The sequence below is a fragment of the Clupea harengus genome, chromosome 6, assembly GCF_900700415.2.
Source record: "Clupea harengus chromosome 6, Ch_v2.0.2, whole genome shotgun sequence".
In the NCBI taxonomy this organism is placed as follows: Eukaryota; Metazoa; Chordata; class Actinopteri; order Clupeiformes; family Clupeidae; genus Clupea; species Clupea harengus.
In genome coordinates this window covers 28,918,235-28,974,852 of record NC_045157.1, presented here as the reverse complement: position 1 = coordinate 28,974,852, position 56,618 = coordinate 28,918,235, and the positions used below count along the sequence as shown (strand labels likewise).

The 56,618-nt window shown below is 43.4% G+C and overlaps 2 protein-coding genes and 1 long non-coding RNA gene across 4 annotated transcripts; 1 reads left to right on the top strand and 2 right to left on the bottom strand.

Moving 5' to 3' along the window:
- Positions 1–1,081: 1,081 nt before the first annotated feature.
- Positions 1,082–35,611, bottom strand: kcnq1.1 (potassium voltage-gated channel, KQT-like subfamily, member 1.1). 2 transcript variants are annotated; one of them, XM_031569667.2, is made up of 17 exons: positions 34,425–35,610; positions 30,408–30,498; positions 24,913–25,039; positions 24,726–24,804; positions 24,530–24,626; positions 24,196–24,336; positions 23,976–24,086; positions 23,611–23,706; positions 23,367–23,483; positions 23,008–23,128; positions 18,526–18,579; positions 18,080–18,203; positions 6,928–7,003; positions 6,391–6,485; positions 5,963–6,009; positions 5,595–5,656; positions 1,082–2,051 (listed from the first exon to the last, which is right to left on the bottom strand). In XM_031569667.2, exons 1-17 carry the CDS (start codon positions 34,820–34,822, stop codon positions 1,845–1,847), a joined length of 2,043 nt encoding a protein of 680 aa, XP_031425527.1. In that variant the 5' UTR covers positions 34,823–35,610; the 3' UTR covers positions 1,082–1,844. The 2 variants fall into 2 exon arrangements, with proteins under 2 accessions (XP_031425527.1, XP_042564033.1); XM_042708099.1 differs by lacking the exon at positions 23,611–23,706 and having other exon boundaries at positions 34,425–35,611.
- Positions 34,781–55,117, top strand: LOC116220827. The gene is made up of 2 exons (XR_004163905.1): positions 34,781–34,866; positions 54,068–55,117. It is a non-coding gene; the product is annotated as an uncharacterized LOC116220827 (long non-coding RNA).
- On the bottom strand, positions 36,480–38,420 carry LOC105889016 (interferon-induced transmembrane protein 5-like). Its single transcript, XM_012814773.3, has 2 exons — positions 37,605–38,420; positions 36,480–37,417 (listed from the first exon to the last, which is right to left on the bottom strand). Exons 1-2 carry the CDS (start codon positions 37,806–37,808, stop codon positions 37,196–37,198), a joined length of 426 nt encoding a protein of 141 aa, XP_012670227.2. The 5' UTR covers positions 37,809–38,420; the 3' UTR covers positions 36,480–37,195.
- Positions 55,118–56,618: the final 1,501 nt, after the last annotated feature.

Genomic DNA, 56,618 nt, shown 5'->3' with positions numbered 1-56,618 from the left:
GAAGCACAATTGTCCATCAAATACACACAAAGGTGTAGTGTGGTGTGTTATATTTATAACATTTACTCATTATGAACACCAATGGGTCATCACTCAGAAATTCTGTAGAATTTCCCACATTATTACATATTTATTCACTTAAAGATATATTGCAATCGAAGGTACAAAAATGTTCAGTGTAAAAACACACAATTACACATTTTCTGTAACATGTTCATCTATTGTGATTTTCTCAGAGGGTATACTGATTCTGTCAGTCTCTGAACGGTGATGTTAGCATTCAACACATCTACTGTGGCTTTTTTATCTGTTCTCCAAGCATCCCATGTCCCTCTGTCTTCTTTACATGTTTTTTTTTCTCTTTTCATCGCTTGGCCGGCACATCTCTCTGAGATCCTGGCAAACCTCTCCTTCAAGGCTGGGTACACCTCTATGGGTTCACTAGCTTGAATTAATAGCATTTGGACTCCGCATTTGCTTAGCAGGCACAGTGAATGAGGCGGCGATGCTGTCCTTTTAAACGCATAACAAAGGGCTATCATTTATCTGCCAACACATGGCTCAGACCCCCACAGTAGCACTTCTGCACACTCACGGACGGCTGCCAGCACCCATGTCCTGCTGCTGCTCTTGCCTCCGCTGTGGCTTTCTGTAGAGGCCGGCACACCAGCCAGGGAGGCTTCAGAGGTCTGCTCTTTCAGTGGAACGCTGCTCTTCTTTGTCTGGGCCTCAGGTGCTGGACGGGGTAAAGCGGTGGCGGTGTATCACTGATGCAATATGGATACAATGTGTGTGTTTGTGCCACCTATGAGAAGAAATCAAAAGATTTACACCCAAAATAAATTGGATTGATGCATCATAATTGAATGTAAAATAAGATGAAGTAAACTGGATATATTGGGCGGGAAAAGAACCATGAATCTTCTCTTAACTGAGACTCTTGTCTTTTACCTCATGGCACAAGGTCTTAATCCACTTAAAGTACTTGGTCTTCATAGACAATCCCACACATCAAGAGCCAATAGTCCTAGTGGGAAACATTTTACATCGCAGGGAGATGAAGGGCAAGCATTGCAATGAATGAAACTGGGAAACAGTTTTTATTGTTATTGAAGGCATACTTTGTCATTATAACTTTAACATAAACTGAAAACTCGTTGATTATAATAACACATATATAACAGAGAGTGAGAGAGCAATCCCGGTGGTGAACATACATAACTATTGAGGAAAAACTGTGAGATAATTAAGTAAAATATTAAGCCATCAAAATATTGCTTGAATTTTATAACTACTTATAAACAAATGAAAATCATAATTGCAGCATCATCATTTTCATCATGAATAAATAATGATTTTATGAACTCTTTATGGAAAAGATCTTGTACTTAACATAAAACTCATGTTCAGATCAAAGCGATTTCAAGGCACACATTATAGGTAGAACTTTGTATATCTATTTCTGTTATTACATATCTCAAATCTGACTTGAAAATCCCTATTGAGGGATTAAGCAATACTGCAAAACTCTAAAATGAATACAATCACTTTGACAGGAAGCATTTTCATATAGAAGTTTTTCAGTCATTACAACATGTCATTTTTGTACATCATTCACATCATATGGCAGAACATAGGTTGGTAAAGGTACAATGATGAACGTATTCACATTTTGGGCTAGCTCTTGATCTATTAAAAACACATTCCATGTTTCGTATTCCGACAGGCATCTGATTTGATAAGACCATGTCTGATTTTCTCACACTATTTGATTAATCATCGTGTTAATTATGCCGCCTGACATGCAGAGTTCACAGGGGGTAAAGATCCCGTCATTCAAAGCCTCAGGAGCTCTCTGCGTTGGAGGGGGAGGCCGGTGGGACCGTGAGCTGCTCGTAGGCGGGCGCAGGGCTGCTGGTGTGAGGGGGGGTGCTGACTCTCTCTTCCTGTCTGCTGCCGCGGCGGCTCGGACTCGCCTGCTGGCCCGTGCCTAAAAGCAAGAGGTTTAGAGAGTCGGCGAGACGGCTGAGTGTCTGGTCCATTCGTGTGATCTGTGGGGATAAAGGAGTGAATGGATTTCTTAGATTGTTTGATCCTCTCCATTAAACATTTAAGACAGTTGTGATGGCTACAGGGAAACCACTGTCGAGACTATCAAGGAAATATTCACCTGGTGTATTTGGTTATGTACGAAAGCAAATAGTGGGAAAAGACAAAGAAGAAAGAGAAACAGAAAAGACATCTGTTTTGCAAGCATCTGGAAATCTGGCTTTGGGAAAATATACAGCATTTTACACAAGGTCCTGTGAAGATAGTGTGCTCTTTATCTCTACTTTGGCCAAAGATTGGAGTGTTGTCTGCATTCCGAGCAAAGAGAACAAAGGGCTATACATTCCTAGATGTTGTGTGTGTGTGTGTGTGTGTGCGCGCGCAATGGGTCTCTGCTCCAGAACATCTCATACTGTTCAAGAGCACCAGAGATGGCCGACCCAGACGACTGCACACTCAGCGCCATATGCTCTCACCACCCCCCCAAACAAATACTAAAACATAAACACGTGAAGGTTCTCCCACACAGACAAACATCTCCACATATACACACTTGAAACCACAAAGGGACAACAAACAAGCCAGTGACATGAAACTGGGGAGTCTGTTCTGCAGGCCAGTGTTGGCTCTGAAATCCCCTTAGCCACAGGGCTCCGCTGAAAAGTGAAATCCATTTCAAAGACACCTAAAGGTGAACAAATTAAAAAAAAATAAAAAAAACACACAATTTGCTCTGCATAGAAATAGAAATGAACATTTTGAGTCTCTAATCGTATTAAGAGAACATGTATTGAAAAACTCAATAAATAAAATACGATGCCCTAGCATGCCACAGTGCCTACACAGCCAAAACCACAAGGAGGATAGTGGAAAACATTTAGCTAAAGATATTCAGTCTCTTTCCTATGCACTACAGCCTCACACCAGTCTAATGATGAACAAGTGACAGAGTTGTGCTGTTCTGTTTTCATGTGCTGATCTGATGAAGTTAAATTAAATTAGGGTCATAGGGTCAGAGAGAGGCTCAACCCTCCAAAAAGTGTGACTGCATATAAAGTAGATCTGGGAGATGTTTGTACAAAGCTCTGCCTGTTTGTTCCTGTTTACCTCAAATGGATGGGAACACCATTGGGGCTGAACTTCCTGTCATCACTAGTGTGTGCCTTAGGACCCATGTGTCCAATCCAAAAAAGTTTCCACTCATGTCAATGGACTCTTCCATTCAATAGTAAGTTATATTGACACGTCATAGGCGGTTGTACAACCATTAAACCTTCATCGAGTCATTTTTGAGGTTTTTGAAGTGCTTTTGACATAATGAACTAAACTCTGGATGAGCCACTGAGATTTGTGAAGGGTGAAACTTGGCATGGGAAGGAATCCTGTAATTAAAACATCACTCAGAGTTAAAACTGCAGCTCAGGGCATTTTCAAGCTGTATGTATGTAAACAAAAGAAACCCGTAGCCTGTATTATCTCTAAAGTGTACTGTGTGTGTGTGTGTGTGTGTGTGTGTGTGTGTGTGTGTGTGTGTGTGTGTGTGTGTGTGTGTGTGTGTGTGTGTTGGTGTGTGTGTGTGTTGATGTGTGAGTTAAGTGTGTATGCACATACGGGTGTATGCATCTGTGTGTACTGTACGCGTATGAAAGAGCTGTAGAAAGACAGATGAGTGAGAGAAAAACTGCTTGCATAAGGGTAATGTTATGAGTGTATACACAACAAGTTTGAACATGCTTTTACGACTGCCCGTGTCTGTCTGCAGAGTAACAAATGTGCGCACAAAGATGTAATGCTTCAGTCTGGCATATCAGCAAAAATCAAGAGCGATAAGACCACAATGCCTCAGAAAATACTGTAAATGTATAGTACATATACCAAACTATACTACACTATAATATACTATACTATACTGATTACTGGGTTCATTTGAATAATCACAAACATTAATATTACATAAAATGTCAACTTTTATATGATCTCAAATGGAAAAACAAAGATATTTTAGGCCACTGCATTACTCACACCGTAACTTCTTTTTATGTCAAACACCTTGTCTGTCTGGTTTTTACAATTTGTTTTCTTAACTGCACTGTTTTGTCAAACTGTTGTTTATCTTTTTTTATTATTATTTCTTTTAATTATATAATTTTTAATTATTATTTCTTTCTTTTATTTCCACATCTCTCTGTCATGCCCTGCCAAGGGACAACGGATGAAAACTAGCTAACCTAGCTAATTCCGGTGCATTTACATTTTTCTGGGAAATGTTTATCAATGTACACTGTCCCTTTTCAAATAAACGCATAAATAAATAAATAAATATCCTGCAATGCAATGGAAAATGTAGATGTTCCCTGTAGGAAGCCATTAGTACAAGATTTTTACAAACAACATCTGTACATTAGTGCAAGCTTTTTACAAACATTCCCCAATATATCTGCACGTAATTATACTGTATGTTTACAGTACACATGTGTGCTTATTTGCATGTCACACACTGAAGGTATCTTTCCTGCATCTGTCTATCTGCTCAGGCTGCCATCACAAAAATCTGCAAATTGTTGTAAACAGGAAACAGCTAATTCTTCTGCTTGGTGCATCAGTATCTAAGGGTTGAGGTAATTATGACTGGGGAGAGCTCTTGTCGGGAAATCTTCATCACATCACAATTCCTTCCTTTCATAGAATTTGATGAGAGCCCTGGGATAGAGGTTGCTCTTCTGCATACAGGCTGTAACCAACAGGCCTATTGATGAACATGTCTACCAGTGATCCTGCAGAGTGCAGAAGTAGCACTTAAATAAGTAATGTCACTGAAAGGTGACAGAATTAAACAGTTTATTTCAGTGACATATGTAGCTCCTCCAAGTGCCATTATATATTAAACCGATTTTAATCCACACCCTACCTACATATTGTATTATTGCATACACAGTTTGCTTTGAATGTAACACAAACCCTTTGGTTTGCAGAATGAATCCTTTCAAGGACCAAAGGTCATGGTTTTATTAGTTTTTATTTCTTGAATAGGGATCCTAACTTCTAACCACTATTTAATATGTGTGTACAGAGTAAGTTAATATTGTATGACAACCTGGAATTAGCTTCATAATATATTAACATAGAACCTCTGTAGCAAGATCAGTACAAATGTTTTATAGGGGGCCTACTCAACCACAACACCCTCTGGTAAGTTTCCTGATTAGAGGGGAGAGTCTCACACAAGACTGAGTGAATCCAAGTATCTGCTGCCTCCAGCCACCATCGTCTGCCAGAATGATCTTAACTGTGGAAAGCTGCCAGCATATGAAGAGAAGAAAGGGTTGGCTGGGTTTTTCTATGATGAGGTTTCTCTATACCTCCCTTGGTGTTTTATCATGTGTGTGACCTCAGGAGCTGTGTTAGAATTTGCTCATACAATTTGGGTATGCTGCTATGCGTTATGCTATTGTGTGCAGTTTGACTTTGTTGTGTGCAGTTAAAATAGTTGAACACTTCATACAAGGTTAAATGACAATGAGGACATTCATTCCTGAAGAGCTTACCTTATCTTCCATTCTGTTGAGTCTGGAGCCAATAGTGTTGGTTCCTTTGTCTTTAGCCCGTTCTACAAAAAATGGGAACATTCGCAAGATTTCTTTGACAACACCTGTCAGGAAGATTGACTAGCAAGAATAGCATGCCTGAATGGCAGACTCAAAAGGAGAAAAACATGTTATCAGCATACTTTCTTCTTTACTTTTACCAATTATCTTTAATACAAGATGTCTTTGTTTTTATGATTCTCAATGAGCACATCTGAAATGTAAATGTATGACTTAAAAGTATATTTCAATTCACTGGCATCTAGTTCCCTGAAGCCTTTCTAATGATCTCCTTCAGACGGGGAGGCTACAGAGAGAGGTGGTAGTACCTGAGCTGGTCTGAAACAAAGACAGTTTCCCCAGTGACTGATCCAATCTACGAAAAGAAAGCATCACATGTGTAAGGACACTTATTCGACAAAGCATGACAGTAATTAGCACACTTAAAATCAGTTGCTCCCACTGTAAACTATATGTTTTTCCTCATGTGTTAAATGCAAGTTTTAGTAGCCCTTAGCATGGCACTAATACCAGACATCTATCCTCATCTTGACCTAATATTTATTTACAGCAAGACCAGACATGTCTCATATTCTATTGCAGTTTCAGAAGTGTAATTTCATTCCATAAGCCCTCAAGTAATATTTCATGAAATCCATCACAGTGTGACTGGTCTTTGCTGTGAATTACAGATAATTGCATCATTACTCTTTGGCCCTAGAGGGACTTGTACGGCCGCATGAGACAGGGCGTCTACCTTCTCTGCAGCTCCTTGATGCGCACCATGAGGTTTAAATGGCCTTGGGAGTACTGCTCAATGACGTCCCGAACATCATAAGGCTTGCGTGCTTGCTGCAACAACAAAAATGATCTGGGTCAGGCTTCTTCGGCTCTGTTTGCAAACAACACAGCGTTCCCGCTGCCACGTGGTGGTGACACATGACAAACAGTGTGAGCGTGCGTGTGTGTGTGTGTGTGTGTGTGTGTGTGTGTGTGTGTGTGTGCGTGTGCGTGCGTGTGAGTGTGTGTGTGTGTGCGTGTGCGTGTGCGTGTGCGTGTGAGTGTGTGTGTGTGTGTGTGTGTGTGTGTGCGTGTGCGTGTGCGTGTGCGTGTGCATGTGCGTGTGTGTGTGTGTGTGTGTGTGTGTGCGCGGGCGCCCAAGGGGAGTGGGCATGAGAGTAGGATGAAAGAAAAAGGAATTTGAATGTTGAAAGACGGGGAAATTGAGGGAAATGGAGGGCAGGGCAGCAAAGAGAGGACGTGAGAGCATAGTCACGCATGTGTTGTCTCTCACCTGAAACCTCTTCTGGGCCAGAAAGTATCTCAAGCGCAGGATCACACGGATGGCTACTCTATGCGCGTCCCGCATCCTGTCAGGAGTATGAGTGATGTGTTTATATGAGCAAATACAGTATGTTGGGGTGTATGAGTATGAGTGATGTGTTTATATGAGCAAATACAGTATGTTGGGGTGTCTGCTTATGTTTAAGTATGAAAGAGAACAGCATGCATGGACTTACCTTACTTTCTTATCTTTTATTTTTATGTTTATCATCTTCTTTTTACTTGTTTCACTTAAATCTTATTTTTTTTTATCATTTTAATTATGTATTGTCTTTCCTGCTATTGTGTATGTAAAGCACATTGAGTTGCACATGTGCATGAAATGCGCTATATACATGAAATTGCCTTGCCTTGCCTTGCCTTACCTATTCAGTCTAATTCAATCTCATCCAGCCTATGCTATCACCAGCATACCACTTGGTGGCTTATAATCAGAACCATACGCATGATACTTGGTGCAACTGGCATACAGCCCTTCCATTCTTGACAAATTCACACTTTCACCATGTGCACCGCATGTCATCCATCTGGCTATAAGCACACCTGCATGCTAATCCCGTCTGCTGTTGAAAACCCCCTCAGGTGAGACTCCTAGCCACTCCAGATGGCACCAATGAGGAGGACTCCATGTAGGGAGGTCACTTCTGGGCTAGAGCATCCATCAGCAGAGGCAAGGCACTAACAAGCCACAGACAAGAAGGGGCTTAGAGACAGCCTACTGTGATTAAGATTTGTAACGCTGTCACGCAGACACGTAGCAAATTAATAATAAAGGACTTGCATTCTTGTGTCTTCTCTGCTGCGTAGTTCATGTCTGACTCAGCCATCTTAGGCCAACTCACCTGAAACCCAATTAGCCCTAATAGTGAGAGTGGAACCTCCAGGGTTTCAGATCTGGCACGCTCTGAATTGCACCTGATACATTTTCTTGATGAAAAAAAAAAAATGACTAATCTTGTTTTGACTGCATCATGCCTCCATGCTTGGTGAGGCTGTTTCAGCCCCAGCCATGATCAGGCTTTGATCTGTGGGCTGTAAAACACAAGCAGCCGTCTCAGCCACAACCGAGCGCGCAGCCAGTCAGCCAGCCAGCCAGCCAGCCAGCCAGCCAGCTCCTCCTCAGAGAACGTGCTCAAGACAGGACCTTTAACGTCCATTAGCAGCAGACCGACTGCAGGCTGTCAGGGCTCATTAACTTAATGGATGTGGGAGCTGCCTGGGCTTGGGTGGGTGGTGGTGGTGGTGGTGGTGGTGGGGGGGGGGGAGAAATGATGGAAAGGAGAGACGCTCAACTACTTTCCAGGATCAGGTTTCGGCCCCCAACAGCTGAGGGGAGAGACTGGAGGCAATAATAGAGGAGAAGATGAAGTCTTTAGTGGGCAGCCGTCCACTCGTCCACAGGTTCATCTCCCTCCCTACGCCAGGCCAGTTACCGACACGCTGAAGGAGCCACACTCACAGACCTCTCCTCCATCAGTGTGACATCCTCCTCCCAGCTTCTGTCCTCTCTGTGCTCGGAGTGAGTGAACTGATGACTGAAATAACATGACAGCGGAGCCCACCTCTCCAAAGCCCCTTTAAGATGGCTGCTGCTGCGTCTACAGGTCTGGCGTACTCGAACAGAAATGAGACGTGGTGTTTACCATTCGTTCAGGTTCCATTTCTGACTGGATTAGTGCAAGTGGAAAAGTGGAGCACTTATGTGTTACCGCTGACTGGTGCCTTCAAGAACACGGTCTAGGTGAAAACTATGGAATCTCCAGCACAAGGCCTAAAAGAAAGTCCTTTGTTTACGTTAAATCACTAGTCATTTTCTCAAAGTAAGACAAAAACAATAACATACATTGTTGTTTAAGGCTAAGGGCGCTGACAGTGGCTTTCAAAGCCTTCTCTCCTCCAATCTAGACTATTTCTCCATTTCCACAACACCCAGAATAACTCCCACATCACGGCTAACTTTAGTCTGACACCCTCATTCTTTGTCTCCATCTCTGTCTCCATGTTATCTGTGCTGATGGCTGCCGGCTGATATGTGTCTGCCTCTCTCCGTGAGCGGGGCGTCCTTGTTGTGCTCTGAGCACACAGCGCTATCTGAGGCCACGATCTGAACAAATAAAGAGGAGCCGTTCCAAATGTGACACATCTCCAGAGGAATGCAGAATGAAAACAAAGCGCTGGGGAATCTGGTCCGACAACACAACCCAAACAATGCCTGAACACAGGTGACTCGGAAAGCATGCCCTTTAAAGGCAGACATTCTCGGCAAGGGGAAAGTTGTATGGCGAGTATGGCATAATCTACTGATTTTTTTTGAAGTTTCACCAACAGCATGCAGCGCTTAAGTGTACCACTTTCTTCAATGTTGTTTGGTCCAGCGCTCAAAAGGCAAAGAGAGCACCCTGCTTGTTTTTGTATTAATGCCATGCCTTCAAAGTGCACAAATGTTCTTGCTGCCCTTTTTCTGGCATAAAAGTGCACATTGTTCTGATCATGACTCATAAAGTCCAGACGGGTTCATCCGCGGAGCAGGAGACAGGAGGGAGAAGGGGGGGAAATGACGAGCGCGACCTGACCGCCAACGCATTTTTCGCTCTGGAGCTGGACTGCCATGCATGTTTGGGATTCCAGTGGAGTGTGCAGGGAGCAGGGGCACAGCCCTGGTGCTGCCTCCCCGCCTTTGGCTGGAGTGAGAGAGAGGGCAAGAGAGAGAGGGCAAGAGAGAGAGAGGGGAGCATGGGACATGGGAGCGGGGCCCATCTGTCCCCCAGGCAGTGCTTCCTGCTCCAGGTCTGGCTCTGGACGAGCGGCGGCCATGGTCTCCTGACCTCGCGGGGTCACCATCTGCTTCTGGCACCGGCACAAAGCCTACCTCACCGCTAGGCTGTCCAAACTTAAACGGCAGGGGAGGGCTCCCCAGGGAGTCTAGTGTGTGTGTGTGTGTGTGTGTGTATGTGTGTGTGTGTGTGTGTGTGTGTGTGTGTGTGTGTGTGTGTGTGTGTCTTGGAGGAAACTTCCCCAGCATATAGTATGTGAACGCTCTTTACCACCTCAGTTCCACTGCTGGGGGGGTCAATCTCAGTGTTCAGCACCCACGATGCCTTAAACAGGAAACATGTAGGCCATTAGCCTGTCCTTTGTGCCAGGTTACGCAATCCATGCCTCTGCTCTCCTCCCCATGCATGTCCCATTCAAAAGCTACACTCTGAAAACCGCTCTTCCTCTCTCCTCTTCTCTCCCCCCTCATCTACACTGCGCTCTCTCAGTCTCATCCTCTCATCTCATCTCATCTCAGTTCTGCGGTGAGTGGCAGGCAGGCGTGAAAAGCACAGCACACAGGCTCAGAACTGTCATGTGTCAGTCGCGTTAACCCCCCGCAGAGCCAAGTAAACAGTATGACTGACACCAAATGCAGAGCCTATGCAGAGGAACCAGTGGACAGAGATTCGTGCTTCGGCTGACAGGATTTGAGACGCCGCAATCTTTCATGATAATCTTCCGTGAAAAGATATGACTACACGAAGCGACTGCTGCATTACAAGATTAGCCGATGCATAACTACACATGAACTGAGCCATTCACTTCAGTATTACAGTAATAAAGTAATGCACTATTACTGATTTATTGATTAACCCGTGCAATTCAGTAATGGTGGAATAGGGGAATCTTAATCTGGTCTCCGGTCCAACCTGTTTGGTGTCAGGTGTGTGATGGATTGACAACCGCAGTGAAGTTAGCCAGGTACTAGACATTCACTTGACATTCATCACATAGCTGGAAAAGCTGAAAGGGTCCTACAAGGCTGGTTTCTGCAGTGGAAAACCGCCTAAAGGTGCCAGCTCCTCCTAAAACGGTCCGCAAGTTACTGCAGCGGAGAAGCACCTAAAGTAAAGGCTCGAAAATGAGCCATAGTTCAAATGCCTTCCTGAGGCCTGATTTATAAGTCCTACTAAAAGACACTGGCTCCACTACACAAACACATTTTCATGACCACCCACTCATAGACTGGACTATATATTTTTTTAACCAGACCAGGAGATCTTTTCTGAGAGATTATAAGAGAGATGTGACTGGAATGCTGATGTTATGCAGTTATGTTTGCCCTTTAATGACTCCTTAAAAGGCATAGAGGACTTCATTCAATACCTTCACTAGATTTGCTAAACCTTATACTCCAATGACAGCACGCTTATGATAACCAGCTCATGGCTACTTTGTTTCATTTCACCTCCCACTCTCCATGACTCTTAAATGGACAGAAATGTTGCTTGTACATCAGCTGTTTAGTTGTATCACAGGTCCAGAGCCCCCGCCCTTGCCCTTCAGACAAGCGTCCGAGAGCAGAGGTCATGGCTTGCATGCTGGCGATTCACTCGCTTGACAATGAACCTCACAGTTGTCCCCCGAAAAAGGCACATCAAAGGCGACGCTGTAACGAAGCAGGAAACAGCTATGCCACAAGCGCAATCAACACCCCAGTGTAAGAGAGCCCTCTGTCTGTCCTCCCCAACCCCCCTCTCCCTCCCTCCCTCCCTCCTCATTAGGGAAGCCCTCATGTACGGGGCGTGGCTGGGAAAACAATGGCCGTGTTGGGAGCATCTCCAGCGCTGATTAGAGCCCCACTGCCAGTGACGCTGGAGGGGCAAGGGGAGAGAGCCTGTAAACACAGCAGACACTTCAGAGGGACAGCACTGGGAAGGAAATGGCAAAACATAAACACTCAGATACGGTACAGATACGACCAAATGACAGGGAGGGGTTTTTTTTAAAGCTGGAAAAAGTCTCTTCCCCACCATCATTTGGGCACTGACGACGTTGATGGCCAAAACAAGGGGACCTAAATGTGATCAGTGTGAAGCTGCATTCATCGGGTTAAGTGGGAGGCACCGGAGGAGGCTGTTTTGAGGGAAGAGTGGCTCGGTACAAAAGCGACACTGAAGCTCCCCTCCCCCACCGGCCACTCATCAGCAATCAGGGGCCAGATAAACAGGAAAGAAAACAATTGCAGGGCTATCTGTATTTGGGGTGAGATACCCACAAGATTATCCCTCACCAAGCCTGAGAAAACAGGAACAACACAGACTCTGTCCTAGACGATTTAACAAATAGTGGCAGCAAAGTCAAACCGGCCCAATACTATTGGTAGTTCTCCAAATGTTTAAGATGGATGTTGAGGATAAATATTCCACTGATATGAAGGAAGAGATACTACTGTCAACAAAATCACTCCAGAAAAGCACACACGTTAACCAGTCTAGACACCAAATCTGAAATGAATTGACCTTTAAAAAAAGCGTAATCAATACATTCCTGAAAAGGGGGCGACGTCGGGTGAGCACCATCATGTGACAAGTTGTAAGCTGCATTCTTCCTCCGAGGGAGGACCCCCTTGCTGGGCCTGCACTCTTGCCCCTGTCACCATGAGGCAAAAGTTGAGATCTTTTGTGTGCGGCGGTGTTAAGCCACAGGGGCCCCTGCACATGGCACCAGCTGCCTGGAGCCCCGAGTGGCGTCCCGGCCCTCGAAGAATATCCCTTTGGGGCGGGAGAGGGGCGACAAGCCGATTTACGCCACCAGCGAGCCGCCACTGCAGCAGCCATGGAGCCGAGGGTCCGGGCCAATAAAGCCCCTCTATCTGCTCCCTCCATCTCCCGGCCAGAATGTCTCAATGACATTTTAATAAGAGGCCTTCGGTGATAAGCCCCCTCCCATTCACCACCCTCCTTTAGCCTTAATGAGAGATAATGATTGACCAGGAGTTGAACATAAGACAGTATGACAGGAGACCTTTAGGACCCTCTGCTTCTTTTGCCTGGGGAGGTAAGTTCAGACACACACAAACACACATACACACACACACACACACACACACACACACACACACTTCCAAAATTCCCCTCATGTTGCAGGCAGTGGTAGCGGTGCCTGTGGTTCACACCAGGAGATCCACTCTTTCATCTGCATCATCAAAGGCCGGCGCTTTGACAAATGGTATTAAATATCTTCATTAAGAACTGCTGCGAAGAATCCCGAGCCTCCTGACATCCAGTGGCAAACCTAAACGGCTTATGTCTGGCGCCTGCCGTTTCACATGCAAGCGCACAATGCAGCAGCTAAACAAACTCCAACCGAGCACAACACTGCCTCTGCCTCCTCAAGCCTTCAAGGAATGCTTTCGTCGACCACTCACAGACACACACATCCACAGGCATACACAGAGGCAAACAAAACACACATCCTTTACATGTATCTACATAGTGGAGTCATTGTACTAAATATACAGATACAAATACAGTAAATAGATGACATGAGTGGGGATGCACGTACAGCCTCGCTAATTATGTGTATATTTTGAACTCTATGGAAACCAGTGAAAAGAGTTGTATAAACTAAAGTATTCAGTGAAATCAAATATGACTGTTGTTTGATACAATGTAATCTCTGACGTATTCTAATTTGTTTTTCCTTTCCTTCTTTCCTGACTACAAGTAAATGCAATTACTGTTGAAGAGGAGGAGAGGAAAGCCAAATGAAGGCCCTTGTGCTGGCAGAGGGCAAAACGACGGCATTAGAGGGCCTCCTCCAAAGTCAAGAAAACACACGCTTCTTTTCAGTGTCAATGCAAACTCCAGTGACCTTCTGAATTTTCCATTAAAATGACACACCATGGCATTCTGTGATGCTAATCTGACCAGTGCAATGAGGCTATACTTTTGTGCATAGTTAAATGTCTGCTATGTGTGGGACCATCGAATAAATGGGCCTTATTGAGTGGGTGGTAGTGGAGAGGTGAAGAGACCCAACATTGTGTGAAACAGGAGACCTTTGATAACAGTACACTGGTGTATGCTGAACACTGGTTTCATGTAATTCTTGCACAGTGCAGAACAGTTTGCGTGCATAATCTTGTAAATGAGGAAAACCCTCTATTACCTGAAGTTCAGATAAATCATCAAAGCATTCAGGTTAAATTAAAGGTGTAAATGACAGCATTAAAGTGAAATTAAACTGTGTTAACTCTCTGACAGCCCCCACCCAAACGTAAAATGAATGAAAATCTGAATAGGCGGTGTAGATCTCTAATAATGTGGATAAAACCCGTGCGTGACATGGCAGGACATGCTTGCGGTACGGTGATTGTTTCTTACAATAAGAGTGTAGCTAACAAAGCTGCCATTGCAGCCCTCTCCCAGAAGCCCTTGGGCTGGGGGTGCTTGTCAATCAGGCTATTGTTGGCGTGTGTAGAGCCCAAAACAATGGCCCTTTGTCTCCTTAACAGAGCTGAGAGCCATTCTACTTGGCCTAGTCTGCCACTAGAAGTCTCTCTCTCTCTCTCTCTCTCTTTTTTGTGGTATAAATCTGTCTTTTCAGCCAATACTTCCTCTTACTCCCTGTGCACCCACGGCCACACTGAAACTGTATTACACATAAAAGGCACAAAAAAAAAATCCACAGATTAGACACACAGAGAGAGAAAACATTTTCTCTCTCTCTCTCTCTCTGTGTCTCTCTCTCTGTGTCTCTCTCTCATTTTTAGCAATTGTCTGCTTGGTCCGACTGGTTACAAGTCCTTTCTTTCACAGACCACAATGGCTGTCAGCGGCAGAAGAGTGCAGAGTGTGAGTGTGTGTCCTGTGTGCGCTCCACACAGTAGCGGAGGCTAAGCCGGGCCATTGGCTGAACCGCCCCACTACCCCACCCCCCCTAAAGCGCAGCAAAGCTCTCTTTTAGCTGAAGGCACGAGGAGCCCATTGTGCTCCTTTAACCTCTTGAGTCAACAGGCTGGGGTCAGAGGTGGGAGCAGAAGTAAAGAGCCGCGAGGGGAGACGGACAGCGCCTAAGAGCGGGGCAGAGGAGGACGAGCCGGGGACGCCTCACTCGGCTTTTCAGTGACATGCAAATACAAACACACAAAAGTACAAGGGAGAGGCCCAGCTGTTCCCAGCCCACTCTGAAAGACGTCATCTCACATCCTAGTGCGGGTTAAACAAGGACCCATTAAACATTTAACCATATATCAGTCCTGGCAGGCTCCGGAGGGGCTCGGCAGATAAAGGAAAGTCAACAACACTTTTCCGTGTTTGAGAAAGAGAAGTTTCAGGAGCACGACCAATACAGAGAAAACTCTTTTGATAAAAAAAAGTGCTGTTCTGCGTGATGTTCTGTGGAACGGCACACATGGCAGGACAGGCGTATGCAGCAATCCTACAGTCATGTTCATAAACAGACAGACATGGAGCAGACTGCCGGAAATTGTCTGAACACAGATCAAGAACAGCGTGGCTCAGCTCCCACAGAATTTATAAAGAAAATGGTGTGGGGGGTGGGGGGGTGGGGGGATGGGACGCCTGATTTGTGGCTTGAGCTCCAATCCCTCCAGACATTCCCAGACAGACATAAAGCACATAGGAAAAGGCTTGAGTGCAATTTAAAGTTGATTTCCTGACATGTCATTCTACGCTAACATAAGCGCTTGGTTCTTTGGGTTCTTGGAGTGCACTTTTCATAGACACAATGCCCGGGTATTTTAACACAACAACACAAACCTTCTCACCCAGCCTGTGGCTATAAGCTACTGAAAACTTCTATCCATCAATTCACAGGAAGAGTACTTTTCCCTACTTGATTATTTAATAGGAGTAAATTGTTATAGTGTTATAGTCAAGTGTATAAACTTCCAGATCAAATGACATCACAATTATTCAGTTGGTTCTGTCATTGGATGTTCATGATCAATAGGTGTGTAGTATTTGCCATACACATATGCAGCATTAAAACTTGACCACTAATCTACCAAGATTTTATGTAAGAGTAGAGGCTGAATGAAATGACCAAATACATACACGGATTCAAGAAATATGTTAAATCACAGTATTACATCCCTAACATTAATAATAACAATATTGATAGCACTCAAATGTACTCTCAATCTCCTGCTTATATGTTAATATTTACACCTTGCAAAATGTAGGTTAAAGTTGTTGTAAGCAATGTTTCTTGCCAAAGCCACTGAAAAAGTTCATCCCCTCCCTTGTGTGAAGTACAGAAAAAAGTTTGGTTAGTTGGTAAATACAAATTCAAAATGTAAAATTCTAGAGATCCCAGGCGAGTCCAGAGACATTTTCTTTTTTCTATTTCTCTTCCTTCTTTCTCTATTGTGGTAGTTATCGGAAATAAAAAAAACTTGCTTGCTCTATGATCAGTATAGCTTAAAGTGATTCTTCAATGATCCAGCAGCAGCAAGTCACTGACCACACAGTACATTGACCTGGATCTATCATTAATAAAGGATCCATTTTCCATCCTTTTTTCCCGGGTAGCACAGAACCATTGAAACAGGGCAAAAGACAGACAGATCCTCCTGGTACACTAGACAAAGGGAAGCAGCGGATCTTAAGTCGTCTCAATCACAGCGTTCTCTAGGACCGGCCCGGCCCGGCCAGGCCCAGCATCCCCTCCTGCTGCTGGAGAGAGCCGCCCCAGAGAGAGCAGGCCCAGACACAGAGATGAACTGATACCAAGCGGAGAAAAGCATTCCATTACCATGACAGCCGCCTTATCACATCCATTAGTAAAGCTATCCAGATCATCCATCATACCCTTTTACCTCAACACCGTACAAAAATGCCCCCTCAACCATCCAAAATGAGCATTCACTGTTGATGAGCTCCACTTTTGGCCCGGGGCAATAAATGGCATCCCTCTTCCATTGACGAATTTAATGGGGACACAAATTATTCTGATCGAGGGATCCAACTGAGCGTCACTCAGCGGGGCTATCAGCACTTATCTCCCGTCTCTGCTGTTTTTCACATGAGCTCAACTACCAGGAGCGAGAGTGCACTCTCTCTCTTACTCTCTCTCTTTCTTTCTCTCTCTCTTTCTCTCTCTCTCTTTCTCTCTCTCTCTCTCTCTCTTTCTCTCTCTCTTTTTTTCTCTCTCTCTCTCTTTCTCTCTCTCTCTTTTTTTCTCTCTCTCTGTCTCTCTCTCTCTCTCTCTCGCTCCACTGCTAAAAGTCACGGAGGTCACAGAGGCTGAGAGACGCAAACTGTCTATTTTTAATCATTAGGATGTGAAGCGCAGTTTTGTTAATGATCATTAGCGTCCTATTCATTTATCAGGAAAACCCATCTCCACCATCTTGGAAAATGATCAAAAGAACACTATTTCTGAGCGCAATAAACATTTATCATAATTTAAAAAATCTTATGAAAGCTCATCAAAGCTTAGGCAATTTACACATGCTTCAAAGAACTGTTCAGTAAAGAATATTGAACAAGTCATGGTTTTCCTGCTAAAAAAAATCTTGCCTTGTCACTGTCTCTCCACAGAGTGGCTGCTCTATCAGAAATTCACCTCCATTGCCCTCTTGTGGTACAAACTGCCAACACACTTGTAGACAACTGAGCTTTAGCATATCTGTGAGATCAGGGGGTGGTAGCCTGCAAAGTGCTGCTTCATGTCAAATTTTCCTCATATTAGCCTCTGTGGGAAGAATAAACATGCAGCTCCTGCTTGTTTTATTAAGCAAAGTGCACATTATGGGCCAGGACTGTTCCACATGTTTGACGACTAATGGGGCACAGGCCTCCTGCTAATGGCACCCCTGCATGCAATCCACACCCTGGCCCATTAGCCTGCTCTGTAAGGGTCCTCAGGGACAGGAAGAGACCCCTTATCACACACTTTCCCCCCGCCCCCACACACACAGACAAACACTCTTTTAAGATGTGTATCCCAAAAGAATATTTTGCACTACTGGTGTGTGATTTTTGGAAAAAATGACTCACAATACCTGTTGTAATGAATTCTTCACAGCATGATGTTTAACTAGGTAACAGGCTAAGTGTGCAAATTATACTATTATATTATACTACATACAATATACTATATAAAGTACTATTATACTACATACAATATACTGTATAAAGTATTCCGACCAATTAGCACAGCGGCTTCAACAAAGCTGCCATCAAACCACGACACAAGAAATAGCATTCTAGCAGTAAAATTGACCAAACAGCACCAGAGGAAGCAGACAGACAGCAGCCATGAGATGTGACGTGATATGATGTGACAGGGGAGGAGGAGGAGGACACACTCACTGGGACACATGAGTGACGGGCAGCAGCAGGCTGTCGGCCTCCATCTCCATGTCATCAGGGTGGCTGCTGTTCCTCTGGAGCGGGGGAGGGGAGTGGACCTCCAGGAGCCCCGGACTCTTCTTCACTGCTCAGACACACACACACACACACACACACACACACACACACACACACACACACACACACACACACACACACACACACACACACACACACACACACACACACACACACACACACACACACACACACACACACACACACTCACATATGGCTAATAACTAACACGCCTACAGCTGATCAACACTTCTTTTCACCTCTTAGTGTCTTAAAACGGTTTGAATGTATAATGATAAATCAGTTAATGATAGATCAGTTAAATCAGTAGTAAACACACTACATGGAGGTGCTTGATTTATGATGAGGGAGGCGGGTTGGCCACTGACCTGGGGGTGGGGAGAACTGGAAGGAGGAAATGGAGGTCCAGGATAGCTGACGGTCTGAGAGGATGGAGATAAAAACACGCTGTCTTATCTTTTAAGACCAGTGGCCCACTGACACTTTATCTTTGATCCCTTCAAACAACTTCCTGGATAATACCAACTGTCAGGGCTTGGTGTAGGTAGGACCCAAAAGAGGAGCAGAGCGGAGTGATGAACAAAACAGTTATTTAATGAACCAGGCAATGGCATAAACACTAGGGCAGATCAGAGTCAAATACAGTATCTTGCCAAAGTATTCAGCCCCCCTGAAAGTCATCACCATTTTCAATAAAAAAAAAAAAACGATACTTACACATATTTGCTCAATCAGTTTCGTCATTTTGAACACTTATGCTGTAAATAAAATCAATTAAAAACAAAAATAATCTGCTTGCATAAATATTCAACCCCTACACATTAATACTTTTAATACACATTTTGACGTTTTATGTGTCAGGTTTATGAACAGCTCTTAAGATTAAGGCCTCCTACACCTGCACCCCAATTCCAGCCACAGAATTCTGTCGATTGTTATGGGTGATATGTGGACAGTGGTGATCCGTCACCAGTTTAAATCTTCCTTGGATTCTTGGTTTGGGGGACAAGCATGTTTCTACAAAGCATATAGGTGGTGTAATGCAACTTCCACTTTATTAATGGGTCTAATGGTGCTCAATTGGACATCAAGACAGCAAAAGTGAGTTATTTCCTCACTTAAGCATTTGAATCACCTTGTCTCTTTAGTCTTCTTTCCTTCTGTTATTTCACAACAAGTGATTATTATACGCAGAAGGAGATCTCTACTTTAACCACTCATAGGTAGCACCTAATTATAATCAGTTATGGTCAAATAAGTGCCACCTCTGTATAATCTGTGAATGATTTCTCATCTGCCTTACTCTGGAACTCAAAGGTTCGAATGCTTATTCCCCCTACTATATTTCAGATTTTATTTATTTATTTTAACATAGGCAGACTTATCACCTTTTTTGACTTCGGAAATATCCTAGAGCATAAATGTTCGCATTAAAAATACTGGATTTAGAAATCATGTGTAAGCATCTTTGTAATTGTGAAAATGATGATGAACATCAGGGGGGTTTAATACTTTTGCAAGCCACTGTCTCAGAACAAAAGGCAGATGGGGCCGAACCATGAGACAATAGGCAGAAACAGACAATGGTCATCAGAACAGGAAGACGAGAACAGGCAGAGGCTCAGGGGAACAGGAGGGTCGTAGAATAACAATACCAGGCAAGGGTCAAGACTCAGTGAACAGTCCAGATCAGATCAGGCAGAGATTCCAACAACAGTGCTTGCTTACCTGGTCCAATAAACAGGCCAGAATCAAAAAGCACAGCAAAACATAAAGTCCAGGCAGGTCAAAACATAATGTTGAGTAATAATGAGGCTTGAGAGAATCAGTGTGATAATCCAGCCATGGCTGCCAGGTGAAAGGTGGTTATAAGCGGTTCCTAATGAGGCGAACAGGAAACAGGTGAGTCCAGTGTGACAGGGCCAATGGTGAAGACACGGAGTCCGGAGCAGAGCATGGGAGAGACGGGAGGCAGGGGGTAAAACAGGACTAGGAGCAGGAAGAGCTGCGCCGGACCATGACAGTACCTCTCCCCCTATGGACGCCACCATATGGATTTCTGTGGTGGAAGGCAGAGATAAGGGAGTGGTCCAAACTGTGCTTAGCAGGAGCCTTACTCTCTCCTCAGGACCACGTCCTTACCAATCAACCAGGTATTAGAGGCAGCTGAGTAGTCTCTATACCGTGAATGCCTCACCACCATCAATGATTCTGGGGGTTCTTCCACCAAGGAGGTTTTGTTTTTTGTAGCAGTTTGCTTGTCTGTTTGTCAGTCTGTAACAGGATTAGGCAAAAACTATCAGCCCGATTTTCATTAAACTTGGTGGAAAAGTGTAGCATGGGCCAAGGAAGAACCCATTTCATTTTTTACCAGCAAGAAGGTTACAATGATGTGATGCACTTGCTAAATGTTATGTGTAAGCTCAGTGCAGAGGTTTGGGCGTTTTAGAATCGTTTTGTCATTCTCGTGTTGAGAGAGAAAAAAAATGTATGTGCTGTGAACGTCATCCTTTTCCAAACTGGTAGAAAAAAATGCAGTTTTTGAAAAATATCTGGATACGTGCAGACAAGACCACAGACCAAGCAACCAGCTACATAAGGATGGCAGCACTCTCAGATAAGGGGAAATGGCGGTGACAGGCTATACACCGTGGTACACCTCCTAGTACCGTGGTATGGTGGCGATGCAGTTGTTGTTGCAGCCCTATTAACCGGAAGAGTGGATTGAACTGGAGAGCTAACCAGCTGTAGGCAGTCCACCTGACAAAACTCACTCCAACGGGAGATTCTGGGGGTTGCGCTTGGCCAGCTATGGTAACCCCAGAACAATGGTCTCATGAGCTCTGTCCATGACAAAAATGAGATCATCTCTGAAAGGTTACCTGACACCTGCAGAGAGAGAGTGGTTCGGTGATGTGAGAAACGGGGTTCAAAGAGTGGCCATTGAGAACTTGGATCAAGAGACGTCCCAGACGGGAATACTGAATACGGAATAAAGCTTTGGTCAGCTCCTGAGTTAATTAAAGCAGGAAGGCAATCGTGACAGGTAGGAACTGCCTGGAAAGGATCGGAGACTTGAAGGTAATACTCACTAGGGCCTCAGAGGGGGTTTGTGGATTCAAGCATTTGACCGGACAGGCATGACTAAACTGACCTTGTTGACCACAGTAAAAACAAGCGCTTGTGTCCAGATGGTGCTCACGCTCTTCTGGCAGAACCCTTCTCCTCCCCAGCTGCATTGGTTCCGCCTCCGCTGAACTAGGACCAGGAGTCTTCATTACCGGTCTGGGAAAACTTGATCGCCTTGAACATCTCGACCGAGACCTCAGTTGAGCATCGATGCGCCCTGCCATATTCATCAAAGAATTCAGCTGCTTCCCTTCCTCTGAGCAAGCGGTCAAAAACACAATTCAACTCCGCTGAGAACTCTTGAAAAGAAGCACAAAAAGGTGACCCGCCATCCCACAGCTCCGTTCTCCACTCCCGGGCTCTTCCGGACAGCAGGGATATCGCATATGCTACTCATAAGTCCGTCCAGAAGGAAAAAGTGGGGGGTGTAGTTCCATAGCGAGAAAACATTGAGACAAAAAAGGAAGGAAAAGAACCAGGCTCACTGTCCTAAGGCTGCGGGGACAGGCAGCCTGAGTTCCCGAGGGATCGGAGGAGGAGAAGGGACCAACGAAGGAGGCTCGGTTATAGGAGGAGGAGATGCTCGGAGCTGGCTGAGCCGAGAGGTTATCATATTTAATGCTTCTCCGACAGATCGTCAGTTCTGGTTTACTTAGAGGATTTCTTGCTGATGAGCCTCGCTTCTCCAGTGCTGCCATCACATGATTGGCCCCTGCTGGGTCCATCTGGACTGGATCACTCTGTCAGGGTTTGGTGTAAGTAGGACCCAAAACCAGAGCAGACAGGAGTGAAGAGTGAACAGTTCTTTAATGAATCAGGCCATGGCATAAACACTAGGACAGAAGGGTCATCCTCAGACAGTCCAGAGTCACATATCAGAACAAACAGGCAGATGGGGCAGAAGAACCATGAGACAGAGCATGGGGAAACACCCCAGACAGGAGGCATAACACAGGGCTAGGAGTGGGAAGTGCTGGGACTAGACCGTGACAAACCACTTCCTATTTAGTGACCTGAGGAGGAGGAGGAAGAGGAGGAGGAGGAGGAGGGAAAAAAGGCAACTGTCTACTAATATGGCTTCCTCTTTTTTTTTTACTAATATTACATTTTGGTTTAAAATGTCACATTATGCCCTTTAAATAGAAACCCTGAGCTACATGCTGCAGAAGAGCACAGGGATTATACTAGTTTAGTTTAATCAGATTTACACAACAAAATACAACTGCAGCATTGTGTAGCATTATACTCATGATGACTGATAATGAGTTAGTTCACACTCCAATTACAGACGTTAGGAACTAGACACTTGAATTGCCTTGAGCTGTGAAATGTTGGAAAGATTTAATCATGAGGAGAAGAGGGGTGTGAACACAAGGTGGCAAGTGATTAGTCAGGGGACACATGCAACACAGGACACTAACAGCAGCTCACCCCATCTTCTCAGAGCAGGGGTTTTCCACTGAGCAAGGAACAACCCAGCAGAGAGAGAGAGAGGGAGTGAGAGAGAGAGAGAGAAAGAGACAGAGAGAGAGAACAAATCATTAGCAATGACAGAACAGACCCCATCCCATAAGCATCACTGTAGCCAACCTACACGAAAAACAAATAGGAACACAGTGATGCATAAAAGAGCAGAAAAGGAAAGCAGAGGTACAGATGCTAAACGTCACTCAGTCGGGGGCCCTAGAGACAGCTGCAGATGTGTGCTGTGTGGCTCCTACCTGACTGCTGCGTGCTGTACACATCCGAGGTGTTGTCAAAGTCATAAGTGATGCTTGGCACCGTCGGAGAATTGGGACTGCTGTCCTTCTCAGTGCTCCGCTGTTTCCTCTTTAACTTTACCTGCATGCAGAGAGAGAGCAGGCTATTTGGTATACAAAGACTTGGAATATATTGTATGAGTATCTGTTGTATATCATATGTATATCATTGAGATTCACAAACCACGTCCTTTGAAACTCTTAATACACTACTACACAAATGATTGACTTTGAGTTAAGCTTTGATTTACTGGTATTCAATCAGTACAGTAGCACTGGACAGAATCTGAACACTGATCTGCTGGGTGTAGAGGAGGTACCGTTTTCTTGGGCTTTGGGCTGTAAATGGCAGCGCTGTGGCTCGCTGACCTTCTCTGTACAAACATCTTATAGGTGGCGGAGTCATGGTTCAACACGGCAACACACCTCCAGGAGGACTGAGACAGAAGAGGGACAGACGCACACGCTCAGTGATGCACACGCTCAGTGACGCAACTCTTGTGTGCGCAGAGTAGAGGGAGGAACAATATGTCTGTCTGCATTTGTGAGCCGAGCTGGCCTAACCTGGATGAGACAGGCAGCGGCTGGGATCTGCCTGTTGAAGTGCTTCTGTCTCTGCTTCTGCTGGACCTTCAAAGCAAAGCCAGAGCCCAGGATTCCCTGCGGAACGCCACAAAACACACAAGCATGCTGGACACTCACATACAATCACACTATCACACTATCACACCATCATATTGTAGTTATTCGTGCAATGTCAAAGCTTCTCTCCTTCCCCGTGGGAATAAAAAAAGGGTGAGAGTGAGAGTCAAGCCGTCTATGCGTGTTCTTCCTAAGAGGCTGTCTGTTGTAATGTACTGCAGTGAGTATGTCATCATGTCTGGGATGCACTGCAACAAGTAACACATATATTTCATGCATCCACTTACTGCTGGCAGGGCGAAAAAGGAGATGGCAAAGACTGAGAAGCAGGATGCTATAGTTTTCCCAATCCAAGTCTGTGGTACCTTATCTCCGTAACCTATCGTAGTAACGGTCACCTAAGATAAAGGGCACATCGCATGCAACAAATGAGCCAGAGTTATCTACAGAGCACACTTGGTTCATGTGCACAAACATATCTGGACAAAGATGGATGAAGAGTCTCACCACTCCCCACCAGAGGGCATCAGCATAGGTGCCGAACTCCGTGGAGCCGTTGCTGTCCACGGCATCCTTCTCAGCCAGGTACACGAAGTAGGAGGAGAAGATGAGGCCTAGGAAACCAATGTACAGGGTTGTGATCAGCTCCTAGAAAACCAAAGCACATCATTAGGAAAACAGGCGAATGCTCTGAGGTTCTATTGTCTGTTGTTGTTGTTGTTGTTGTCTTACTCCGCTGATTCACGTCAGTTATATCTCCAAATATGGCATGTAGTGGATAGAAGCATTGCTTTGATGTGTGGCCGTGTGATGTGTATGCTTCGCGGCTTTGCACCCCAACCTGTCGGTGTATGAAGACCACAGATCCAAGGAGACGCCAAGTTCCTCCTTGCCTGTCAACGTGGAGCATCCGCAGGATCTGCAGGAAGCGAATCCCCCTGGAGCGAGCACATCCAGCACTCTTCATCACATCTACCACCTCACTATCACTTTCACTCGTACTGCGAGAGCAGGTAAGCTGAGGTCAGGACACTTACCGCACTGCAGAGGTCGCAAACACTTGGCCATTGGAGCCCACAGCAAGCACAACGATAGAGGCCACCACCACGATCAGGTCTATGAGCACCGCACAGGGACACAGTACATTCAACATGCAGTTTTATAACATTAGATTAAGGAAATGTAATGAATAGGAAATGTGAAGTGTTTTATAGTGTACTGCACCGATGATGGAGATGGGTTTCCTGGCGAACCGCAGCCTTCCCAAGATGCCCACATATTTGCTCCGGCATCCGGCTGCCCAGAGTCTCACCACGTACTCTACACCAAAAAACACCACAAGCACAATTTCCTGCAAAGAAAACAAAATGATGAGCATTTTTAAAAGTCAGCCAGGGTTTAGCAGGGTTTAGAATCAGATAAGAAACATAAATTCTGTTTGAAATGCTGGGATGTTTCCTAAGGCGATTGTATCACTGACAGTCAATAATAAACTTGACAGCTAGAATTTTAATTAGGAATACCTGACTGGCCCAGCAGGAAACAGATCAAATTATTTTGAGTGGCAGCATATTCAATTACATTTTGAAAAGAAAAGGCAATCTTACATGCATACAAATGTGAGATAACAACCCTTTACTATTGTAAGGCTCACAAAATAAGTCGGACATTATCATGGAAGGAAGCGATGCAAATTTGGAGGGAGTGAAATTAGAATAGAATACACATGCATGCTATTCATTTACTAATTATGCAATTCTAGAATCTGAGCAATTGTCAACTGAACCAATTTCCCCTCGGGATCAATAAAGTATTTCTGATTCTGAACTAAATAAATACAGAACAAAACCAAACCGATATCCTTGTGATAATTCAAATGCATCGCACTTCGAACTTGACGACTACGATGATGAGGTGGAGACAGTATTGACAGGAGGTTATGTGAAACCACAGAGAGGCCAGCTCGCTGACATGGACGACAACTGCAGCTCCCTCAGTTGAACTGCTTGCTGGGGGTAAACAATGGGGAGCTTGGTGTCTGCTGCCCAAGGCCCCACTGAGCCCTGAAGGCCCAGAGACAAGTATGAGTAATGAGCTTGGCTGGGGAGCCCTCTGTTTGCTGACGTGTTGGGGCGCACGGTGGTGGTGGGGTGACTGGGTCCCCACCAGCAGCCTGGGAAAGGGGGAGCCTTTCCTGGTGAGGGGCAGACGGCAGCAAAGGTTAGCTTGTCCAAACCTTGCCTTAGAATGGCGCGGCTCAACAGGACCTGCCCTGGTGTGTAGTGTAGACACAGGGTGCGGGGGCAAACAAAGCAGCAGACAGATGCAGAATGGGGCATACTGACGGAGGGAGGGCAGTAGGGACGGCTGGTGCCACAGGGCATATAAGGCATGAAAGGGTACATATAACTCCATCTGTTCCAAAGGCAGCCATTCAGCTTGAACGTTAACTCTATCATGGATCATCCCTGTGTAATTTAGACAAATGTAGAGAGAACAAGAGTTCCACAAAAAAAGAAAGAAATTGGGCTAATTTCAATGTTAAAGATGTGAAGCGTCCAGTTCATTAGCCCACTGACACAGTGACCCCACTGACCAGCTGTCATGACATACAGTCTGGGTGGACAACAAAGAGGGCGCCTCTGGCCATGGGAGTAGGGCAGGAGGGGGGGGGGGGGAGGAGGGGAGGGCAGGAGGGGAGGGGGGCACAGGAAATCAAGCAACAGATGCAATACTTCTCCAGGTTACCGTGGTAATGTGATTTCTAATCCAACCTGCAGCAGGGCGGACTGGGCAGCATTTCGTTGGCTACAGGGGGTTGCGATGGCAACACAAAGAGAATGGCGGACCAAAAGTAATCAATCTTTTTATTTTCACTATGAAGGCTTGATATTGACATCAGAGATTGTTTTGAAAACATGTGTGCAGTGTAAAAGCACTCAACAAAAGAATAGGCAAAAGAACCATACAGTTTACAATTATATGCATTTTTACAACATTCATATCATTCAATCATATTACATACAAAAATGGCAGGCTATGAAACAACCGAAGAACAAACATTTAGGGTGATTACCGCGCAAAATGGGTTGACTGACCGAACGCAAAATGTTGCCGGTCTTTGTGCAAAATGTTGCAATGCCTTATCTTGATAAAAAAAATGTGCGCTTGCTTTCACACAGCATTACAGACTCTGAGCTCCCCACCATTCAGAGACAGAACAGAGTGTCCTCTCTGCAGAGCAGGGGAGGTGTGATGGGTCCTCACCCCCCAGCAGGACAGAGATAGATGGGATCAATTCCTGCACTCTGGGGGGCAGGAAGTCATGCCCCTTAACTGTCTCTGTGATGATTACTCTCTCACTTGTGAAGAGAAACATTGAGGAAGCACGTTTTTTGCACGTTGCGCTGATGTGAGAGCAGCTTTTAAAAGGGAAGGAGTGTGACTTCTTCTGGGTGACGGTTTGGTGCTGTTTTATCACACTGTGACAACGTTTATCTTGCACGAGAGTGTTGGGTCACTGTTCATTAGAGCTTGACGTGCTTGTGTGCTTAACTACGCCAGTGAGGACATCCTGTTCTGCCTCTCGCTCCCTACAACTCTACATGTGTTCTGTCACACCTTCTCAGATGGAGCAGAACACATCCTTAACCAGATGCTATCTGCACAGCACCAATGAGGCCACTTTTGTGCTGACCATTGTCAAAAATAGCAACGTTAGGAAAACTATATAAATACTAATAACTAACTAATTATGTGCAGTATATCCATTGTGAAATGTGAGTATTAGGCCTTCATATTCTCTAATGCTGGGCTTGTGGAATTGTGAAAAACCCGGAAAATGCCTTCCACACTTTCCGATTCCAACTCCTGCTGAATGAGGCCGATGACCGCTGCCATAATGTGATGATTTGCATGAACAACAAAGGACAATTAGAGCATCATGGGACAGTGTAAACATGCTGGCCATGTGAAAGCTGCCTCACTAAACTAAAGGACCCATCCTGTTATTGGTAGCTGCAGGGGATTCCCCTTGTTTCCAATTGTGCCACCTGCTTGGTTAAGGATGGAACTTTTACATGTCCTGTATGTCTGCCTTGTGATTGTCATACAATATTCATCCCTCTAAATGAGTCCCCCTTTAAAGGGCCCTTTAAACAGCACAGTGTGTTGCCAAAGCCTAGAGGTTTAGTGGACCGTAAAAAGACAAAAGAGCAATAAACATTGTGACCCAGGTCAGTTTAATGTAGTTAGTAAATATCCAGCTGTGAGCATTGTAGTCAGTGAACATTAGCACAGAAAAGATCAGAGACCTCAGCTGTCACCATATGGCAGACGTAAGACATTTAAATCCAAATTGAGTTGATATCCAGTACTCAGCGAACAAAGATAACCGTCTAAACATTTTAAAACATAGTTTTGGTAGAGTCCTTCTCTGTTCAGTCAATCAAAATGAGTCTATTCAATTAAATGAAGGAATACAGAAATGAGAAAAGAATAGTTTAGAGTAGTTAGTTAACTGAACATATTGACAATTACTACGGATCAGTAAACAACTGACGACCAAAATAACTTCTCTTCTCTGGCAAATGCAGTGATTTCAGAGAAGCTTGAATATTTGATTCACAGTAAAGTGCTTCAGTCACTGCAACATGCCTCACTAGATGAGGAGGTTGAGGAGGAGTACATTGGCAGCCGCTCAGATCCTCTGTGCCGTATTTCCTTTGTGAGTAACTTTCTGTCTGACAAATGAGAGTTCATCAGAGGTCAAGTGCAACAGTACCAACACATAGTGCCAGTACTGAAGAGAACTGAACAGACAGTTCTCCAAAACACCCCACGCATCTGCCCCTCTAACCAGGGACGGGTACTGTAAGCATTGCTGGAATCTCCCTGTAAGATCTCTCACTGATGCAACGCGATCTGTTGAGGTCTGATTCATGACATTTGGCCACAGAATCGCCTCGCTGGCACAAAAGGGGGGACACCTGTTGCGAGCTTGGTTAAGCCTGGAGCCTCCGAGCGGGCAGCAGCTCCGGGCCCGGCTCCACTAATCCCTGCAGGGGCTCCCCCGCTCCGAGCCCAGAGTCTGCTAGATTAACTTGTGATTCTGGGCGTCGCCTAATGAACAGGCCGTGCTGCTTTAATCCCATTAGCCATTGGCTGGGTTGAACTTTGACCTTGTGCGCCTCGAACCACCAAACCCCAGCCTCGCCCAATCTGCCCCTAATCTCCCTCCCCTCGCTTTTGCTTTTTGCTGGTTGCTCGAGGGGGTCGCACCCCCCCCGCACTGGTCTTTGTCTCTGCTCTGCCAAGTGAAGAAAGGCAGATTTACCACACAAACAGACAAATTATTGTGAGCATGAGGTCTGCTAATCTCAGCATCTGGCACTCAAAGAGTCGCTGAATCGTGATTCGCTCAAATCTCCCTTTGTCTCAAGTACAACTGCCACTGGGCCCGCCCCTCCGTCAGAGTCAAGGTAACAACAATCCTTTACAGTATTGAGTTCATCACAAATCACTTATTAACTTTATCAACACGTGGCAGGGGTATGAGCTCAGAATAAACATATATCACTCACACTGATTTATTGTTCCTCAGACATGATGATCCTCAGGTATTGTTGCAGGTTGCACTTGCAATCCACAGGTTGCTATGGTATCAGTCTGTGATTAGGCATGTTTATCAAATAATGTTTATTGATTGGTGGGTTTTGTTGATCTAAGTAGTGTGTTTGTTAAAAGGTCTCCTCAAATCAACTTTAGGAATAAATAACAATATCCATCATTTGAACCTGATAATAATTCAAAACCTACTCATTAAAATATACAATATATAACTTTTCCTTAAGAAATGCCATATGAATGTGTAGTTTGATCCACAGAGTTCACAGAAACCAGAACCTAGACACTGTCCTGTTTGATAAAAAAAAGGATTCTTTACGTTTCTGTGTCATTTGTAAGCATGTGTCTTTCTATTGCATCGGTAGACTATCAGCACGGTTAAAATGCACTGCATCTATCTAACGGTTAAAGGTGATTTCATGTATCAGACAACCTGAGTAGAAATAACCGAAATGCATGTATTCATATAACTGTAATTAAGTACAGAACGTTTTGTATTTAAAAATAATTAAGCTTTATTCATTCAGGTCACTTCACAAAAACAACCCCACATGGAGGGTCACACAAAGGAAAGGCAGTGCGTGACTGCCCTCTGCTGGTCAGTATGAAAGAGGGTATACATAATGTATACAGAGCAAGAACACTGCCAGCAAGAAACCTAGCTAGTGTTGACCTCAAATCAGATTTGAACAATGTTGAGATAAGAGGTTAATCTGTCCTTGAATCAAGATGAATTGGCCACTTTATGGAGCACAAGAGAGGAAAAAAACATACAAAGACCACAACCGTTTTTGCACATCAACCACTCCCTTAAATGTCAGTTGATTTTGACCTTGAGCACATTAGCAGAAGTACTGCACTTGTGGATGGACAACGTTTAGATTAGAATGGGAACTCACCAGTGGATGGACAACGTTTAGATTACAGTGGGAACTCACCAGTGGATGGACAACGTTTAGATTAGAATGGGAACTCACCAGTGAATGGACAACGTTTAGATTAGAATGGGAACTCACCAGTGGATGGACAACGTTTAGATTAGAATGGGAACTCACCAGTGGATGGACAACGTATAGATTAGAATGGGAACTCACCACCCAGAAGAGTGTTCCGTGAGCCAGGGACTGGTACTGTTCGATAGTGGACAGCACACTGAGGATTAAGCACGCCAAGACAATAAGAAACCTGCAAGGGAGAAGTAAACAATTAGCTACCAATCACAATAAGCCATTCCAACACCAATCTACCAATGGCGTGGTTATCCTCACTATGTTGGAAACAGTTGGAGGCATTTAATCCAAGTATTGTCCACTACCCGTCAGTTAACCTTCAGTTCAGTTAACCTTCAGTTAAATTGTTCTGTGGCAATTCTTACAGAATTCTCAGAAATAGGGCACACGATCAAACAGTTGACAGCACACAATCAGAAATGTCTCATAAATCTGGTGATAATGTAACATGACACAAAAACTCTACAGGCTAACATAGACGGAGGAGAATGCTTCCATGGCCTTGTTGTTCTACCTACAAAAGGAGCAGAACAATGAAAACAGACCACTAAACCTCTAGCATATCAAGGCAAAGTACAGTTGGTACATTTTTGGCTGAACTTAGTAGAGGGTTTATTCTGACTGTGTATAATTCAGACAGATATATGACAACGTGCTGAATCCTGAACTGTAAATATACTGTATAACATCTAAAAAATACGACATATGCTGGAATACATCTAAGTAGACTTTAAGCAAACAAACTGTAATGGTACATTTTTTTTGCTATAAACTCTGGCTAATGTAAGTAAGTCCGTGTTTTAAACCATGGACTGGAGTTCATGGGTGTTGCCCTCAATCAGTTCTTATTTTTTTAAGACAAACACATCGCTCAGTTAACTCTCCGGCAAGGTCACATGTCCGCTCTGCCTGAACCAATGCAGAGTCTGAAGCAGCTCCTCAATACATTTGAGATAAAGTTGTTTCCTTTTTCAGAGATATGCTGGAATGTTTGGCTGGTCTGCCACAACACACTTCCATTTTGCCAGCGTACTAATTTTCCTAGAACCAGAAGTAATGTGGTCAGAGTGGCCTCCTTGCGATATGATGTGCGCACATGTTTCTGACAGCTGATAAGGCAACCGCATGAACTTGAAATGAATGAAATCACCAGGTTTATACTCAGACACCTTTGGTTTCAGTCAGGGGCAACTAAGTGTAAACAGAATCTTATCACTGTTATGTTGTGTGTTTATCTTAACTCAGAAAGCACAGCCCTCACTTCAAACAAGAAGATGAATACATAGTGGCAGGAATATACAGTGAAGTCCGTTGGAAGATTACCTCCAAACAGCAGATCAGCAGCAATATACAGAGGTTATATATTTATAGGAATATAGAGGTGTGAGAGACCACACTCAATACTGAGTACTGCTGAGTCATATGGACTGTTTCAGTGTACATATTTCTATACTGTGGTTTCATGCTAATTGACACACTGTTCATACTGCTGGTTAACTGAACTGAAAAACTGACAAATGTGCTTTATAGAACACCATTTAATGCCCAAACTGTATTGGAATATGCTTTCAAAAGGGGACACTTTTAAGATTGTGAGGGAAAGTCATAAATAATTTGTTTATAAAACCCTGTGGCAGTGTACCCTTTTAACTTTGCTCTTGAATTCATTTGTTTGGGTAGCGGATTATAAAGATAAGGAAAAAGATAAGGTACATTTGATAATGACTACAGGGGGCAGTCATATGTAAGGAAAAATGGAACATTTACCGGCTTTTTAGCAATTCAAAAGTAAAGATGCTATCCTGATGAGAGTCAGAGCAATCTCAGAATAAATGTAATGTTGGATACAAGAACCAGTAACTTTATCTAGGCCTAGTAATTTAAGGTCAAACGGGATCAACTGCACACTAAACAGCATTGTTATATGCATGTCATCATTATATGCATGTGTTATTAAAGATGCAGACAGAAAGAAGGTAAACTGAAAACATGAAAGGCAACAGCTGGTACAACAAAGAGGACGTGCCTTTCATTTCCAGTGAAGCTTTCAGTAGGATCTTTGAGGGAGCGGTGTAGGATGAAAACAATAAGGCTCGCCCCGGGCAGAGAGAACATGCAAACAGCCTACAAATGAACCAACTCTCCATCACATTCAGAAGAACTGCAGCGCCAGCACCATTCTGCCCTTCATTGAGTGAGGCTATCTTCACCAGACACCAGCATATTATGAAACGGTGGTTAATGCCATGTTTGAGAAGTTATTCACATTCAAGTTATTGAGAATGATTGAATTCTACTTTTATTATATATTATTATCATCAATGCCATTGTTCCAAAGATTTCATTGTCTGAGAAAAAGCAGCTATCTTTTGCAAGCTGCAAGTCTTTTTTTGATAGACTGATCTGTTTCGACAGACATCCTGTAACCAAAGTAATTGTTTCTTTCCGAAACACGGCTTTACTATGTCACTACAAACTGTAGCTTAGCCAGCATGCATCCCAGCTGAATGGCAGCACACAACACAGCACACTTCTGAAATGATTCATTATTGATGAGGGGGATCATTTACAGCCCCCTGTGCTAGAGCCATTTCTCCAAGTGCCTTACACTCAGACAATAAAATCCCCTCTGCTGAAGTTTATGCATTACAGCATCTATCCTCACAAACCAAGGGCCCAGCTGCCAGTGTGAACGAAGCCCACAGACTATTTTGTTTGTTCTCTAATGTACTCATTTTTTGTTTTTCGTTTTTCCGTTTGTATTGTTTGTGTGTGACTGGTGAGGGTCTTAAACATGAGTGCGACATGAAAGTAGGTGCTGGGTTCCGCTGTCATGTCCACACACACACGCGCCACAGTAGTCTGGAGAGGGTCGAGCTGTAACGATAAAGAGCTCTACATCCCTCTGAAGCTCTGAGCAGTGATAAGGCAGCGCACATTCTTGGCTAGCCCTGCAAGCCTCCCACGTTTACTCCGTCCGAGGGGAAAGGCAATGTTTCCCTTTCTCTTTCTCTCGCCTTGATCTCGTTATTATGGCAGACATTGATACATTGACACGTTGATACAAATGTATTGCCACTGGGGTGATGCATTTTGGAGGCTAGGAGAAAAGATGGGAAACCAACGTTTGTAATGCCCTATATGTAACGTTTGTAATGCCCTATATGTAATATTGATGGTGACCTCTTTCATGGCTATCTTTATCAAACCTGACAGACCTTATGTGTGCGCTGAAACTTTTTCTCTCTCTCATCTACACACACACACACATGCGCAAACACACACAGACACATGCACACACACGGACACACACATGCACACACACACGCGCGCATGTGCGCACACACACACAGACACATACACACACACGGACACACACAAACACACACACGCACACACACATGCACACGCACACACACACACACACAGACACACACAGACACACACAGACACACACACACACTGCATCACTCTTGACCCATAGGGTGCAGGCCTTTGTAAAAATTTCCGGTTGGCAGTCTAGCTTCAAGAACATTTACTCTCCCCTGGCATCTCGTTTAAACACCAACAAGTCACAGGGTGGCCAAGCCAGACAGGACCATTGGCTCCAGAGGGCCGTCGAGCTGCCAAGTTTAGCCACTTGCTATCACGTCCTCTTTTGGGAGAGATACCAGGTATTGCCAGAAGCAAGGCCCTCGTGTTAAACATTCCTCTACCACAGATGTGCTTTATAACATACCCCCCACTCAACTGGACAGACACCCAACATATTGAATCTGTATAACAGGCAGGACAATTCATGCCATGAAATATACTGCATGTGATGGTTATAATCTGTGCTCTACTGATGAAGCCCTTGGTGTATTTGTTAGCAGTGTTTTCATGGTATGTTTTCGTTGAGATTTTGATTGCATTGGTAAACACAATGAAAGTGACATATTAATCTGAAAAGGAAATAAAAGTTTCGTTTTGTTTGGCTCGAGATTGAGTGTTCACTCATATGTTTACCTGAGACTCACAACACAAACCTTGAACAAATCATCAGCTAACTACCAATAAAACCTGAAACACAGATCAATAGAAAAACATGATGAGACTTACACTGAGAAGTGATACACAAAACATTTCCAACCAGATGGTCTCTCCAAAAAGTTGTAGACGCGCCCTTGGACGTAACCTCTGGTGAGCACAGGACGAGTGGTACTCCAGACAGACATTCGGTGGTTAAGGTTAACATGTTGCAGGTGGGATGGCCGTCGTTGGCCCCCCGTTAGGCTGATAGGAATGTCCTCTACGCTCTTCTTTCTCCCCATTTTAGTTGGATTTTGTGGAATCGCCAGGGTACTCTTGCTGCAGGGAATCCCAGCTTGGGCATTGACATATAAAACATCGGATGTCTTTTCGGACATTTCCAGCTCCGATGGTGTGCTTCCCTGTGGAGAGATGGACGACCCCCCTATGTTCCAAGAGTTTCTGTTATTCTCTGTAGGTGAGGCCATGCCTTGGTTTGCGAACACGCTCCAGGAGAGGGGAGAAGAGGAAGGTATAGAATCCAGCTCCGTCTTTTAAACTCACTTGTTACACCCCTCAGTCCGATGTAACTGTAATTTATCGGGTGTGGAAAGTTGAACCTAACTGTACTAAAGTAGCTTATATCCAACTTTACAATTTGATGTATCATACAGGTCTAAACAACACCATGGCTTTAATTTAAGGCATGACATATGCTTCTCTAATAGCCTACAACCTACACTGGTCGCTGCGTTCTGAGCAGTGAAAGGACCTACTGGTGAAAGAGGGATACGGGAAATCGCAATCTACCTCAATCACGTGCAACATCATTAAAAACTTCAGCCTACCTGATGGGGGCATGAATGGATGAACTGACTTTTAAAATGAATGCGTCGGACTCCTGCGATTTTAAAACGGAAACATTTTGACCCAACAACATCATGGAAAGCTGTTGTGCAAGACTAACTATTTATTTGTGTATTTCAATAACGTCTTTTTGTGAATTTGTTGGGTTATAAATTGTTAAAATGTCCAGTTTTACCAGAACAGTAGACGTCTGCACGACCTTCAGTGCTTGCCGTGTCACCCTTGAGAGGTCTAGAGAACTATTCTATTCATTCAGAGACGCGCTTCTTTTCCACTGAGGTCACATGGCTCACACGCGGTGACAGCTTCTGTTGTCGGGTAGATATTGCTGTTTAAACAGATGCAAGTAGATATCCGATTATTCGCGGAACGTATCCCAATAACCTTCATATACAGAGGAAGTTTTGTGAGGAACATGCATTCCAAAAACCACCTAAAGGAGCATGGGCTAGCCATAATAATCGTTAAATGAATTACAAACCTGTAAATGAATTGCAGACCTGGAAATTGATCATTAAAAAGGTAATGTTTTGCAGTCTCTCTGCAGATGGTACAAGTAGAGTCATAGTCATTTTATCTCTAAATCAACGGAATTACCCTCTAAAATTATTCTCTTCGTGTATATTCATTTGAACAATTTGGGCTGCAGTTCCATAGAGTGACGAAAGAGGGCAGCGTTTCTTCATCTTGCCGTTACAGACCAGACGTCTAACAAAAAACTCTCTCAGTGGTCTGCATTTCTACACGATTCGTTTTAAATGACTGCGATGTATTTATATATTATCAGGACTTACATTCTTTTCAGTTTTTCTGGTTATTATAGCTTTGTCCAAATGGCGTAAATCACATTATTTCAAAACACATACTGGATGCATTAGTCAGCTTAGTATAAAATACATTTTATTGTTTGGTACGTTAGGGCCCTTGGTGTGTAGACCCATAAAATTGTTGGCGCTTATTATTGGTTGTGAATTTATTTTTGGCCTAGATGTAATAGATGTTTGGACATGATGCTGCTCTGGTGTTTTTCAGTGCTATGGTAATTTTGCTTTCAAGAATCAACCATCTGCTGTAGACAGTGCTGTAAAAAGAAATGCTTCTCCTGTCTATGTTCAGACCATCGCCTCAGGCTCAACCCAACAATTTAAGGCAGTTACCAATCCATGACGAGAAAAAATAGTATGCTGGCAACCAGGCCTACAATTAAGGTCAGTTAAATGTCGTACCAAGAATGGGTGTGGCTACAATCAAAACAAAGCAGGGAAGCTTTGAAGGAAGTCAGAACCAAAAATGCTTCATTTATTTATGTTGTAGGACACAACAATAAGCACTGCAAAAGGGTAATAATAAATTCCTCTGAAACCAAACTGTTTCAAATTTACAGAACATTGATCATAGATAAGAATGGACATCAAACAGGTGCACTGAGTTCTGTTGATGCAATTTTACAATGGTGGTACTGATAACATTTTGGTCTGTATTGACAGCTAGAAGCCAAAATTGGGAAAAGTACTCTGGGTTCATGTTTAGATCAAAGAGAATTCATAGAAAGAAAAAAAGAAAGGGTCAGCCAGTAAATGAGGAAAAATGGAAAAGGCTGCAGGTCATTTGATATAAAAAATGTTCTGAAAAAAAATAGGGATAACCAGTTTAACAGAGTCAGAAGATAAGGCATATATGCCTCAACAGGTTGTTAAATCATCAGAAATAAATAAACAGAGTGTTGTATAAACAGTTAACAGCTAATTATCATAGATTTGAATGGCGTAGAAATGTCATTCATACTAGGCATTAGGGACTGACTCTGCAATACAAACAAATTTAACAAGATTAAGATTTATTTCAAGCTTTTCCCCTGTGCATTACAGGAATGAAAGGCTGGTCTATATTGTTCTTAAGAAACCGTTATTATGGAGAAAAAAAAGGGTCATCATTTTAGAGATTTTGACTTGAATTGTTACTAGGCTCAGTCTTTCATCGTTTCATAGGTTGACTTACTGAAAATGACTGAAAAATCTCTGGAAGCCATTTTGCTCTCCAAAAAATGGCAGAGATCCCTCATTGCTTCTCATGTAGAGCAGCAGAAGCACCAGAACAGCCAGTACCACTAATGGCACCAACAGGTTCCATCCCGACGCCAGAATGTTATACCACTTGGCCTTTTCGGAGCTCTCCCGGGCTTCTTTTAAGTTTCCCAGGGTCTTCTGGTCCCTAGCCTGTAGACACATACCAATTCATGTGAAAGATGCTTATCAGTGGAATGTGTTTCATCCAACATATCCATATAACATATCCATGGTAATGATATTTGTGACTGTATTTCATGAGACACTTAGTTCTTCGTGGATAGTTGTATATCATTTTGTGGTCAGTACTTCATGTGACAGAAATGACAGGACTAACCTTTACTGAATAGATGAGAGCCAGGAATCCAAGGCAACAGAAGTTGACATACAGAGTGTTGCAAAGGGACCAAACCAAGTAGTCCTTTGGGATCTGTTCTGAGGTTCCCATGCTGATGGTGGTGGAGTGACCAGCTTTGCGGGTGGATTTGCTGGTGGTTAACGGGGTGTAGTCGGTGGAGTAGCAGTAGGTAGCATTATCCATATTGGTGCCTCTTTTCTTTTCCTTTCAGATGTTTAGTTCTGGAGCTGTGCATAGAGTTCCTCAACGGCTGCTCTCAGTCTGTCTTGAGGGATATCTGTGGCATAGCTCTTATGCAGGGAAGGGCAGAGAGGGCTGGCGGTTTGTGGTCTCCACTCTGATACGTCAAGATGTTGCCATGGCTGTACTAGAATTATACACACTGAGTTTACAATGTTCACATCACACATCCACTGTTTAGTTATACAAGTCGGCAACATTTCAACCCTGTGATGTTGGTGTAATCAAACATCTGCAAGTGATACAAAATAATGCAAGTATGTATTTTGAGGCGACACATCTCATGAAAATGGAATGTTGGTGACACCTTCTGTAGCGTGAGCATGTCCGCTAAAGTACTGCGGTGGTGGCAGGTAGGCAGTCATGGCACTAGTGAGAGAACAGTAGCAGTTTCATCACATTTATCCCTCAATGACAAACATGATATGTCTCCTAGTAGTCCACACGTGTTCTTCTCCCATGTGAGCACACGTGCCTTACTCAGCCTGAGGGAAGAGGTCTGCAGCTCTACTGTTAAGAAACATGCCAATGGGTATGCTTATGTGACATGAATTATAATGGTTTGAACTCAAATAAGCAGAGCTTCTAGAATAATAAGGGTACCTGTTATGTAGGAGGAATACTTAAGTGGCCCTGTCACATATCATGGTTGAGTGGATTACTGACAGTTATGTTCCTCCTAAGACACTCAGCCTCGTTTAGGGAACATTCAATGTTATCTTTTGAAACCTAGGGTGATTGATGTCGAAATTGTTTCATGCCGAGTGTCCCAAGGTTGGGTCAGGACGAGGCCCTGGGGCAAATCAGCGAGGTGGCTCAAAGAGGTTCTGAAAGATCTGTTGGATTGAAAGACTTTCTTCTTGACAAGCCGAATACCAATGAGGCCAGATGTGCCAGAAAGCTCCTAGGTTTGCACTAACAGGTTTAAACCCTGCAGTTTTCCTTTTGCTTCTAGACTGACAGCCTCCCTGATGCTATGCTAATTCCATTCTATTTCATATGACATTCTCCATGTAGCCGTTTAGCAGATGCTTTGATCCAGAGTGACTTGTAATGCAGTGAATGCATACATTGTGTCAGAATATGTGCTCCCACGGGGAAAGGGAGTGCTGGCCCTGATGATGCCAGTGCCATGCTCCGCCAGTGGAGCGGTGGGAAACTGTCAACATAGTTTCCCACTTTAAGCATGATGCAGTGATGGATAATTGACGCTGATGTGTACTACACCGGCTCGTGTAGGTCCCCAAATGACCCTAGTGTGTTCGCTGTCATTCTCTCTTTCTGTTGGAGGCCTCCTGTTTGGGCTGCCCCGTACTCAAAAGCTCAACACTACTGCATGACTGATGGAGTTTTTTTTTTTAAGATGGTAGAAGAAAAGACACAGCTGAAAATAACAGACAAAAGAAACATGTCATAGAAAGGCGGGTGTATACGGCCTCATGTCTGCTCTGGCTTCCAGAACCCACTTTGGAAGAAGCTGCCTTTTCCCTCGGTAGTTTGGGGAAGTGATAATAATTGGCCCACTGAATCATGGTACACTGACGCATCACAAGGGATGCCATTTGCTTGATATGAACATAATGCAAAGTTAATTACTGGATCTAATTGACTCAATTAATGCACAATGAAATGCTGCATTTACCAAAGGAAACCTTTTGTTCACGAGCACATCCACTGAAGACTCACAAGTACACACATTAGCTGGCTTGCAATAGCCAAATTAAAATAAAACTAAAGCAATCCTAGGTTGACTAAAGTATAAAGGCACAAAATGCAGTCACTTTTTTTTTCCTCACACAAAATGACCCTTGCGAGATCTAGGATAAACAGAGTAGCTGCTCACTGAATGCACAAAGGAAAACAGTCGGTTGAGCTTGCTTCTGCTTGACAAAGAAGGACAGAAAATGCCAAGAGCCACAGAGGGCATTTCTGTTGCTGAACTCCCTCACTGAATTTCTGAACCATAATAATGCTATACGGGAAGATCTCTGGTGTAAGCAAGCATTAGGAATAGACTGTGAGGTATTCGAAACGCCTTTATGCTCTGTAAATATGTGAGATCTATATATCTACACCTGGCAATTGAAGCTAATGGTTACCATGCCTATGAACATCTTTGGTGAAACAAGGTAACAAAAAATAACAAATGTATTAATAATTAATAGTTAATAAATTATTAATTATTATATAATCATCATTACTCATGTCTATGATGATATGCTTAGTGTGGCAGATGGACTACACAGGAGGAATGTGTTTTTGAGCGGCATAATGCAGAAGTCTAATAAACAAAAAATATTAATAGCATGAAATGGTTCGTGCTGTCTCTTTGATGACAGCGTATCAACACTGAAGAGGATGTTGCATGAAACTCCCAGCGCTGCATGTCAGCCGAGGGCTACAAATAGCATCTATTCTCTCGGCCGTTTTGAAATAGGGGAAGGTGTATTGCGTAGTATGAGTCGGCCCCTCGGTGCTCTGAAATGGAAGAGATTTCAACGTGTTGTGTCGTGACATCACTCCACTGTAGCTGAAGTCAGGGATGAGGTAGTGACTCACTTACTCCCCCCCACCCCCCCGAGACACTTTTATTCCACACTACTAAACTAATATCATCAGGCCTCGAACCGCTCAGGCCTGACCATGACTACACGGGAAATTGCAGCCACGGATGAACTTGTGGACCGCATGTGGCCCGAGGGGGATTCACAGGTACACTGGGCTCGGATGTCGGAAAGTCACCCTATGTCAGCCCACAGTGCCAGAAAAGCCACAACTTAGTTCCGAGTCGTGGTGTGGTGTGTCACAGTAGCAATGCAAATGTGGCCTTTGCTTCGTTTATGCCAAGGGAAGGTCTTCAGAATCGCCTTTAGTGAAATCAGTCATTTGTGCACAGGGTGTCATGACCAAAGGCCTCTGCTCATGTAAATAAATGTAAATAATGTGCGTGCCCCGTGCAGCACGGAAAGACCCCTGAACCAGCCTTCCTTAATTTAAACCTTAATAGTCAGACCTATTCCTGTGTTGATCCAGTGTTACATGTTGATGTATGCTAAATCGGTGAAGATATACCCAGTGTGCAGTACAGAATGAGTGGTGTCCCTTTTTGTTTTTGACAAAAACAAGAAAGTGTCTTTGCCTACTGAGACAAGTGTAATGTTTTAATCTAGTGCAATCACCATGGGGAGCTGCTCAAATGCAAATGTATAATTGATGTTTTTCATTCCTGCGGAGTAATGGGCAGAGGATGCATCACGCACAGATATCAATGTGTGCAGTAATAATGATAATAATAGCTATTTATGATGTGGCTATCATGGAAAGGTACTCAAACCACAGTTCAAACCCTGTGAATGGAATACAAAGAATAGGGATATCAGTCATTTATGAAAATAGCATCCGTATGAAAGGCCAAGACAAACTGATTACAAGATAATTCATTGCCCATATTACAGCACATTTTTCACAATCAGTGTGAATTGGTCTTGATGCCTCAGACATGGCATCATTGCTCGCTTTCTGTTTCAAGGGGCTAATGATGGTTCAAAAACCTAAGCAAGCGCACATGTGTAAGGGAAGCTGCAGCACATTTTAGCCAGACTAGTCTGAGTTTTGAGGATGGTGATTAGCACTTTGGATTGCATTTTGATTTTGGTCATGATTTTGGTCTAGCTAATTGTGTTCTCTTATATCAAAAAAATCAAAGTATCAAAGATACAAAATGGGCAGGCATCTGAACTGTGCACACTGAGGTAACCAGATTCACAGTCACCACCGGGAGTACCTAATCTAGGGCTAGATCACAGACATGTCTGGACATCATGCTCTTTGGCTTGAAGAATCTTGATTGGTCATGGGTTAATTTCCCCTGATAATAGCTCCTGCTAGCTTATTGTATTATCACTAATGAGTATAGATAAGATGGTGGCTGCACCCTCTAACATGGTGACTAAGGGGTAGCGGGTCTGCCACCATCATCATAGAACGTATTCCAGAAATGGGATAGGGTTAACCAGTTATTAGGCAGGGGGTCTACATAGGAGTAGCAGAAGACAAACATGTACTGTCTTTCACTGAAAGGCCACTGTGACAAGTGATGAAGTGAAAGTAGGAGGTATAAGAAATGATGCACTGAATGATTGTTTCAGACACTTAATGAACTGCCTCACCTCTGTTTCACCTCTCAACAGACTTCGAGACTCCTGACTCTTTTTCTAGGGATTTTCTACGACATAATTACTGGCGTTGTCGGCAGGATACAGAAAAGGGTGAAAATAGTCTTTGCGCCCATAAAATAAGGTAAGACCATTTTTGTCTGGTTAGAGAGAGGGTTGGTCCGTCGTTTTGACTCGCAATATGGCCACCAACCACAACTAAAAATGAATCGTCCTTGTGCAAATAACTTGTAAGGATAAAGTATGAAAGGAAGTAGTGGAGTTGTTGACGTCTAAAGAAAGAAGTTTCGACTTCCGGGTTATGAAGAAATAGAGGGAGTACCTCTGAAAAGGCCTTCCCTAGATGACATAGGTTATCGGCGTAAAACCTTTATGGCTAGTGCCGTTAGAATACAACGGGACTGTACAGATAAGGGGAATCAAAGAGTCACGGATACCGCTGTAACGTGAATCATACAGAACTGCCCGGGTAGCACTGTGAATACTCACTCACGTGTCTGAAAGCCTTGAAAATCAAAAGAGGATCGACACTAGATCCAAAACTATTATTATATGCAACGATTTAAGAATAGGGCCAGTGTTCTTGAAGCTGATGATGTGTGAAGGATAAGTCGGTCTGTCAAGAACTGTTTTGTTTAAACCTTTAAAAGAGCAAAACAGAGTGAAGAATGATTTAATGAATAGGAATGAAAGGTATTGTATCAATGACAGAAAAGGTTTGGACTGGAATTAGCTTTGGACCCTAAGGAATGGACATCTGAGTGGGGGCTGTTTGAGACAAAACAAAAAAGGAAAGATAAAAGCTTCTCTGCCCCTGTTCGGAGATGAAACCAGCGAGGACCAAGTAGAAGTTAGGTGGGTCTTGAGAAAGGAAACCTCAGGAGGTCTGAGACCCATCCGCTTGGTTGAATCGCGTGGAGTGAAATCAAATTATAAAGGACACAAACACCCCGTCCTTAACGTATGATTGGAGGGAGATGAGAGAAAAGAGTGGAAGATAAATGCTGTCTGTCTGGACTTTTATGTAAAAGCCTCGTGAACAAGAAACCCCTGCAATAGGAACCATGGGGGGCTTAACATGATGGTGGTTAGATAAATAGCGAATAGTGAAATTAATAGGGAAACATATCGAATAGGGGATAGGTTACAGAGACAATTATATCACAAATGAGATAAAACAATATGTGTAGCAACACACTTCTGGAAAGAAGGGAGGGAGTAGGGAGAACAGGAATAGAGATAAAGAACCATACCTAGACATAATATTAGAAACTGACCCTACAGTTTTGCTAATTATCAAAGCATATTCAGAACCAAAAACTGATGCTTAGCAAACAAAGAAGGAGGAAGAGTTAAGTATTTTGGATTTGTTCCAGAAAGTAGGACAGAGAAAGCAAAGGAAAGGGTTATAGAGAAAAGAGTGCACTTGAGGCCCCGCCTCCATATCCAAATGAGTGTAAAACAGCACCAACAGCACGTCCAGCGCAGACACCCATGTATCCATCCCTGACTGTTCAGGGAAATACAGAGACAGAAGGAGATGTGGTGACGGGGACTCAAGTGAAAGAATTAGAGAGACTGGGGGCCAAGTATGTGCGCAGGAGAGGAAGAAGACAAGGGAGAAATGGTGGGCCTAACAGCATCAGAACTAAGAAAAACCTTACAAAAACATGACCAACAATATCTGAAAAAGAAGCCAGCTGGTGAGATCAAAGAGTCTCTAAGCCTCATAGAACAACACCCAAGCAAAACTTCAACACCCCGAGAAGCAGAAATAAGGTTTTAGCGTGAAACAGAACAAAGAGAAGAGCACATTGAAGGCCTCGACCAAGCGCTGCATGAGGCTTTCCAAAGCATCGACATAGACAGGGTAAGGAAGACACATGAAATAGCCGACTGTAGCCTTAGAGAGATAAAGGAAGTGCTGGGCCGGCATCCCAAGGGCGTAAAGATAATGGAGAAATACCATAGGCTTAAGAAGGAGTGCAGAGAGGGGAGGGTTTGTGCAGACAAATATAACACAGTTTCCATGAGATTACCCATCTCACAGAAGGAGAGGAGCCAGAGGATGTGGAAATAAAGAGAGGAGAACTATAGGGAGTGAATGAAGAAGGAAATGAAAAAGATTCATCACAACAGCAAGAGAAAAAAATGAAACTGACTGCAAAAATTACGACTAAATTATCGATCTCTGCACATAGGCACATCATAATGAACAAAACACAATGGGGGAGAATTAGTGCACCCAGAGCTAGTAGAGGAAGGACAGACACAGACTCAGGCCCCTTATATTAATAACAGGCGATACAGCGCAGTACGTCCCTTTGGGCCACACAGATCTCTGGGTCTGATATCAAGACTGTCACCCATTCAGGAATCAGCAGCAAAATGGATAAGACAGCTAGAGGAGGAGACCACTGGAAAACCTCTCGCACTGGGGGACATTAAATCTCTGATGGCCAAAATATTGGGGGTAGAAAAACACAAGGAGCATCCTGGAGAAAATAAAATGGACTGGATAATGACGGATGGCTCCCATGACCCAACCAGGTTAGATAACTACCGTAACGACATCTGAAGAGCACTGTGGGATGCTTATCCAGATATAATAGACACTACTGCCTTAATTGACAAAAAAATTACCAGCAACTAAAAACATCCTAGTCTTTATAGACAGACACCACAAGAAATGGCAGGAAGCAACTCAAAAGGAGTCCCAACTTGAACGGGACGTAGTCCTAACAACCTTGTTCAGGAAAGCCCTTGCTGAGGCCTGATACAGTAAAAAGTCAAGGAAATTAAGTAAGGCTGACCTTCGATGTCAGCTGCTGAGTTTAGACAAGGCATCGTGTGGATTGCCACAGCAAAGCACATTTCTGACTCGCAAGATGAAGAGTTAGAACAAAAGTTAAAGCAAAAACAGCTGGAGAAACTGAAGAGTAAGAGGAAAAAAAGAAAACCCAGGCTCCAGTGATGAAGAATGAGTGATACAAGCACCTCAGGTGAGGTCCCCACAACCTCTCAACAACCAACCCCAAATACCCAGTGGCAGCCCAACCTGTGGTCACAGGGCCAACCCGTGAATGTGAATGTGCAAGGCCCCCATGCCCCCTTCACACAGGGGAGAGGTCGAGGCAGAGGCAGAGGCAAAGCTAGAGGCCCCAATGCAACAAGACAGGGACCAGGACAAACACAACAGCCACTGGGCTGAGGAGCCAATGTTACCGGTCCAGTTACAGGGTAAAACCATGAGCATGATGGCCATGTATACCCTATTGTCCCGTGTATTGACAGCACCCGTGTATTAACAGCATTAATTAATTAATTATTATTATTATTATTATTATTAATTAATTATTAATAGTTTATTGAACAAAACGTCATGCCATGTAGTTGTAATGAGAGTGCTATGAGCAATTTCAAAGTTGTATGAAGAAGGGATGGGCATTTCACTCAAAAATACTACACCTACACCCCCTCCTCGCACGCACACACAAATACCCCATTCCAACTCACAGCGAAAACTATTTCTTGAGCATTTATAGTGTTATGAGGTGGTGTGGGACCACACCATAACTTCTCCCCCTCATTCGCTAACCTTACAGTGATAGAAGAGTCTTGCTCCAATGACGTCCTTTTATTTTTTCTCAGGATTGTTTAATGTCATTTAACATCACCCACAAGTGGTTGTGATCACTTTGAAGCTAAGACAGCCATTTATTGGTAAGCTGATTTTGAGAAATGAAACTTTGCAGCTAATGTTGTGTTTACTGGTTGCTAAAGTTGCTATGCTAGCTAACTAACTGGCCGATGTGTTCCAATTATCTTCATAGCACCTATTATTGGCCATTTCCACTTTGTCATGCTTACGTTCACTCTCATCTCCAACCGAAGAAGACATTTTTTTTTAAAACTACTCTGCCTGACTACGAGCAGGACTTCCAGCTTTTTGTCAGTCACAAAAAAGGCAGCAATGGGCTTGCCCTTTATGACAGCCGTGTTGCCCCAACAACAGTGCAAGAGTGTTGGGAAACAAGCGATCACATAGATCTAGACTCGATCATGCAGCACAAGGCTACTCCCCTATGTGTGCAAGGCTTAGCTGCAGTGATGATCACAAAATAACCGCTCCATGCATCTAACACTACAAAAAATGCTAACAGGGCGATCCATGCTGTCTGCACGAAGCCTGGTTGCAGTACCACCACTTGACACTTTGAAAAGAGAGCTGCATCAATATGTGTAACAACAACAAAATATCCATAAGTGGGTTTACCAACAGGAAAACAACAGGGAGCCCAAGCAGACAGAGGAGAGAGAACTGCCAATTAAAGGTGGAGATTGGGTGTATAAGGGTGTTCAGACGATCCTGCTTAGAGCCAGGAGTGAAGGACTTTACTGGGTAACGCAAGCTACCCCAACGGCGTTAAGAGTGGAACAGACACTTGGTATCATCTTAACCATTGCCATCGAAAAATAGATCACTAGTTAAATTACTAGGGGAAGTAAGTCTGGGATAGAATGGGTGGAAAAACCCTCATTTTCAATACATGCAAATGCCAGCTTCTAGTGTTACAAGCGAGAAGGTAAGGCTAAAGTGGGAAACTTGTCTGGAAAATGTAGTCATATGTGGGATGTAACTAATAGTACAAGTATAGCGGCAAAGTATTCTGAGAATCAAACAAGCCCTACAGTAGACGTACTGGAACAACAAAAAGTACCTTTAGCTGATGTATGGTGGTTGTGTGGTAGCGGGGGGGGGGGGGGGCTCCAGCTCCTGATTGGTCCGGAAAATGTGCACAGGTTATGTTAGCTGTAGAAGTAGACATTTGGTCCCAGAATGAGGGGGAATGGACAGATCTGAATAGCCAAGTTGAAGTCAAACTAATTAGAGGGAGAAAATCTCTCAACCACAGATATAAGCCTGATTCAAGGGTATACCTGGATGTGAAAGGTCAACACCACACAATTATTAGGCTAGGGGCGACGTCTTATCGGGATTTTAATCAATATTCATATGGCCCACAGCCAAAAAAACGTTGAATGGATCAATTAGAGGTATTACAATCAACAAAAGTGTATTAATTACACAAGTGATGCACTTAGAGCCTTAGGTGACAAGTAGATGCTACTTCAACAAAGACTTTACAGAATAGAATGGCACTTTGCTGGCTTCTTGCAAAAGGAGTAGTCTGTGATGATTAGAGAATGTAGTACAATAACTCGTAATAACACAGCCCCAGAGGGCTAATTTACCCACGCTTTGAATACATTAAAACATCTAAGGGAAGAAGTAAAAGCAAAGGCAGGAAGAGATAGATATTGGGTTGAATGGTTAGAAAAACAACTATGGTATTGCTATGATGGCAAAAAAAAATAGGAAAAGCAGTAGTAACAGTTTTACTCATCTTGGAACTGTTTTGTTGTGCCTTGCCTATAATCAGATCCCTCGTTATAAAAATGACCATGGGATGGATAAAGACTCAGATCCCATGTTGGCTGCAGGTAATACTGAGGTCATAGAGATACAGGCTCCTTTGTTGACTCCAGCAGACAACGAGGAACAAGGAAAACCTTCACCACCTCCGGAGGAAAGGGTCCAAATGGAAGGAGATGCACGGAAACATGAGAAACCAACAGTGTGGTTAGATTTTTTAGGGAAAGTTAATGCCTGAGGGGTGCGAGTAGTAACTTCTCCCCCGACTGCAACATGAGGCGAAAATGAGTTTGTTAGCTTCCTAATAGACGTGAGGGCCAGAGGGAATGAAGAGGCTGTATTTGCGTGCTCAGCTGTAGGGAAACTTAGTATTTTAGGGATTCACTCCACATGCAGAAGAAAAGATAACCATTTTGTTGTAATAAATTAATGTTCATGCGGTAGCAGTAACACGGTGATGCCGTGTTTCCTCAGCGCGTCCTAATGGCAGACGCAACGGACATTCAGTTTACTTTTAACCGCCAACGGAGATGTCTAAAGTGCTTATTGTACATCCCAACATAACTCACTGAACTGGTTTATCTTGGCTGGTGTGTGTGGAAGCATAGGGGTGCACACTTATCGCTAACACCACGCCAAACAATTCACTCACACTCAATAATTTACCGTTGATCAAAATCTCCGTTTTATTGTACCAATATTGTTCCATGAAATCACTGTTATTCCGTTGCCTTTACATGTAGCATATGAGAAAGAATGACAGTGTAGTATACCATGCTTGTTCAACCAACAAAGTTGAATGACTTGTTGGCGCCATTATATCTTTTCCTGTATTGGGAAGTGCGCTCCTACTGCTCCCGTCCCAGGACGCCTTTATGGTTTGGGCAGGTTCGCAAGGAACGTGGTTTCGCCCTCGCGAAATTCAATTAACTGAGTTGGAGGGTTTTCAACGGTGAATGTGACCTATAACTATTGTTGTCGTTATTTTGAAGGCCTGATCGAGTTATAATTATTCTTGGTACCATTTTAACTTTGTATAATGTGTATTTCTTCTGCCACATGACATCAGCTGTGAGCCTGTGATGGTATGGGCCAATCAGGGTGAGTTCAGTTACCAGTTAAAAGGGTTAGCGTGGTAGTAGTAAGGAGGCTTCTGTGCTGAGAACTTATTTTATGAGAGTTTGACGGTGAGCTATATCTATGCTCCTCTCTATTTTCCTCAAAAGAGTGAGGGTAATTAGTTACAGTGCATGAAATGCCCTGTATTGTTATTCCTAGGCTTCTTATACTTCTTCTTCGTCTTCTTCTTCTTCTTACTGACTTCTGCGCTTAATTCAGCTCGAACCGCTTAACGTAGAAACTTCGTTCGAACTTTGTCGCGTAGGTCTTGTTTTCATTTTTCTGAACTTTATCATCTATGCTACACTTTTTAGCTAAGATAAAGAAAAACTAATACAAATTTTCCCATTGACTTACATTGGGCCATTATGACATCATAATAGGGTCATTAAACTGGCTTGCACCTGTGCTTCACTGACACCTGCGCCAAGGTTCCAAGGCTCCTCTTCTCTCTGTCCCTCTCCATTCAACTGTATAACTAATATAACTAACTAATACTAATATTAAGAGACACCTTCCATACTCTACTTTTTTCTCTCTCCATCTTTCTCTCTATCCTTCTCACTTTACTTTCTCTCACACTCCATCTCTCTGCTTCACTCCATTTTCTCTCCTTCTTTCAATATTTGCCCTTTTCACTCTCTCTTTATCTCTTTATCCATAGCCAGTTCCTGTTCACTCTTCTATCCTTTCTTCTTTCAATTACTCTGCCCATCAATTCCTACACTTTTTTTCAAATTTTTTTTGTCAGCCTTCACAATCCATCGATCATTCTAACATCTCCTTCCTCCAGTCCATTCTCTTTCCTATTTTCACTCATTCCCTCTCTCTCTTAATCCTTGATCCACTTGTTTTTTTCTATCCCTCTCCAACTCCTCTTTCTCACACTCCATCTCTCTGCTTCACTACATTTTCTCTTCTTCTTTCAGTATTTTCCCTCTTTACTGTCTTTATCCCTCTTGTTCACTCTTCTTTATTTTCTTCTTTCCTTCTTCCACTCTTCTTTCCTTCCTTCTTTCCTTCTTCCACTCTTTTTATTCTTTCTTCCACTCTCTTTTCCTTTCTTCTTTCCTTCTTCCACTCTTCTTTCTATCTTCTTTCCTTCTTTCACTCTTCTTTCTTTTCTTCTTCCTTTCTTAACTTTTGCATTTCATGCACTGGTATTTCCTTCAGGAAATGCATTTTCTAGTTCCTATGTGCTGTCTCAGTGTAGGGACATAGTGTACGACACTGTACGTATACAGTCTTTTTGTTTATATTTTTCACATTTTGGATTATGCACTTGGTGGAGGACTAATACATTTGCTACATTTTGTGCCTTCCCTAAAAGACTCTCGACACGGTTACCCTTTGACCTTTGGTGGCAGCGGTGGGATGGGAGAAGTACGGTTGGTGGATGAGAGGGGAAAGCCAGTGTGCGTGAAACGCAAGGGTGCGCCGTCACTACACATGAGTATGTGCTCTGACTGCCATACCATCGAGCCTGGCTCTTTGGCGTTGCAGTCAGAGTGCAGGTTGGCACCCTGTAGACCTGGGTTCAAGTCCGGGTTGGGTGACTACTTTCTCCCTTTCGCTACAAACACCAAAACAGATAAACAAAAAGTATTAATGAAATGGTAGCAAGGGAACACTGAAAGTATAAATGTATGATTAAGCTGCCCATACTATTACCTCAGAGGCTCACTAAATACAACGAGATAGGTGACAGGAACGTTGTATAAAGATGAGATTAGGAAGTTAATAAGTTATTAAGCAGCAGGCCAAAAGATACCATCTCTCACTGATAAGCCACTGTGAAAAGTGATGTAGTGAAACTAGGAGATTTGGACTTGATCGATTTAAGACCTATGTTACGCACTGGTAATATCTTTAAAGATGTTAAGGGTGGGTGAAAATGAATGAAGAAGTGTAAAGGAACCTATATACACATATTGTACATATACATGTCAAAGGTACTGCTCACAGGTGGTAACAAAGAGGAGGAAGCTAAGACCTGATACATAAGCAATGTAAAGACCCCAAGATATATAAAATGTATTACATTACATGATATACATTGTCTTATGCCTCTCGCATTCTTTAGAAAACATACATCAAATTTAGCTTCCACTGCAACTATTCAGCAGGTCATCTTCTTGAAAATGAGAAACAGGGTTATTTTGTGAACTAGTGTTGTGGTGTTTAACACTGCCCTAAGCCGTCCTTATTTAATTGGAAATGACTTTTCATGGGAAATGTGACGGAGTGCCGTCGTTACAGTTCAGTGTGCACTCTGACTGCCATACCAACAAGGCTGGCTCTTTGGCACTGCGGTTACGATTGGTACACTGTAGACACCGTGTTCGAGGCCTGGTGGGATGACTGCTCTCTCTCTCTCTCTCTCTCTCTCTCTCTCTCTTTCTTCTTGAACATTTAGGACATAGGGTCTTGAACATTACCATCACAAATCTTCTTACTCAGCCAGGGCTCATTCCATTCCAGTGAAAACCATAGTGGAATATTACAAGACAGAGATAATAGACTAGCAAAAAAAGCATGCCTAATTTGGTAACTAACTAATGTTTATTTAACATATTTAAAAATATTTCCATGATGGTAATGACGTGGGCCATGAATGGTAAGCAACTGCAAGAATAACTCCTATTAGAGTGCCATAAAGTATGTCAGGCAACAGAGCCAGCATAAGATCATGAATGCAGAACATGTTCTATTCCTATAGAACATTCATAAGTAGGCTCTTGCATGCATAAGAGAAAGAATCTCTTGGGACATGCAATAATTGCCTGGCTCTAGGATTTGCATGACAGCAGCTTGTCATTTTTGATAGTCCCATTTAGAAAAAAAATAAAAGAGTACAGTAATGAGATCATTAATGAGAAGGGTGTGTTTGCCTGGGATGTAGCAGATTAAAATGAGCTTGTGTGGTGTAGAAAAAAAAAAACAAGGCCCTCCTATATGGATAGGAAATCTGGAGATTTTTTTTAAATGATTCTGATAAGTGTGCCTGTGATGGGAAAGAGATCAGCAAAATCATGCTAAACAGAGAGCAAAGACCCAGAATCCTGTCAGCTCAAAGCAGTGTCAGTCACAAGACTTAATGTGACAGTGGTATTGTGTGGGGAGGAAACCCAGTGCTGTTACCCAGGGATTATGCTTATGCATGCTTTTCCAAGGATGCTGCACTGGTTGAGTGGCAGGACATCATACCGATTTTTGGAGACAGGGACCAACATAAATTCAAGTTATTATATCAAGAGGGTCTGAAAAAGGCAAAAACAATTGTCCTTGCTCCAGGCGAGGCTACGGTGTAATGTAGCTTGAAATTCAAATCTCAACTAAGGGAGGCCTGTCTCGTGAAGCATTTACCTGCAGAAACATTACATTAAATAAAAACAACACACTACACTAGACGCTGCACAACTCCAAGATTGAAAATAAACTCCAATTTTATTGTTTTATTTATTCTACTTATAAGATGTTATTTATGTAAAAGGTGGTCATACTCCATCCCAGTCTTATATGGGAACAACATGGAAAAATACCTTTAATGGTTTACACCATCCTCTGTGGACAGTGTCTCCAGGGGCGTTGGTGACTTCTACTGGTGTGTTAGCCATGCACCTTTAAATACCCCCTCATTAAGTCTGACTCAGGTCTCATCCAACATCCATGTCAAAGCCGTGGGCTCTGGGGCAGCACGGGGTCTCTGCCTCTCCGCCTGACCCCGGTCACAACAGCTGTCGCCATGCGCGCGCCGCAGTTAAAACCAGCTCTCGCACAAACCGGACGATTCTCATTACCGACACCACGGGCCCTCGGTGGCTCACCAGGCTGCCGGCCACACGTCTGTCTGCAGCTCCGGCATGCCGGCCTCTCAGCAGGAGCCGTGTCATCTGTGATGCAGGGCTCGGGCTCCTACGCTCCGGGGCTAGGGGGGGGGAAACAATGCGAGAGCATGACAGCCATTGGAGTGGCTGTTCGTTTGCAAGCATAAACAAGGGCTACTCAAAATGGTAGGCGGTGATTGGGTTTGTCATGTCTCTTTGCACTGTTTAAAACCTCCAACCAAGAGTGCAGGCCCGCCCCCTGAGGCTGACCTGTGACAAATAGAGTTTGGCGTTACTTGCGAATAATATTTCAAGACAGCTGTTTTGCTCCCCAACCATTTACATTCTCCCCATAGACCTTATCCAGCAACAGCATATCTTCTCCTTATAGTGAGTTTGAAAGGTTTTGCGATATTGACAGAGGTTTTTTTTTTTTTTGCAACAGCATGCAGATAAACAAATATTTATCTCAGTTGGACTTGTGAATAATGGATAGAGTATGAAATATTAAATACGTCCTGCTGTGTTTGGAATTCTCCTGCTAGAAAATCCCACTGGTTCTCCTCCAGTGAGCTGCCACAGTTCTCTCAATACCACATCTTTCATTCTGCCCATTGGGGACACAGAACCACACACAGCACCCTCTGAGCCCAGGGGATTGGGCCTATAGCATGATAATGCATCTCCTGTACCTGTCTAAGAGTCAAATGGCTATCACTTCCGCAGCATAAATTATACAACGTGTTTTTAAATGAAAAAGAATGGCCACTGTTTATTCAAATGAAAAATAAATAAAAGTCAGGAAATAAGATGCTAACCTTGAACTGCCCAGTCAGTATGCTAATATGTATTAGTCAGGTCATTACTGTGGAGCCCTTGCAAAAAGAAATCGAGAAAGTGAAAAGGCGTTTGGGGCATGAGAGGCCCTTGAGTTGACGCTCTGTTTGAGAATGATCTCCATTCGCTCTCCTGTTCTCCCTGACTGTGTGAGACTCACTCTCAGTTTTAGCTCATATTTCATGAACTGATAAATGGCTGGGGCCTTCTTGTGGGTTAAGATGGTGCCACAGAATGGCCCCCGCGTGATGTTGAGCAGTGACTGGAGTGGCATCCCCACTGCTGCTGCTCTTTTAATAAGAGCACTGCTGAGGGTCAGAGGAGCTGCGTGCCCTGGGCGATGAGCTTGTGCTTTGGATAAATGAGCAATAAAACTTACTAATCAGACCCCAACTTCAAATCACTGGCCCACTTATAGGGAATTTAATGCATCAGTTGGAATTGATTCCATTAATTATGTAGTTCTGAATTAATCAAATCTCAACAGAAAATGAATGTGGGGCATGGATGGAAAAAAAACAACAACTAGACATTAGAAACTTTTTTTAAAAAATATGACTTCATTACATGGTCAAAACAGTACATAAGTATTCAGATGATGACAGATCTCACAACTCAGTTTGTTTGCACAGTGGTCGCCTACCACTGTGATGAATAGCAGCATGGTCCAAACCACTTCCCTGTTTATCTTGCAATTTATTTATTGCATTTGATTAGGAACACACTGTCTGATTGGTATGCTTAGAGAGGAGCGAGGTTTGATGGAGGCAGAGAGAGCGGGTTGATTTGTCTGTCATTACTTCACAGGACCGATACCGGCAGCATCGGCACGCTCTCATCACGATGAGCCCTTGCACGGCAGAATTCAAGTGACAGGTCTGACAAAATTGGGACGCCACGAGGAGCAAGAAGAAAGTGCTCAACACGCTCTCGGGAAACACAAGGGACAAAGAGAATTGAATTGATCCACGGAAAGGGGAGAGAAGACATCAGCCAAATGGGCAGCCATGTTGTTGTCTGTGGGAGAGGAAGCCAAGGAGACACGCTTATTGGGATGGATGCCTCTGAACTCACCCGCTGGTTTTTTTTTCCACAGATGTTTTTTTTTTCCACGGACTGCATTCATGGGTTTGCCAGTGTTAAAAGCTAGCCCTGGAGAGTACAAAAGTCAATAATTGTTCACCATGCCCTAATCACATCAGTTTGAAAATCAGGGGTACTTTGTTTTCAGCTCTTAGGTAATGATACTGTTAGATTTTGACAAATGATGTCATTAGCAAACTCATGGGAAGGCCAACACCCAAAAGAATGTTGCTGCCCCTAATATCTATCCCTGATAGCAGCAAATTGATAGAATTCTACACATTCTATCAATTCTAGACACTCACACACACACACATACACACACACACCCAATTCATCGAAGGAAAAAGGCAAATGAGATTCTAATTTAGTAGGAAGCATATTAGGAGTGTGTGAGGAGCTTAATGACTCTTCATTGTGCAGCACTTGTAACTTTATTAACATCGTATTTAACATCGCATAATGGCTCAACTCTTGATGAAACTAGTGTAATTGTTGTAATTCAGCCGTCAAATTGAGAGAAACAAAAAGTCCCCCTCCCATCTTCTTCAAGTAGTGTCTGGTTACTTAGTCTTAGATGATTACTTAAGTTACTTAAAATGATTAAGTTAAAATTATTTCCTCTTTATGTTGTCCCCTGGTGTTGGGGGTTTGAGAGAGAAGCTATCTTGTTCAATTCAGTTCAATTCTACTCTGACATTCTAATTTAATGTTTATGGAAACCATCTGTGCATTCAAAAGCAATAAACGAACATCTTTCTATCTGTTGAAAAATATATATCCTAGTGTGTTTATTGTAAGAGTTTCAATGTATTGCATTCGCTGTCTGTACCCTTTCATCTTTTTAATCTTTTTAATCTGCTTTTGTAATATGGACGTTGCATACATTGATGAAGCTTATTTAAAAATTTACAATTTATAAATTGTGAAACTAAACTATATGCACAAACAATCATTTTGTAAATAGAACCGGCTAAAGTAAATAGCGGCATGCGGCGCTTGCTGCTTGTATTCATCTGAAACAAATATATATATCTTGTACCGTACGGTATTGTGGTTCACACAAACAAATATATATATCTTGTACCGTACGGTATTGTGGTTCACACAAACAAATATATATCTCTTGTACCGTACGGTATTGTGGTTCACACAAACAAATATATATATATCTTGTACCGTACGGTATTGTGGTTCACACAAACAAATATATATATATCTTGTACCGTACGCTATTGTGGTTCACACAAACAAATATATATCTTGTACCGTACGGTATTGTGGTTCACACAAACAAATATATATATCTTGTACCGTACGGTATTGTGGTTCACACAAACAAATATATATATCTTGTACCGTACGGTATTGTGGTTCACACAAACAAATATATATATCTTGTACCGTACGGTATTGTGGTTCACACAAACAAATATATATATCTTGTACCGTACGGTATTGTGGTTCACACAAACAAATATATATATCTTGTACCGTACGGTATTGTGGTTCACACAAACAAATATATATATCTTGTACCGTACGGTATTGTGGTTCACACAAACAAATATATATATCTTGTACCGTACGGTATTGTGGTTCACACAAACAAATATATATATCTTGTACCGAACAGGTATTGTGGTTCACACAAACAAATATATATATCTTGTACCGTACGGTATTGTGGTTCACACAAACAAGGTTCTCAGAGATGAAATGTGTATTGACACAATCAGTCATTTAGAACAATGCAATGTTTTTCATGGGGCTGTTGTGGAGAGGAAAAAACAGCTGGCCCGTTTCTCCAAATCAAAGAGGATTTGGCATCAGAAGGCTCACATTTAAATGAGCAGCAGACACAGCTGGCAGTCCCTCTTGAGGTGGGAAAGCATCTGAATGGCTTGATTATGTGTCACTGATGGCCACATGGGAGCTGCTCCATTAATTCATATTTTGTGCTCCATGCCAGAAAAGTACCACTTCAGTGGGCGCTGGGGTGTTTACTGTAGGGGACATTCACTGCAGCGTAATCGTGGGCACTGTGTGTGAACATGTGCTGCCCATCACTGTTGGTCAGCTGGCCAGCAGCTCCTTACCGTGGGCTTGGACTGCCATGAAAGATTAGGCCCCGTTGAGTGTGCGCAGAGTGCCAGAAAGATTTATTCTTTTTCTCCGGGTTCTGAATCTTCTCGAATGACACTGTTGTCATGGATAGAAATCCGTCAAGGCTCGGAGCTGAGAATTAGACGCCACTCGAGCCAACTGATGTGTA

What these genes read in the sequence shown, in the direction of transcription:
- kcnq1.1 (XM_031569667.2), bottom strand. Translation starts at nt 34,822, where the DNA reads ATGGCCTCACCTACAGAGAATAACAGAAACTCTTGGAACATAGGGGGG. An exon ending in GAAACCCATCTCCATCATCG is followed by an intron (nt 24,805 to 24,912) that starts GTGCAGTACACT and finishes CGGTGCTCATAG; the next exon opens with ACCTGATCGTGGTGGTGGCC. An exon ending in ATCAAGGAGCTGCAGAGAAG is followed by an intron (nt 6,010 to 6,390) that starts GTAGACGCCCTG and finishes TTCTTTTCGTAG; the next exon opens with ATTGGATCAGTCACTGGGGA.
- LOC105889016 (XM_012814773.3), bottom strand. Translation starts at nt 37,808, where the DNA reads ATGGATAATGCTACCTACTGCTACTCCACCGACTACACCCCGTTAACC. An exon ending in CTCTCATCTATTCAGTAAAG is followed by an intron (nt 37,418 to 37,604) that starts GTTAGTCCTGTC and finishes ATGTGTCTACAG; the next exon opens with GCTAGGGACCAGAAGACCCT.